Here is a 72,089-nt window from a genome sequence, read left to right on the forward strand (position 1 = left end):
CACCATCCAGTAGCCAAACCATGGTGGCACCTCCGGATGCTGCACCCCCCTGCAATCCCTACACAGATCTGGCTGGCACAGGCCACAAAACCACAGCTCGCCCCTATACACGAAGCCAAGCCAGAGCACAACTACAGCCATCTTCTCAGAAAAACTCTTCACAAAGTTCAAGAGGTCAAGACACTAAGGCTTTAGCAACTAATCCACACCTAATGACCCACCTAAGTGGTACTCAGGATATCACTCAAGAAATCACTCAAGATATCCCTCAAGCAACTAAGGAACAAAAGAAGAAAAGGCACACTAGCCTGGGAACTTCCTCACCACACCCCTCAACAGTATTTATAGGAACTCAAACACTGAGATCCTGCTCTGTTCCAGTAACAAGAAGCCGAAAGCACCAGCCTGAAGATGACGAGTGAGACCTCGTCGAAACGTCGCCTAGACACCCCAACTTTTACACGGGAAGACACCCGAGGACACCAAAACCTGCATACCTATACCCGTGAAAATCTACGAAAGCATATATATATATATATATATATATATATATATATATATATATATGAGAGAACCATCTTATTGTCTAGATAGGTCACTTCCTGGTTCAGATTGAGAAGCTGTTTTCAAAGGTCCCCAGGGTGCAAAACAAAACTGGTCATCAACCATAATGAATGAATCAATTATATAATTTAATGTTTATAATATTTATCTCATTTCCTCTTTTTCCTCTCTGTGTTTGTGCACACACACACACACACACACACACACAATTCATGCTGTATTCGTTATATTATTTATAAACAACACTATGTGAATATTCTTTTTTTAGTGACAAAAGAGAACTGGAAAAAAGAGTAACCCATGGAAATGCAAGAAAAGCAACAAATTAAGCTTTGCAGATGTATAGAAATGCAAGAAAAAGATTGTTGTTTTATTTTTGTATTTCGCTATGGAAGTTGTGTCTTTTTCAGCGAAGGGATGAAGAGATTCTGCTTTTTGCTCCTTTCCATCTACATAAGTTGTTCTATTTATTTCAGTGGCACTTAAGCACAGCTAACTTTTTCTGAATTAGTGCTTCTGAAATTGCTTACTTTTTCCCACCAGAGAGCACAGATCCCTCACAGGGCAAAGCCTCTGCCAATAAGGATTGGCTCAATCGTCTTCCAACTTATAATCAGCTTCTTTGAAAATATAAGTCAGTTCCAGCTTCCTATTGCAACAAAACACCATTGCTGCCCAAAAAGCACTCAGAAAGTGTTTGCTAGTGAAAGCAAAGCAAAATTATTATTATTATTTTAAAAAAATCACTTAAACAGCAAATATCTAAAGTATTCAGTTGCTCTCTTCTATTTCCTGACCATATTCTCGCAAAATACTCAGATTTGGAGGTGTCTGACAGAGACTTCAGAGGTAGCATGCATTAGAAAAAGAATAAATTGAAAACAATAAACCAAGAAGCTTATGAACTCTACATATGGGTGACCAGGATACATGAAACAACACAGGATTTTTTTTGGGGGGGGAGGGGTTGCCCTTTAAACTTTCTGGGCAGGTTTCATTTGGCTTCTCAGCATAAATATTTATTACAATACAGGCTCTGGCTACATATTTTTCCTTGGCAATTTCCCCTTTTGTTGTCGATGAAGACTACTTCAAACTCATTGGCTGCAGTCCTAAGTGCACTTCTTGAGCAATATCTGATCGTAGAGTCATTGTCTTGAACACAAACACTTTGGGAAACCATTGGACATAATTACATGTAGCCTTCCATATTGCAAAATATGGATGACGTGTTATGATTTTTTGGGGGGTTCTTCTTTTCTTGCTTTGCCATAGTAGCCCTCTCATATCATCTCCAATATTTCACACTTTCAAACTGGTAGGGAATTGCCACTCATGAAGCCCCTCACTCTGTTGCACCTATGGATGGGGGAGGAATCAAATTCAGTTCACATTTAAAGCTGAGTCTATAAAATTTCCGCCTTCCAAACCAATATAATAACCAAAACACAACCAGCCTTCAGAATTTGTGCTTGTCTGAATTTTGCAATGCAGTTCTCCAACCAACCAGTGTTTACAAAGATGCATATATTAGGGGAGAGCATGCATGCAGATGAATATATTAGTGAAAAAATGTACAAAATGCACAATATTAGGATAAAATGCCTGCAAAAATGTATACAATAGTAAAAACTGCTTGCAAAGTGTGCTTATTGTGAAAAATCGGCACTAAAACGCTGCAGAATTTTCATGACTTTTTAAAAATTACATCTTTTTGCAGAACTGTGGAGAACTGAGACATTGAAAAAATTAGAAACCGAGAGAATAAAAATGATCAGTTTCTTCCATCCCTAGTTACATCTTAGTTGCTTTTAAATTATAACTTCTTTGGACTTGATTTGATTATGCAAAACTGAAACCCTGTGCTAAAAGATATGTGTGGCAATGCCTGATTGTTATAATTTTGGCTTCCATCAAGTTCCAACAGGTACTGATTCACCAAAAAGTTGATTAGCTTACCCACCTTATTTCCTTGTCGAAATGGCTTGCAGGAAAAGGAGCATCTTCAGATCTGGCTTGCAGGCAAACATCATGTTTGTCACCTCTGGAATATGGTGTAACTGGATAAAAGTGGAAACATTTATTCAAATACTTAAATGGGAAACTGCACTTCTGAGCAGAAAAACTAAACACTAAAATAGAATCTCATAGTATAACACCCTTTCTGCCTGCTATATGTTTGTTTTATCTTTGACTCAAATCTTTCCATTACCTTTAGGTGTCTTGATGGTTATCCTCAACTAATTGACCAACCCTTTGGCCTATTTATTCCTCTTTTTCTCAGATGTAACACTGTTTTTATTGTTACCTATCTTTCATTTATTGTGGAGTGCTTCTGGCAGCTGAGAGGCTGGGAATGAAGTGACATGTGTTGAGTTACGGAAACACTGTCAAGTCCTTAGAACAGGGATGGCGAACTTGTGGCGCTCCAGTTGTCATTGAACTACAACTCCCATCATTCCTGACTATGCTAATTGGCACCCAGCCACAGATTCCTGACCCCTGCCCTAACGTGTCCTCTGTGAGAGGGTGGCAACACAAGAACGAGCCTTTTCGGTGGTGGCTTCACTACATATCTTTAGGCACCAGGCAAAAACATTCCTCTCCTCCCAGGCCTTTGGTTAATTAAACAATATATGGCCTTTAATACACTGTGGTTGTGTGTGTGTGTGTGTGGGGGGGGGTATTTTTGTCTTGATTTTTGTTTTGTTACTATGCTATGCATTTTTGTATTTTTATATTGGAAACTGCTCTGTGATCCTCAGATGAAGGGCAATATAGAAATATATATTATTAACAATAGAGCCAAAATGCATACTTAACAGCATCACGTCGTATGTTTGTTGCTGGATTGTACCATGCTCCCACGCAACAACAACAATAATTCTCTACAAATATAAATGTCAGGGAAAGGTTTGCATCAGATATATAATGTGGGATTTCATTACTATACAGATTGCCTCGTCGTTGCTTGGCATCCAGACAGATTTCCCACTTGTCTGAAGCATGGGCTGATTCTCAATATATTCCCAAAAATTTACCCACGGGTTATTTTTGGCATTGTACATAACCACATTCCACCTGGATATTCATTAAAATAGCCTGTATTAACTTTAAATGTACAGGAAGACTGGCCACTGTTCCTTCTACACAGACCAAAAGCTAAGTCATCACTTTATTTTTTCTTTCACATGGTTTTTTATATCGTTCTCCTTCTCCTTCTTCTCCTTCTCCTTTGTTTCATGTTCCTTTTTATTTACAGGTGGGAAATTATTTTACAATGTGAAGAAAAAGGTAGTAAATGCTGAAATGTGTTGCTGGAATGTGTGACTTAGAGCTAGGTATGTGCTAGTGGAAAGGGTTTGGATGGAAGCTGATGCTTCTTCCACCCTGTGGCAGCCCTGAAGCATTCTGAAAAACATCTCCTGGAGTTCAGAGTCCTTCTTGAACATATTGGGCTGTGGTGCAGGAGGGATCTGAGGGGGAAAGCAAGGTGAAAATCAAGCAGAGACACCTTCTGTGAGTGGGAGGCTTAGAGGAAGGGGGAAAGGTGTAAAATTCACCTTTTGATGTCCAACTTCTATCACTGGTCTTCTGGATCCAACCTTATATATAGCACATTTCAAAACCACTACAAACCCAGCCACCATGTTTTCGGCATGTCTTCTGGGTCATTAGTTCCTGTGATTTCACCGAGAAACCTCTGCCTTGCGGTCAATTTAAACATCTTTTAAAACTTTCATTTTTTATTTTAAATAGCTAAATACATGAACATTCCTACAGTTCTTTAGGTTGAAAAGTCCACCTTTAATAGCCTTTCCTTCAAGTGCCTGCATGGGCAAAGGCGAAGTAGCTATTGTGTGTACAAGTCAACACTACCAATAAGTAATTTTAGACTCTTATCTTAATGATCTCTCTCACACACATACCCTTTAGATAGCATACTGAGTGACTAACTTGAATTAGATATTCTGCATCCACACATTTTATTATTCCATGCATTCTGCCTATAGTACAATTGCAATCTGAATTGCAGCCTTTCCCTCTGGGCCATCAGGTTCCCAGGAGTATCCCTCTTTCTATCTACAATATGTCGGTGGGTATGGGATAATGATGTTGGCTTATCTCACAGGGCTTTAAAGAATATATATATATATATATATATATATATATATATATATATATACACACACACACACACACACACAGATATATAACACTTTAAAGAATATGCACACACACACACACACACACACACACACACACACCACTTGGGACACTTAAAATGTGCTGCATAAACACTATATTAGTAATGCCACCTTGTCTATCATTTCATAGGATGAAGAACAAACTTCATTTATGGTAGTTTAAAAGGGTGAAGAAAGAAAGAAAGAAAGAAAGAAAGAAAGAAAGAAAGAAAGAAAGAAAGAAAGAAAGAAAGAAGAGCGTGGCAGAGCTCCAAGTGAAACAGAGATAAATGTGGAGGAGCAGGGAGGAGGGATCCCTTAACTTTCCAGATAGCAAGGTGGGCTATTGGATGAATCCAATCTTGCTATTCTTATGTGCCATTCCACAAGTGGAAAAAATAATCGTTGGCAAGGACAGGTTCTTTGCTGGAGTAAGCTGGCAGAGCTCCCTTGGCTTCAGTGAGGCTACTCTACTGGCACAAATTTCCAAAACAACTAACCAAAACAATGTCGAACTCATGTAGCAGAGAAAACACAGAAGAAACAACAATGCCTGAACAAAGTCTGATAAGAAGATTATGAAGGCTCAACAAAGAGAACACACAGGGAATGTTTTAATTTAAAAAGTACTTATTGATTATGTCTTGCTTGCAGGGAATGATACTTGGACACAAATCTCTCTCTCTCTGTTTTTTTGGGGAAAGAAAACATTAGGCTTACCCATCAAGTAGCAATGCAGCTTCAGTTAGTTACAATGAAAGCCAAGCATATGGTATTCATCATTAGTAGTAGCAACAGAAGTAGCCTCTCTGGCCACTGTTGGATGATTCCATTTCAGTTCCTAATCAAAACTAACATGTGTTCTACTACTGGTGGCAAGAAACGCGCCATTCACTATTTAGGAAACATGTAATATTCTTTGAATTATAGAACTACCAATGAACAAATAGGGCCATTTGGGTCAGCAGTTTTCCCTATTGCCGACTTCAGTGTGTATATGCTGAAAATGGGGCTTAAGAAGATGGGGGTTATCGTGGGGACAGGCTTTTCTCTTGAACTACAGATGTCTAGGCAGACCAGTGCACACAGAAACTGGATGTGCACTGGCTTATTTGCATGATAGTGATAATTATGATTACCATGTTTACATTGGCCACCCAGTAACATAGTTCTCCTGGTGGCTCACAAAGATAAAAATAAAAATTGGGAAATACAGTATTAAAAATATTATAAAAACAATTGCAGCTGTAATTTCTGTAGAGATGCCTTCTAATGGGTGTGTTCATTTTAAAAAGTACTGCTCAGATGAGGGGGGAATGGGCCCACTCATATTTCCTATGCCTGCCCCCTACCAGTTATTCAAAGAAATGTATGAAATAACCTATGTTTATACAAACCATACATACACACACTCCATCCATGTGAAGGGAGTATATTCGGCTTTGCAGACAATCTGAACATTCATTGACTTTTGTAATAAATATATGTCACCTAGAGAAGTTATTATTATTAGATTGCTAACCAGTGGGATTAATATATAACGTATCTGTAACATTGTGGGAATATTTCATCCAACAGAGTTCACTCCCCTATTTTACTAGCTGCATGAATTGTGAAATCGGACAATTGCAGCTTTTCTTGTCCTTGTCCCTGCAGTGGCAGGGAAAGCTCTACCTGGTTAATTCCTCACAATTGTGCAAATATTAAAGTGATCCGTCAGTAAACTGTAGCTGTGTGTCAGAGAGAAAGTGAGATTATCTGCAATTCATGAATTAGCCAGTTAATTATACTGATTAATCAGTTAAATGCTTTTACCTCTATGATTTCCTCTTTTCCTGTTTGGCCTCAGCTTGTAATTTTGAGTCTATACACGAGCTAGGGCCTTTGACAGAATATCAGGGCATGGCAAATCCAACTATAGTGCTCAAAAATAATATAAAAGGAACAAATTTGTCGACATTAAAAACTGCACATGTATGCTTACGTTGATCAATTTTCTTCTCCTCCAGTTTTGTCAGTCAGTTTTTATAAAATGCCTCTTTAATGCTAGAATTCTCTGCTCTTCACATGCAGGTGTCTCTGAAAAGAAACACCTAAAGAACTATTTTGGACTTTATTGGTAAACTTAATGTATTTTTACATACTGTATATGATCTTGTTAAATATACGGTGCTGCAAAAAGGAGACAGACTACTTTTGTTTTTAGACAAAGGACCCGAGAAAGGGGCAATGTTTTTTCCCCTCACAGGTGATGGAGTATGTACAAAGAATTTACCAGATAATGGCAGGCCTGTCCTCCGAACAGATGGTGATGGCCCTGTTGCTAGGATAAGGCCTGAAGAATTTAGTTTTTAATTCCACATTATTTGCCTCAGTGCCATGAATATCCCTAGGTTTCCTGAGGCGAAAATAGAAAAAAAATACACAGAAAGAGAAAGAAAAGCGACACACAGATAGAGAGACAGAGAAAGGAAAAAGACTGGAGCCAGGTCAATAGAAGCTTTGGGGAAAATGTCTGCTCAGCTGTCTGCAATTCACCTGGATTTGAAAGGCAGGCAGGCAGGAAGATTGGTTTGGCATGAGAACTAGGCCTTTGATGCTTTAGATACCGCAGAGAAAAATACAAATTTCTCCCCATTAGGAGTCTGTTGACTCTCCTAATTAAGATAAACATGTTTCTGAAGAAGCTTGCTCTCACAGTACTACGTTTGTAAAAACAACTATGTGCTTTAAAAAGAAACACACACAAAAATGACATGTGCCCAAACTTGGGTTTGGTGGTCTTACAAATACTTGAAAGAAATAAAAATCGCCACCTTCCTTAAAAGTGAGCAAATTTCTGTACTTCTACTCAGCGAAATAACTAATTTCAGATCATGAGGATAATGACTGGAATAGTTTCATATAAAGAGAGAAGTTGGTTTTTAATACTCTTAACAGCTCTGGAGTACTAGGAATATGTTTTTAGCATTGTTGATTTTATCATTACTACCCAAACCTTGCAATTTTAGCTTTAATGTCACCAAGGAGTCACAGCTTCCATACAACAAATAGTTGGAACCAAGGCACCTAGTTGGAACCTTGCTGGGAAATATGTTGACTTCCTGTTCTGACAACTAGAGAGAAGTTTTTCTCCTTCCGTCATAATGCTAGAACTTGCTTCCACAGAATGTGGTAATGGCCACTCACTTAGATGGCTTTAAAAGAGAATTAAATAAATTCTTGAAGGAGAAGGCCACCAATGGCTATTTATTACCTCCAGTGGCATGTAGTCAGTGGACTAGGGGGACTAGGCTAGTCTCCTAAATGTTCCCGGTAAATTAAAGTATTAAAGCCTGGTGCCTCCTTCCCAAAGGAAGCTTCTGCCTGGCTTAGGGAGGGACGTTCGATGCTCCAAGGGGTCCAAGAGTCCTCCTGCCACTTTCCCAAAGCCTGCCTTAGGAAAGCTCCTTAGGGAAGGAGGTGCGATGCTCACACGTGCAACATCAGGATGTCAAGACGTCACGTGGTCAATGTCATCACATTAGCACAATATTATAGACATCTAGATGGGGACGCGGGTGGCGCTGTGGGTTAAAGCCTCAGCGCCTAGGACTTGCCGAATGAAAGGTCGGCGGTTCGAATCCCCGCTGCGGGGTGCGCTCCTGTCGCTCGGTCCCAGCACCTGCCAACCTAGCAGTTCGAAAACACCCCCGGGTGCAAGTAGAGAAATAGGGACCGCTTACTAGTGGGAAGGTAAACGGCGTTCCGTGTGCTGCGCTGGCTCGCCAGATGCAGCTTGTCACGCTGGCCACGTGACCCGGAAGTGTCTGCGGACAGCGCTGGCCCCCGGCCTATAGAGTGAGATGGGCGCACAACCCTAGAGTCTGTCAAGACTGGCCCGTATGGGCAGGGGTACCTTTACCTTTTTACTTTTTATAGACATCTAGATAATCTTGCAGACTGCAGTGATCCAGTGATTTAGTCTTTGCTCACAGGTTTCTTACATGAAGTTGTTCTCACAGTACAGTCCCATCTGTATATATGAGCCCCACTGAGTTCAGTTGATTAAGTGCCAGGTGATTCTGTATAGGATTGCAGCCTGAGGCTTCACTCGCCTGCCCACTTACATGCGAGTAAGTCCTACTGAATACAGCAGGACCTGCTTTCAAGTCAACATACAAAGGATTTCACAGTAAAAGTTGGCTGACAGGTATGCATGCCTTCAAGGGCCATCATGGGAAAGCAAATTATATTAAGTCCATGTCTCACACTGACTATTCTGTTTTCTTTTCTTTGTAGAGAAATCCATTTTGCAATAGCAATGCATTGTATTATTTATCATCTGATCCACTTGTTTTCAAAGGAAAGCATAGTTATGGAGCACGGTCAAAGCAGATGCTAACATTAATAATTATATTCCCCCCTACATTTCTACAAACTCTTTATAACATTTTTCTTAAATATACCTTGATCTTTATTTCTTTCATACTGTTTGATCAGCTTAGGCTGGATTTTTTCTCTCCCACATTAAAGCAAAGGTTGCCAGTGGCACCACTACCTTCTGTGTAATGAAACATGCATATTTGTCTTTTACTGACTTTATTCCTTAAACTTATCATTCATATTTAATGCTACATGCACTTGACTTTTTAATTCCTTAAACTGAATGACAGGCACACACAGCACACACTTGGTTTGGATTAATTCTAAAGACTCATAATTACTGTTCTTCATTGACGGAATCACACTTGTTTCTGATTTGTGGCCTTTACAGAAAGCTTGTGACAAAATTCTTTTTGCAAGACAGATTGGCACGCCTCTGTCGGCTATAGCAAGCCTAGCTATCTTAGGCTGTGGGTTCTCTATTTGACAGTAGAACAGCCTAGTTGTGGCATTTTATTTATTTATTTGTTTCATTAATTTATACATCACTCGATTGTAATAAACCTCAAAATGGTTTACAGAGAGACTAAAACCATAAAATTATTGGTAAAAGCAGTAGAAAGCCACTATTCAAAACATTTTAAAAATTAAAATCACTGATAAACAAAAAACCAGATTAAACACATGTCAGCATTCTACATATGGGACAATGTTAGTAACCCATATGGGTTGGACTAGATGATCCTCAGGGTCCCTTCTAGCTCTGCAATTCTATGATTCTATGTTTTTAGCTGGCACTGAAAACAGGACAGTGAAGACGCTTGGCTGAACAGGGCTACAGTGGTATTTACTTCCAAGGAAACATATATAGGATTGTGCTGTCAATCTTGTACCTGCTCACTGTTTCCTGTTTTTTGTTGTTATTGCATCGACTTTTCTTCTTGCCCTTTCTGCTGACATCTCCTTGCCATCCTTTTCAACAAGCTGCCCTGAACTGGGATAAAAAAAACTGCTGAAACATATGTTGTAATCTACTTAAAGATTGTCCAGATGGTGACATCCCCTATGCTTCTGGCTCATGGGGAGATCATGGGATGCTAGTCTCATAGGCTACTTGGCCCTCATCTCATCCCTGTTAGACCAGGTTGTATAGCATGTTTCATGTCTGGAATGTGAAAATCGAGAGTGCTGAGGTTGCATGCCTGATGTTCCAAACGGACACCTATTTGTACAAGTCCTCTGGGCTCCAGGATCTGGCCAGACCCCCATCTCCCTTCCAAACCCTTTGTCCTCTTTTTTTCTGCTTTTGCTATACTCTACCAACACTTCTTTCTCGTCCACGAGACTCCCTCCCTCTTTTTTCTAGCTTTACCTCCTGACAGCTGTTTACAGAGACATTAATTGAAATGTTAAATGTTCCATTAAACATCAGATGCTATACTTCATATAATTTTGAAGGTATGTCAGTATCCCATCCAATGTGCTGTCTGCTGTATACCACCACGTTGAAGTGATTCCTTTTATTTCCTCTGAAGCAACAACTCACATTCTCAGTCTTCCAGTTCTGATGTAAATATTTCTAACCCCAAAATAGTAAATTGTGTGCATGCTGTGGACTCACATCCTGGCTGCACTTGACTGTTGGAGAGGCTCCTGTTCACATCTCACCAACACCTGAGTTGTGTTGGGTAGGGACATGAGAGAGGGCCTTGTCTGTGGCTGTGTGCTGTGGCGTTGGAATTCCCTTTCTAGGGAGACTCACTTTGCCCCTTCTTCGGTGGCCACCCTCTTTCTGTCAGATGAAAACCTTTCTCTTTTGGCAGGCATTTGGTCTAAAGGGGCCGTGAGGTTTTAATCTTTCTGGCTGAACTGGATTCTGAACTTGCTTGCTCGCTTTCAGTGTTGATTTTTATACAAAACACAGTGATACAAAATAATACAACAAAACATTCCATAAGCTTTTCATGAGTTGTGGAACTCCCTGCCCACAAAGATGCATCTGGTACCTTCATTTTGGTGAATGCTGAAGACACACTTCTTTACCTTGGCTTTTGGCACTTGAGACGCATATTCTTAGGACCCACCTTGTTTCTGTGGTTGTAGGTGGTTTACAAATATTTTTGATACTGTATTTTAAATGTTGTAACCTGCCCTGGAACCTTAGGGTGAAAGGCAGATAACAACAACATATAAATTGCCACTTGTTTAGCACCATCAGAAAACATTAGAATTCTATGCTTTTAGATTGCATTCAAAGTATGTATGTATGTATTTCTCAGATAGCCTTGTCTAGTAAAATGCTTAATAAAATTGAAACACAAATCACGCAAAGTGTCCTTGGGTCCATTTCCTCTTAAAGACTGGTCTGTGCATGTTCACTAAAAAAAAAAAGCTTTCCCCACCAAATTCTTCATACTTCACAGCACCTTTTACCACTTTCCCAATTTTTGGCATCTTTGACCTTTGCTGCTACTAGAAAGAAGTATCTGTTTTGTAATAGTGTATCTTCTGTTTTCTGTTTTGGATGGTGGTTACAATTTATTTTTAAGTTAAGTTGTAAGCTACCTTGGGCATGTTTGATAGAAAGGCTGAGCAGAAACATTCTAAAATAACACCATTCTGCCAAGTCTGTGGTGACTAGATGGATCCTGGAAGCTTCTAACCTTTCTACATCGGCAACAGACTTCATGTTACTGCCATGGTGTGCAACAGGACTTGGAAGATCCACTTTGTTTTGTACCAGAACCCCAAGATGTACCAGAGCAAGGAGGTAAAGACAAAGTTAGAATGAAAGAACAGGAGTCACTGAGAACGTTCTAAGAACATAAGAAGAAACTGTTGTGTTGTGTCAGGTCAATGGCCCATTTAGTCCAGCATCCTGTTCTCACAGTGGCCAACTAAATGCCTGTGGGAAACAGGTACAGAATTCTGAGCCAAAGAATTTGTTTTCCATACCACAACTGAACTGAGTTCACAGCCCATTCACACCAAAATCCCCACCTGGGTAGCTTTCTTCATTTCAGCAGCCTAACTGTAGGTGTAGAATGTTATTTTGTTGTTGCTATCATGAAACAATTGGGGAGTCTTTCAGTAGTCTACCTTCTGCCCATCACTGTACATAGTGGGCAGATCAAGCTTTGGAAAGGGAGAGGAGGGAACAAGTAAAACTTCCATACCAAAGGTGACTATGGCTGATTAAATCATATGAAAAGGAGGTGGGCTGTGTGTGAGAGCTTGATGCCCAGTTATTTGTTGTTGTTATTTAGTCGTTTACTCGTATCCGACTCTTCATGACCCCATGGACCAGAGCACGCCAGTTATACTCTTAACCAAATCACGTTTGCGATCTTAAGGATCTATAATAAAAGACACAGGTTAACAAAGGATTTTGAGAATGCTGCTATGAACTTTTATGTAAACGTTAAGGAAAATCTGTTTACCACAGGCCTCTGTATCTTGTGACCCACCAAGTGGAACAGAGCTCAAAAGCTAGGTACCAGAGCCTGCCAGAAACTTGATAAACCTTCTGTCTTTACTGCATGACTGGAATTGCAAAAGCAGGGGCACTGCCAAGCCCTGGCAGTACACAATACATGGCTGGAAGAGGACTACATTTGTCTTGGTGGATCGCAAGCTGTGCAGGCCTGCACTAAGATGAAAATGTGTGGCTAAAGTGTGTTAATAGTCACTTAACCCATTTGACTGTATCAGCTCATTTGCTTCAACTTCTGATGGGTTAAAATGTTGTTAGATGAACCTTACTGCTCTGAGTGATGTGAAGTTCCCTGCACGGTGCTCACCTAGATTTGCCTTCCTTTGGTAGCACAGATTGCTGGAGACTTACAGTGTTTTGCAATATTTGGTTTATTTTCAAGTAAAGCATAGATGGGGGGAAGATGATGCATTGCTTAATCTGATCCCCAGAGAAAGCAAACCCAGATATTTCCCGAACTCTCTACTCTCTCTCAAACTGCAGTTTCTTTCTCATTGCCCTCAAGCCTGCTTCTTCTTTGTTCAAAAAGTATGTCTGTTGTTCTGTCACCTATACACCTAACTCGCCATTGGGAGGAGGGGGGAGGAAGCAAAACCTAACCCATATTCTGGTGGGTTTCACATTCCAAACCATCCTATCACAATTGCTTCCCATAAAAAGATATTCCTTGAACATCCTGCATGATTGACCAAGCAATTTGTCTGACAAGGGTTGCAGTATGACCAATACCCAGAAGATTGTACGCGAAACCAAAGAGCCTGCAGGTGAGGTGCTCTGAGCTTACTTTTCTCATTCTATACAGATTAGAAGATTTAAATTATCTATGTAAATTGTGGTGCAGGTATGCTATCAAACTATTCCCCTCTAGAAATATGTCTCAGGCATGTTGGCTGCATGCCCCAGCAGCTTATGACTAGGAAAATGTCATCTTAATTTCCTCTTTCTCTAGAGGTGAATGCTGGTGTTTATGTATTCAAAATGATGCCATCACAGAGGTATCAGCAGACCCAGACTCCTCAGAAGTAGTACACTTCTCAGAAGTAACAACCAATGAAGACTCATCTTGCTCAATGGCTAGGGAATGCTGACTGACTGACTGCTGTCTCTGAGGGAGGTGGGAATGGAAAACTGGGAAGGGAGCTGCAATGCTGGAAGAAGGCATGGCTGAATCACTGGAACACCTTTGTAGGCCCCACTTGTGAGTTCAAATTACTCTTGCATGGTAGTGACAAATCAGTTGCCTTTGGGATTTCATCAACGGATACTTTGCCATAGATTTTGAAATATATTCGCCAAATATCTCATAGAGAAGAGGAAAAATGTTATTTATATGATGGCATAACTCTGAGGTGACAAGAAAACAGGAATTGCCTTGTAACCTAATTCTAAGTTTATTCAATTAAATATTATTAGTTTCGTTACAATAACGGAAGAGGTAGGCATCACTTTTAAATCCTAAGAAGCAAGGAGATGCTCACAAAGTAGAGCTCAGATAACAAGAAAGATACATTTTTCTTGTAAATTTGATGATATTCTAACAAGTTTGCCGCACATTTCTTTTCTCTAAAGAGAAGGTCTTAATATATTTAGTGTTCTGATTTCTCTTCAGTAGTTAGAAATGTTGCAGAAAGTGGTTATTAATAAATCATTAAAGGCTCTCATCTCATTTAGCAGCCTGGCTGCAGTATTACTTTGTATTTTCTGCTGTACGGAAAGCTTTTCTACTGCTGCCTACAAAAAGGAACCATTATAATGGAATAACCCTTAAAAATGAAGAAAACTCAAATGACTTTCCTCAGTAGTAGTCTGTTTTACTTTTGTTTTTTAAATGAAGGCTTCCTAAAAAAAATTGCTGCTCAGAACATACAGCATCTTGCATTAACTGCCAAGTTAATCTTACACTAAGATCTGAACTTTTATCTATCAAAATCTGTGGCAGCACCATCATAATTAGGACTTTGGCTGTCAATCTGTTAGAGAAGTTTTATGACATTTATCTTTGCTTTTTTGAAACAATTATTTTATTTAGTAATTAATTAGTTAGCTAAAAGTTATGTATCATTGATGTCCAATAAATTCATATTAAAAAAATTTCCACATACTCAAGGAAGCTTGCTCATTTCCAGGTCTAGGTAAAGGTAAAGAACCCCTGGATGATTAAGTCCAGTCAAAGGCGACTATGGGGTTGCGTTGCTCATCTCGCTTTTCAGGTCGAGGGAGCTGGCGTTTGTCCACAGACAGCTTTCTGGGTCATGTGACCAGCAGGACTAAACTGCAATGGGACACCGTGACAGAAACCAAAGCACACGGAAATGCCATTTACCTTCCACCACAGTGGTACCTATTTATCTACTTGCACTGGCGTGCTTTTGAATTGGTAGGTTGGCAGGAGCTGGGACAAAGCAAGGGGAGCTCACCCCGTTTCAGGGATTTGAACTGCCAACCTTCCAATCGGCAAGTCCAAGAGGCTCAGTGGTTTAGACCACAAAGCCACTTCCATCCAGTTCTAGGATGTCTACCTCTACCGAGTAAGGCAGGCAGACCAGCTGATAAGAGATCCCATTAAAAGTAACAAAGCCAAAGGACCAAGGAGAATGTGAAATAACAAAAAGTCTGTACTGAAAAGAGCTCTAGGCTCTGTTGCAAATACGGAGATGTCATTGTGCTGGTTAACCTCCTGGTGAGTTCTCATGTTTTCCAATGGCTGTTGCTTATGAGAAGATCCTATTAAAACGTTTCTATTTTTTTGGCACAATGTCCCAGTGCAGAATTGTTCTCTTCTCTCCACCCTCCCCCCAAAACTCATTTGGAACCCCTCTTTCACATTCAGCTGTCTCTTGCTTTGTGGCCTGAGTTCTCAGGAATTAATTTCATCATCAGGAAACACTTCCTGATTTTCAGCTCTGTATTTCAGTTGTTATTCTTTTATCTTTCTATCACATCGGCAGTTTCCTGCCAGGAGAGTGGTTAGCTCACAGGCTTCAAAGATTAGATGTTGAGGAATAGGCAAACACAGCTTTCAGTTCTCCTCAAGTCATTTTACTGTGTAGCTTGAGCTACCTGATACATCACTGGCACATGCATAGTTGTTAAAAAATCTGCCTTAGCTGTAGGTAGAAGTTTGAAACAGGCTACCCACATTTTCCAGTCTCTAATTAAGAGCAATTCAGCAAGCAAAACCTCTAGAAACAAAGCCAAGAAATGAACAGTATGTACCTCCACTAGTCGTCCCTCCCCAAAGTGTCTTATTCCAGTGTATCCAAAAATACATGCCCGCGGAGTCATGTCCTTTCCCTCCAATTTTGCTCTCCATCTGAATATGTACTGTGGAATTTGGTCAAGATCCTATTTTAATCAGTTTGGGCTTTCCAGTCCGGTGTGTTCAGGTTTCACGATCCGGCCCGCAAAAATAAAAACAAGATGAATAAGTGAAAGTTACATTTATTTCTTTTTAGAGCTTTCAGACACTGTTGTTAGGGGGAAAGAAATATGGTGCCTGGGTTTTGCCTCAATTAATGCAGCAAATGTCACAGAGGCTCCGATCTTTTATTGTGTGGCCACACAATTGACGGCAGAAACAGAAGCAGCTTTGCTATTTCTTTTTAACATATCTCAATTGTTTCCATAAACAGACACTGCAAACAGTAGCCTTTGTTTTATAACGTGCTGTTTTCAGAAAGATGTTCCGTCAATAAAACCTACAGGGGAAGCAAATAAAAGTGGTGCCTTTTGTATATTTGTGCATGGGTTTGAGAGTTCCTTTTGCATTTCTTTGCATCATTGCCGTGTTGGGTTTGTGCGTATCGGAGAGCTTTGTTGACTCGCATCTTTGCAGCCCTGTCTTTCTGTATACAGGATCCTGTCTGCCTGTTTCCTCTATTGCACTATTTTGTTTGTACTACTGTAATCATTTTGCTGGCCCAGATCTGTGTGGGTGTGCTGGCAGCTTTACAATAAAGTTACATGGGAACTGAGTTAAGGTTGAATATTTATTAGAAGAAGCCATCTGGCGTCAGGCAGTCTGTACAGAGGGGGGGGGCATTTCTTTAGTAGTCTCTCCTCTCTCTCTCTCTCTCTCTCTCTCTCTCTCTCTCTCTCTTTCTCTCTCTCTCGTTCTTCCTCTCATCTCCTCCCCTCCCCTCTCCTTTCCAGTTTTCACATTTCACATATGTGAAAAGTAGGACACACATCTTTCCACTTTTTTTAAAAAAATCTTTCCCATTTAGAGTAATTTTTATTTTTTTATTTTTTAAAAAACAGCCTCCCTTCACTGCATGGTTTTGCGTCTCCCCGCTAGCTCCTTAGCGGTGAGTGCCTTAGCCCTCGTTCTTAGCTGTGGTATTTGGTTCTGATGGCAGCCAGCAACCTACTGCAGGATTCTCACAGTTGATCCCTGCTATTCTGCCTGTGATGTGGCAGCTTTGAATGGTCCCTGAGCAGCTACAGTTTGCTTAAGCATCCCTCTCCTGCCCCCTTTCCTTGCTTCCCCTCCTCCAGCTGCTGGCAGTCTCATAAAAGAGCCCTGCTCCCGAGTGGAGTGTTCAGAAAGCTCACTGCTCCCCCTTGTTAAACAAACTGGCGAGCAGAAGGGTGTTCATGTTATTTCACCCTTTTGAATTGCACAGCCAGGCTTCAAAATGGAAAACGAAATTGCCAAAAGATGTTTACTTTACTTATTAAGCAGCTTCTCCTAATTCAATTGTTCTCTCTCTCTTACACACACACACACACACACACACACACACACACACCCCACCTGTACAGTTAAGAGTTTATTTCTATTCTTCCGTTTTCACACAAAAAAGGCTACCAGGGTAGCTCACACAGTTTAGCACAAATACAAAATTCAAAGAATAAGATTCAGCTTACAAAACTCAAGGCAACAAAATCTCAACATATATGATGATAGATAGATAGAACGATAGATAGACAGATAGATAGATGATAGATAGATAGATAGAGTGCTTTTTTCTGGGGAGATGCAGGGATATGCATACCCCTAAACATTTTGTGAATCTTTGTACTTTTGTCCATTTACTGTATTTATTTTCCCCAATTTGAACTATAAAATTGTGATTTTCTTGTGTCAAAATGAGAGTACCCCTAAACATTTCTTTAGAAAAAAAGCACTGGATAGATAGATATAGAAATATAAAATTTCATTAATGAAATAAGATGTTATGGAATAGAAAATATGCTGCTGATTTCCTTTGTATACACTTGGGCAGTAATTCACAAACTGAAAAACAAATATAAATTGAAATATTAAAGATGAGTCAGAAGGAGGAGAACTGGGGAGAGTTCACAACTATACCTGGCATCTTTACAAGCTAAACTAAAAGCCCGAAACATCTATCCTCCTGCCTAAAAGCAAAGGCCATTCCGCCCCAGCCACCTGATGTCAGAGAAAGCAGGCGTAAACCCTCAGGCAACAGCTCCTCCTTAGAAGGGTCCTGGGTAAGGAGGTGATGGGGGGCGGAGCAGGTGAAAAGCCTTATTTCTTGACACATGTCCCATTAGTACTATTTAAAGCAGCATCACACCACTTTAGTCATTGCCTGTCCCCAGAGAATCCTGGGAACTGTAGTTCATTAATGGTGCTGAGAGTTGTTAGGAGACTCCTATTCCTCTCACAGAGCTACCATTCCTAAAGCGATTTAACAACCAACCCCTCTTTCCAGGGAACTCTGGGAACTGATGCTCTGTGAGAGGAATAGGGATATCTTAACAATTTCCAGCTTGCTCAACAAACTACAGTTCCCAGGATTCTCTGGGGGTAAGCCATGACTATTTAAAGTGGTATCATAGTATTTTAAATGTATAGTGCAGATGGAGCCACGGTCTCTCCTTCCAGCAATACAGATGTCAGGGGAACAATATCCGACATACCAGGGTTTCTTTTTGTTTTTCTTGTCGATGTACAACCTTGTTCATTTACAGCATTCCATTTTAGAAAGCACGTGGGAGTTTTTGAAAATCTCAAGCTTTGCCAGCTTCTTTGAAAAATAGTCACTTTCCAATAATTTTGCAAACCCCTCTCCTCCACACCCTCTGCCACTGATGTAACCACATAATCTCAAGTGAGATTTCCAGAAAGAATCCCAGGTAATGTATCATAATTTGAATAACTGCCTGATTGGATAGGATGGTAGTGGGCTCATAATGAAGAAAAACAGGAGCCAGTGCATTTTCAAGCAGAGCTCTTAGCTAGAATAAAGAATCTATAAAGAATCTATAGAGCCCTTCCAATGGGAGCAGTATTCTAAGATTTTGGAGAGACCTGTAACGGCCAGGACAGGAGCACATGAAATTTATTCATTCTTGCCCTGTGAGCTTTTGTTTGGCAGCCTAAGTGATTCAGTTCCCGAGCCCCCAAAAGAAGAGAAAATGGATAATGTAATTAGCACACATGCACTCTTAACTTGAAGGTGAGTGAGATAGACAAGAACCTGAATCCATACCATAATCAACAAATCTAAACTTAGGTGGCAACCACCATCACTGGAAAATTAAGTTGTTGTTGTTGTTGTTTTAAGCGAAGAGCCGGGTTCAGTTTTGGAGGCAGATGTTCTGTGCCAAAGTGCCTCGTATTGTTTTGAAATGGCCTCCTCTGCATGCGATTAGATCATTCAGTTTCCCTGCCCACACAGCAGTCATCATCTAGGGATGAAGATGCCAGGCTTTTCAGAAACCATGAACTGAATTTTTGCATTGATATGTTTGGAGGCATCTGAATGCTTACCTAGCCAATGACATCCTATCCCAAACTGGTGACCCAGAGATGGACGATTCCTTTGCCCACCATCAATCCCTGGCCTACTTCTCACTGAGGTGACCATCTGTGTTTGGGTTTTCCACGTTCAGATTGTGGGTGGTGTACACATGTGACTAATTTGTCATCATACAAATTTTCCCCTCTCCTAGAAAACACCATATCTAATTTTCTCTGTATAGACAAGAATTCAGTTTTGTAAGCCTCAACCTGCTGTTATAGTCTTGATATATATGCACTGCCTCAGTAATAGCTAGTCCTCAGTGAGGCAGAAATGGCCTGGGAACCAAGAACATCTGCGTGGTATGAGTTTGCATCACCTGCCAAAATCAACAAAACTCTTGTTAACATTATACATGGCAACATTCAAAATGGCCGCTTTCATTGCAGCCATGTGGGCACACTTCCCTGTGGAAAGTTGTTTATGTGGCTGGTAATCCATGCAGTTCAGGATGATTTTAGCTATGCCACAGCACCTTCCAGAAACCTGCTGAAATTCTCTGAAGCCACTTGTACAAATGGAGTTCTGCCCATTTAGCTATGTTAGAAGAAGCTGGCAAGATATGAGGCTGCATGAAAAGAGGTAACCAATAGGATCACAGAGTCAGCCAAGAATTACAAGTACAGTGGTACCTCGAGTTACAGATGCTTCAGGTTACAAACGCTTCAGGTTACAGACTCCGCCAACCCAGAAATAGTACCTCGGATTAAGAACTTTGCTTCAGGATGAGAACAGAAACTGTGCTCCAACAGCGAGGCAGCAGCGAGAGGCCCCATTAGCTAAAGTGGTACCTCAGGTTAAGAACAGTTTCAGGTTAAGAACAGACCTCCAGAATGAATTAAGTTCTTAACCCGAGGTACCACTGTACTAGCTAATATTTTTCTAAAATATTACCTAGGGCTGATTCACACAATTATCAGGCGGTTCAGTGTCTTACCACTTGTTGACTTCTCATCTTGAAATAGTTTTGTCTGAAGGTATGCAAACTGACAGGGAAGTTTTGCCTGTGGTCTTTGACCTGCGGTAGCCATTTCCATGCAAGTCATCACTCTATGCTGATGTCATTGCAATAACCAATATGCTTATGTGAAACTGCTCTTATTTATATACTGTCTGGTATAATCTTTATTACTTTCCTAATGAACTGTTCTGTATCGCTAATCTCATGCATTCTGTTGAAACTGAAAAATATCGAGCTCTACTGCTACTAGCAGCAAAAGTAGTGCCCACATGTTCAGTGGATGTCTACCAGGGAAATTTGATATTATTCATTGTAATAGGCCAACCTATCTAGCAGACTTTGTACTGGTTCAGACATTATGGCCCTGGTCCTCAGCAAATGTTTACCTATAAGTATAATGTGTAAATCCTGCAGTTAAGGTTTTTGACTGACAGGTTGCTGCTGGCCAATAATTGTGATTCGCACATTACTTTGGTTTACATTGGATATATCTGGAACCATTTGCATCAGCAGCAAATATAATTCTAAGTAAATCCTCTGATGCTAATAGATGAATAGATACCAGATGACCAATTTTTGAATTGTTCACATTGCACTGCATTCTAAAGAAAAAATAATTACAAAGTCCAACAATAGTAGCATGGGGAGACTGAATTAGTGCTGGATGGGGGTGGGGGTGGGCATGGGATCTGCAAACTTTGCAGAACAGAAGCAATATGCTCAATCTTGAGACAGGATGAGACTCCAGGATGTCACTGAGCAGGACATGAGAAAACATCAGTGCCAGATTGAGGATGTTAAAGCAGGGAGCACTGTCACCAATTAAAATAATCATAAAAAGCCAGACATTCCATGCCGAAATAACTAATAACAGATCCTAAGTCCTAGGCTACCTTTCAGTGAGAGCTAGAAGAAGAGAAGACAGACAGAGAGTCTACAAACTGAATTGTACTCTGAAAATCTCACCTAGAAATGATAGGCAGAAGCCTGTTCCCATCTCCCTGTGATCTTGGCAGTTTCAAAACACACTCTGTAATCCATATTATTTCTGCTGCTATGACAATTTAATCCTTCAAATGGACACCCTTAGTACCTTGTCTAGCGCCTCTATCCCTCTTCCACCCCCCCCTTTTAGTTCACACAGAAGAACATTGGCTGTCTCACCCGTTTTTACTCCTACATGAAGAAAACTCTTTTAACTCCTCTCCTTGTGGTGAGTGCCAGCATTCTTCAACTTCTCCTATCAGGGTTGCCAAATGCCCTTCATTATGCACCTGATTTCAGAGAGTTATTTGCTGGTGTTCCAGCACAGCCTGGATCTATGAAATGGAGCACATTACTGTACCCTGATTTTAGAACTGTAGAAGAGGAACCCTGCGTTTTTCTAAGCTTGTTTGGGGAGTCAGAGTTTGATTCAAAATGACAGAGATCAATGCACCTAAGTATTATTGACTGTAACCAAATATCCAAGTCTTATTCCCTGAACTCAATTCTATCTCTCTCCCCTCTCCGGTGGCATTAAGGGTGCCATTGAAAGCTCTAAAAAAAAAAAATAAAGCCAGGTTTTGTAGGTTTTGTTTACCTTCCCCAATGCTGTTGGCACCCACCTGTCTCAGTAGACAGTGGAAGGTGTGCCTTCAGGGGCAAATTCAAACCATTGGAGAGTTACAGCTCCTGCTGTGACTGTGGAGCCCGATACAGGAGAGACACATTTTATTCCAGGTGGGGAAGATAAAGGCATCCACTTGTGCTGCAACATGGTCTTCTTCTCTTTGCGCTCCTGCTACATATGCTTGTAGGCTCTAGTACAAATTATGCCAAACAGCATTGACATTGACCCATGACAGGGCCTTCTTGGTGATGGCTCTCAATTTTGTGGAATGTCCTCCTTGGTGAAGTGTGTCTGTCTCCCTCATTATTAACTTTCAAGGGGAATTTTAAAACTTTTGTCTTTAGCCCTGGCTGAAAGATACTGTTTCCAATGACCCTGAAAATATCAGCTGTGACAGTAAGTGACTGTTTTACAGGCTGTCATTGTCATTGTCATTAAATTGATTTTGCCCCACACAAGCAGGTCCTAGGCCACATTGTATCATTTTTTTAAAAGACACAGTTAAAGCAAATTACAGAAATAGAGTGGCATTAGATGTTTTTAAAATTGTTTTATTTTATTTTATTTATTTCACTTTGGGTTTTGCCATGACGGTCTCCTTTGGGAGGAAGAGCAGGATACAAATTTAAGAATCAGTCAGCCAATTAAGTATGAAGAAAGGGGTGACCATCAGGCATGAGGGGATGTGGGGCCTGTCCCAGTCTTTGTGCATTTGTGAAAACTCACAGGTCCTCTAGGCATCTAATAAGCTTCTGCCCTCGTTTGTATCTGGCTATTCTCAGACTCCCCATTAGCTGGGATCCAGATTTGCCCTTTTGTGAATGGAAGGGCTTCTTCCAGTTGTGAAAAGGGTGAAGATACAGTCAAATTTCTTGCTCATAGAAGGGGAGGTGATTTCCACATGTTCCCCTTCCCTTTGCAGTCTCTTGAATCACCTCCTATGCTGTACTGGTGTCTCCTGAACCCTCCCAAATTTTCAGGGTGAGCAGACAGAACAGGAAATCAGCAGAAATCAGCCCTTGCACCCCACTTGCCCTTCGGTGAGTGGGATATCTGGACTCAATCTTGTCCTGTAAAGCTGACCAACATTATTTTCTCTGTACTTGTAGATGGTTGTAGAGGAATGGTTAAAGCAGAGAGAAGACGGTTTAACCTAAGACTGAGATTTGAACTATGGACTTCTCTCACACTTCTTAGTCGACACATTACACTAAGTATTGTAAGTGGCATTCTTCATTCGTGGATTGCTTTTATTAAACATTCTCATATAGTGCTACAGTATTGCATTTGCAAGATAAGACCTGTGCTTCAGACAGATTTGTTGATTCCATAGCCACTCAGAGAAACTCAGGCACAGACTATGTATATTAACCAGGCAATGGTTGAAGTACCTGTTTACACCTTCACTCTGTGCACATTCCTTGTCTGTAGTCCTTTGCACAGCAAGTTTCTTAAATCCTGTCGATTTGTAGGATTTAACAAGTCTTAGTGTATGCAGGATTGTAGCCTCTGATATTACTTTGCTCATAGACCAGGACTTATATGAAATCCCCTGTTTATGCTATCAGATTGTTTACACTGGTGGTGTTTATTTTCCCATTCATAACCCCAACATATTCTCTCTCTCTCTCTCTCTCTCTCTCTCTCTCTCTCTCTCTCTCTCTCTCTCTCTCACACACACACACACACACACACACAGTCCTTATTCATTACAAGGAAGCTATAATATTTGCCCTGAGATGAAATACAATGGACCGATTTGTTAAATTTAGAGATGAGTTTACTTTACTCAGGGATGATAAAAACTCAATTAATCTGTACACTATAAATGGTCAGCCTTTTATTCTTCCCATCTTCCCTACCCCCCCAAGAAAGAGAGACTGTTTTATAAAACTTTTACATATTTGAGTAAAAATATTCCCACGCATTGTCATAAGCTTAAATAATGTTCTTGGTAAATGTTGCTTTTATGTTTTAGTTATACTTGTTCAATTACTTGACCTTCCTAAACCTTTCAGAAAATCTTGCTATGCGATTTTGGCTCTGATCCAAAGTGAGACATGCAAGCAACCAGTTCCCCCCTTGAATTATTCTTTCTTAAGAATCACATGTAGAGGACCCCATAATTAATTCTTTTAAGTCTCCTGAGTTTATTTTGCTGGGTTCTGGGTCAAGCTGTTTAAAGAGAACATGCCACTGATGTTAAAAAATTCTTCTCGAGGTTAAAGAACTCTGGATCAGGGCCTTTATATTTTAACAATTGTACAAACAAGAAAACAATTCCTGAGAGCATTTTATAGCTGGGATATATATATATATATATATATATTAATGAGTGCCTCTTTCCCATATTTGGGATTTGAAAGAGAAGCAATTGAACTTGATTTTAACAATAAATATGATAACACCTGATTAAAGGCAGAAAGCTTCGGATAGAAAGAAGATGCCTAACAAAGCATACTTTTGTCAGTCAAGATTAGCATTTGATTATGGTTTATATTCTTCTGGCTATGCTCTTGAGCCAGTTTCTACTTTTGGCTTTTACATTCCGCAGAACGTCTGTAAAATCAGCAGGGACAGTGCTAATAAATTTATAATGTTGTTTTGTATTTCTGAACAAGGTACCTCAGTAATTAAGTGAAATATTTATGATGAATATAAAACAATGCAAATTCATTTGTTTGCCTGAAAGCTGGCTTGTTATTTATTTAGATTTGTCTTTGAATGATCGTTTAGACTGAACCTCACCATGAACAAAATGTGATATTTAATACAAGGGAACTCTGGTTCTGCTTGTCGATATGGGAGACTGCGGCCTTGTGAGCTAAGTTATGCAGGGGGGTTATCAACCAACAACTTTGACCGAACTAGTAGTCTGTTGTTTTTCTCATTAGAACAACTGTAGCATTTCCCAGAGGGAAGAACGGATTACGATACATTAGATTCCACATTGCATATATGCAAATAGCACTTAGAAACTTTGATGATCTAGATGCTCAGGAGCAGAGCTAAAATGAATAGCTCTTTACAAATTATGAATCTGAATCAATTCATCTATTCCAAGTAAAATTAGTCATTATTAAATCTCACATTTTGCTTGTCCTGTTGAAGGGACAATTTTTTTTAAAAAAACCCAACAACACTAAGCTGCAGCTTTTAGAAAACTTTGACAATGTTTCTGGTACCCTGGCAATCTGGATTCTATTTTGCTTTGATAACTGGGATAAAACAGAAACAGACTGTTTATTTCCCACTATTGTGTCTCATCAACAAAAATCCAGAAACTTTGGTGTGCTTGTAGGGACTTCCATAGTCACTCAGCATCTGCCTCCCTGCTTTTCAGACTTGTGGATATGCAAAGGATATCCACATGTGGAACATTCATTAACACCAATTGGAACAGTTTGTGTGGTGCTTCCTGGGTGTGCAGCAAAGAACCGTGAAGGCTTGGATCACAGTCACCAATAGATATGTGTGGGTAACTCACTTGCACTTCTTATTTTGGCACTTTGCGGTAACACATGACGAAGCCTCAGGTACATGATATTCTGGGGAATGTTTAACCAGTGATCCTGATTCTGAGGTTCAGGAGAAAGACACAGGCCAGAGTCAGCTGCTTCCTAGTTTACTAGGAATGATGCTCCTATGCATGCCCCCCCCCCCTGTGAGGATGCAGCATGAGAATTTTTCCTCCAGTATTGGGGGGTGGGGAGAGTTTGGCTGGCCTTCAGGGCTGATTGGGAGGAGACATCCATTTATTTTAATTTATATCTACTTATTAAATTTATATGCAGCCCTTCATCTGAGGATCACAAGGCACTTTACAGTATAAAGACACAGAAATGCCTAACATAATAACAAACAAAAACAATTATCCCCCTCTTTAAAAGAGGAGAACATTCCAGAAAGGGGGAGTCACCACAAAAGCCCCGTTCTTGTGTTGCCACCCTCCGGACCTCTCATGGAGGGGTACCACAAAGAGGCACATGCCCCAGCTAAAGGCTGGCAGCCCACCCACCCCTCAGTAGTATGGGATCAATTGGTTGCCCTGTTGGGGGCTGAAAAGGACTTTTTTCAGGTGTCCCATGATTGGCCAGTTGGGTGCTTTCTTGCCTGCTCTACACTGCTTTTAATTTGAGGGAGTGCTGCTTTTTTAATTTATTCAGCACTAAAGATTGAACAAGCTTGTTTTCTCCTTCTCTGGGCGTTAGGACTTCAACCAGTGGTTTCAAGTTCCAAGAAACAGATTCCAACTAAATACCAGGAAGAACTTTCTGACAGTGAGAGCTGTTCAACAGTAGAATGGTCTCCTTCTGGAAGTTGTGGGTTCTCCTTCATTGGAGGTTTTTAAGCAGAGGTTCGCTGGTCATCTGTCACGGGATGCTTTAGTTGAGATTCCTGCATTGTGGGGGGTTGGGTTTAGATGACCCTCGGGGTCCCTTCCAACTCTACAGTCCTATGATTCTGTGACACACGCATAGGATTGTCCTGTAAGTAAGCAAGAAGTTACCTGCAGCATGTTCACTTACAAATTATTTGGTGGACTTTATTCACAAGTACCGTGGTACCTCGGGTTACATATGCTTCAGGTTACAGACTCTGCTAACCCAGAAATAGTACCTCGGGTTAAGAACTTTGCTTCAGGATGAGAACAGAAATCGTGCTCCGGCGGCGCAGCAGCAGGAGGAGGCCCCATTAGCTAAAGTGGTGCTTCAGGTTAAGAACAGTTTCAGGTTAAGAACGGATCTCTGGAACGAATTAAGTACTTAACACGAGGTACCACTGTATATGTTCATGTTGTTGTTGTTTAGTTGTGTCCGACTCTTCATGACCCCATGGACCGGAGCACGCCAGCCACTCCTGTCTTCCACTGCCTCCCACAGTTTGGTCAGACTCATGTTTGTAGCTTCGAGAACACTGTCCAACCATCTCGTCCTCTGTCGTCCCCTTCTTCTTGTGCCCTCAACCTTTCCCAACATCAGGGTCATCATGGATCACTGCCTTGCTATGGCGAAGGGGCTTGAATAACTCAGAGAAGCTATGAGCTATGCCATGCAGGGCCACCCAAGATGGATAGGTCATAGTGGAGAGTTTTGACCAAACGTGATCCACCTGGAGCAGGAACCGGCAAGCCACTCCAGTATCCCTGCCAAGGAAACTCCATGGACAAAGACAACATGCATATGTTCATAGGAACGCTTAAAAGAAAGTTTCATTGAAACCAATTCCAAGTTAATGTGTCTAGCATCAAGATAACTTGCATTTTCTTGTTGCTATTACATTTCCTTCCAGAATTTCCTGCTAATGGGGTCATTTGGCAGAATTACAGTATGTACATATTTTAGGAGAAGAAAGGAATCTGGAGTCAATCCTGCTTGTTGAGACTTCCTCCTGCAGAGTTCCATCCACTTCATCCTACATGAAATGCAGCCACTTCCTTTATCGCCTTAGACTACTGTGGCACAACTGGATGCTAGCCAACCCTCATGCTTGGACCGGACAGGCCACCATGGCTATACCTGGGCAGAGGGGGGGGAAGGTGTTTTCATGTCCCCTATGCACCTAAAATCCATGCTCACAGTCCCGCTCTTGTGTCAATGGAGCAGCAGAACAAACAGCACATGGCCATGTCCTCTTGAACATGCAAAGATACACACATGCTCCTGCTGATCAAAAACAGATTCCAAAGGTAAATACAGCACTGCTTCAGAATCCTCAGCGCATTTGGCAGAGCCGGAGAGGTTGTCAGTGATGTCATAACAATATTTATGATGCCTCATAAATGGATGGCTCTGACTGTTTTCCTTATTTTTATGTATAAATTGCATTTTATAATGCCAATAAAACACTGCAGGCTGCACATTTCAGGGTGATTATTGCATTTCTCAGGTGGTTAAAGTTACTCTAACTGCTTCTCAGCTCAGATTTCAAGAGCACTTGCCCAGTGCTGAAGCCAATACCAAGTTGTGTTTAAGGGGTGTGCATGCATCAACTTTCTTCCAATTTCATGTCTCATTTCACATTCATGTCCCTGTTCCTTTTTTGTTTCTCCCAGTTCTTTCCCCAAATATTTCTGTTTGCACAGACTTTTCTCCTAATATATGCAGGGGTGTGTACACTTGAGATTTCCCTCTCTCACACAATCTCTCTCTCTCTCTCTCTCTCTCTCTCTCTCTCTCTCTCTCACACACACACACACACACACACACACACACACACACACACACCTTGTTGCAATTGCACCCGTGTATCTGGGTACGAGGGTGCAGTGGTATAAATTCAACACAGAAAAATTAAAAGAAAAGAATTGCTGGCATGAATGAAAAATGACAAAAAAAGTGTGAACAGGGAAGAACAAAGATATAAGATAATATTTACTCCAATTATGCACAACACTTGTTCTGATTCTGAGGGAATGCCTATTCTTTGTGCCGCCGGCACCACAATATGATCATCTGCTACACTTTACATACCTTAAATGGGGAGAAAGTGGGAAACAGAGAATTGTAGAGTTGGAAGGGACCATGCAGGAATCTTTTGCCCAATGACTGTGAGATTAAGAGTCTCATGCTCTACTGACTGAGCTACCAAATGCATATATATTTGTAAACGTTTAATTAAATGCACAGTGTAAAGGTGTACCTAGCATGTTGTGAAATCTGAAAGCTTTATATGTGAAACAATTTTCTCTGCAGCTAATGCCAGCAGCAAGATGGGTATGTGTGTGTTGGTGTGAACCATTTGAAAATTGTGTGATGCTCTCTATATGATGAGTGGGTCAGAGGAGCTGGAACAAGAAATAGTATGTTAAAAATGCATATGTACAGTATTGTAGAATTCTGCACAACAGGTCCTCTCTTCTTTAGCTACTTTTCCAATCTGCTTCTGGACCTGCCTCCTGCTTGGGCCAAACCTCCTAAACTAGATGTGGAAAGTGTCCTTAAAGGTAGATTATGTTTAAACATTGCAAATAAGGCAATTAAATTGGAGAACTCACCCCACTCCCTAATGGTTAAGATATTTCCATAGAAGCAAAGGATCAAGAGAGACATAAGAAAGTTTGTGTCAGCTGCATTATGGGATATTTCCCACACAGGGAGAGCCAACACCTGTTTGTCACCTATAGAGATGAGGGAAACCATCCATTGAACAACGTGACCTCCTTTAGCCCTTTATTTTTGTAGAGAGATTTGCATCAATTTTTTTTTAAAATATTTTTTGCTTGGTAGATGGGGAAAGCTTGCTCCCTCTAATGGCAGATATGCTTCACTCTGGGAGAGTTTGAAGGCTACGCTACCCTAGTGAGTATTTGATGCATCTTAAGGATGAAAGACTGGGATGTGGGTGGCGCTGTGGGTTAAACCACAGAGCCTAGGACCTGCCGATCAGAAGGTTGTCGGTTCAAATCCCCACGGCGGGGTGAGCTCCCGTTGCTCGGTCCCTGCTCCTGCCCACCTAGCAGTTCGAAAGCATGTCAAAGTGCAAGTAGATAAATAGGCACCACTCCGGCGGGAAGGTAAATGGTGTTTCCGTGTGCTGCTCTAGTTCACCAGAAGCAGCTTAGTCGTGCTGGCCACATGACCCAGAAAAACTGTCTACGAACAAATGTCGGCTGCCTTGGCCAGTAAAGTGAGATGAGTGTCGCAACCCCAGAGTCGTTCGCGACTGGACTTAAATGGTCAGAGGTCCCTTTACCTTTACCTAAGGATGAAAGACACTTATACAATTGGATCCTTTGGCCCCCTGGCCAAATCATCCTATCCTAGGCTGACCAGGTTGTGGATGTGTGTCCCTGGCATCCTTTAGGCCTGAATTGCAATGAGAAATAAGGATCAATTCCTGGGCTGATTTGATGCTTTAGACGAGGCAGAGTTGTCCACCTAAGGTAGGTGATGAGATGTGCATAGCTGTCACCTTAAGTTGTAAGGACCCGCACTGTTTGGGGATAAAGTGATGAAGTCCTTTGTTACTCCCAACCTGTCTCATGTCTTCTTTCCGGGATATATGGGCTATTGTAGACAAGCAGTCAAAATGTGGGACAAATAATAATAATAATATATCTCACAACAGAAACTAAGACTGCAGCACACAGCAAGCAAAGCTACATATTTGGCAGAATATTGGCTTTGGGGGATGTTGTTGCCCTTTCGCACACTCTGTGCTGCAGAAAGCCAACTTCATTCAGGAGCTGAGTTACTTGCTCACTTACTAAATCACTCATGGGATTATCACAAGCTAATTTCCATTTCATCCAAAAGGGAGCCTGATCTCCTCTGCATGGAGACATGTCTGTGGTACAGATGTGTGGGCTCTCTTTTCAGATGTATTACAGGGAAAAGTGGGAGCATAAAAGGTTGGCTGGTTGATTATTTAATTTATTTACTGCTTAATATATTAAAAATATCTCTAAGCGGTGTACAAAAAAGAAGCATCAAAAGACAACTTAAACAAGATATTACAAAATAGACAGTTATATAATAGAAATGTTACATTAATACGATTCATTTTCATTCTGACACACCCTCCCTCTCAAGCTCTGGGTTGCTGACATTTAAAGCCCTAAATGGCCTCGGCCCAGTATACCTGAAAGAGCATATCCATCCCCACCATTCAGCCCAGATACTGAGGTCCAGTGCCGAGGGCCTTCAGGCAGTTCCATCACTGCGAGAAGTGAGGTTACAGGGAAACAGGCAGAGGGCCTTCTCGGTAGTGGCACCCACCCTGTGGAACACCCTTCCTTCAGAAGTCAAGGAAATAAACAAATATCTGACTTTTAGAAGGCATCTGAAAGGCAGCCCTGTTTAGGGAAGTTTTTAATGTTTGATGATTTATCGTGTTTTTAATATTCTGTTGGGAACCGCCCAGAGTGGCTGGGGGAACCCAGCCAGATGGGTGGGGTATAAATAAATTATTTATCATCATCATTATCACTCAGGGTCCAGAAAAACCCTCAGATCACTCACAGAAGTCTCACAGCAAGAAGAGTTCTTGGAAACAGCAGCCATCACCCTAGTCTCTCATTCCAGACTTGCTGTTTACGGGCAGGCCCCAGGTGGATGGTACTCTGACTGCCCACAGCAGTCACTCTCTACACCCCATTCCAGGTACCAGGTTGGTTTCTTCACCCTCTGTCCTCTATTCCTCCTTCAGGTTGTGTGCTGTTTTTTGTTGCAACCTCCCATAATGTGAGATGCTACCCTGAAGATGTCCACACTGTAAGTTTTTCTCATTTTTTTACAATTACAGTCTGGGTTTACCTTGGACAGTCTGTGCTTATATTGCGCACTGAAAAACACTTAAGAGGAACATTTAGGATATTGCTTCTAAAGATCTTGGCGTTGCTGTTTTCACTTAATCATGTGGGATTTCAGTTTCAAGTAAACTGGCTTTCATAAATCCAGTCAGTGATTTGTTGATGATAAGGCCTATTTTGTTTGGCAGAATTTTCAAGACCATCCGTCACCGAAATGCCCACTGCAAATTCAGGTCAGCCAAGCCGAAATATAGCAATACGTGATCCCGATTCAATCTCAATGTACATCTAAACCTATCTTTACAATTATGAGGTCGCTTTTCAAAGAAAGAAAGAAAGAAAGAAAGAAAGAAAGAAAGAAAGAAAGAAAATGGCCAGGAAATCTCCAGACACCAGTGAAAATAATCGGGCATTGTGCAACTCTAGAGTTATTTTTGTATTTTGGTGTATCCACATTTTCTTCATTTAGGAATAGTAGAACTGTCTGAAACCAATCTTCAAAGAACCAATGGGATATAAAGAAGACCTGGGTATAGGGCGGTATACAGTTTTTTCAGCACCACCAGCACCACCACCATCATATTTCAGAGCAAGATGTTGTCCTTCATTAAGAACTAAATAATTGCATCTGATATATGCTGCATCTCAGCCCGTTAATATTTATTTATTTTTAAAATTTATATACTGCTGAATGGATGAGAATATATCAAAATGCACAAGTTAAAATAGTTAAATAAAACTATTTATAAAACATTTAAATAAAACCATAGTCCAGATTGGATGAGACAAAATATGGCACATTTTGGGGGGTTTTTGGGGGGACGAGTTGCAAGTCCACCAGTTCAGATAGTTTGAGAAACACTGTCTTAGATTATAGTCAGATAATAATTGGGTCAATGAATGTGCATACAAGGCTCAAAACTGGCCATAGACATCCCATATTGTCTTCGTTAACCAAAAAGGGACTGTTTTCGTAGAACCTTATTGGCACTCAGTGAATGCTGGTAGTCTAAGCATTAACCATTTTAGCTTCAGCAACAGTAGCAGCAACGGGAGCTGAAATAGTGGCAGCAGAAGTACTTGCCTCACTTTGCACTTTACAAAATTTCACAAGCACAGTAAACAGCCTGTCACCGAAGAACTTACAATCTGTAGTGGCAACAAAGGGAAGATAGGAAGTAGTGAGGGAAGAATAGGAGCAAAATGCTCTTACACACACTTAAGCTTGGCTGCAGCTAGCAATGCAGTCATAGTTCCAGGACCAACGTCACATATAGTTATTTTGTGTTTGCAATAGACTTTCCAAAGGCAACAATCAGAGACTGCATTCCCTTAAAGTACATCAAAGTGACTCGTCGGTTACATAGCTGATCCTTGCTTTTAAAATACCAGCCCAAAGATTAATGGGCAATTATTAATTTTCCCTTTAAAAAAAAAAAAATCACTCATAGCACCAGTTGATTCCACTACTGTCCATCATTCCTGAAAGCCATATGAGAGAGGGAGACTAGGAAAGCCCCTGCTTCAGAAAGTTATACATTCAACACCAGTGTGACTGTCTGGCAATGTTAAGGACCATCTGTTAATAGTAACGTCATTCTGAAAAATTCAGTTTTCAGAGACCACATTCTCTGTAGTCATTCCATATGCCACAATTAATCAGAAAGTTGACTAGCCTGTGAGTAGAATGCTCTCATGTTTAAAGGTACCAGTCCCTTTCTGAGCCAGCAAGGCCTGTATTTAATTGACTTAAGTTCTGAGAATAACATTCGGCTCTGGGCAAAAAACCAGGATACAAAATCCACAGGGCTCCATTTCTTAAACACAAAAGTGGGTGTGGCGGGAGTTTCACATCTCATTATCCCTTAAAATGCCAATCCGCTTCATGTTGCACATGGGGCTGAATAACCACAGCCCTTATGGATTTCTACAGTTGTAATTAATTCCCCATCTTACAATTGCTCGGAGTATGCATATGGGTGGCTTCCATGCATGTCAATAGCTCTATAACCACACAGGGACGCATAACACATTCTTTGCCTTGTTCCTCTGTGGCAAATTGTCCCAATTTGAGCTCAGTTCTTTAATGGACTTTACAGGCATTGTCACTGTATGCAAGAGGTCCTTTCTTTGGCCTGGGTGAATCAAGGAAGCCACTTAGTGCAACCTTTTAGATTGTGGGAGCATCACTTTTGGTACAGAAGCAAGCATGAGAGTTTTCTCCTTCCCAGTATTTTTGCTGGGAATAATTGTTTTGTTCAGCTTACTGGAGGTAGGGGCGGATGGATGGACAAAGATAGGGTCAAAGAAGGGAAAAAGGTCTTCATATTCTAGAACAGGAGTGAAAGAAGCCCTGGTTCTCCAGGTGTTAGGGACTCCAAGTCCCATCAGTCCAATCAGCCTGGCCAATGGTGAGAGGTGATGGACATTGTAGTCTGACCACATCTGGAGGGTCAACAGGTTCCCTAACTGTGCCCTAGAGAGACAAGAAGAGAAATTTCCTAGCAACAACCGGAAGAGCAGAATAACGTTTGCCCAAGACTGGACAACTTGGTTTCAAGTTCCTCAGGCTGATTGAGAAGAAAGACAAGGATCTTGCCTGAAAGTGGCCCCAACCATGTGGTGAGGAAATCAGTACCAAGCATAACTTGGTGAGCACTGGTGGAAGTGGCATTTAGTATTAGATTTAGGGCAGAGATAGACACTATAAGGCCTTTGGCCTTCTCTGGTCTGAAATTGCTTTCCCTCTGGAACAGGACTTGCTCCAGGTTTGCGAGGGCCTTTGGCAAAGCAATCTCTGGGAGACCACTTCAGGGAGCCTCGGTGGGCTTACTTAGCTTACTTAAGGATGCTGAGTGCTGATGTCAAGCATGCTTTTGAATGTTCATCCCAGGAACATTTACTGGGATATAGTGGTAGAACATATGCCTTGCATCTGAAAGATTCAATCATCAATCATCAATCACCATCATCATCATCATCATCATCATCAACATCATCATCATCATTTATTGGATCTATGCACTGCTTTTCTGCCAGTGAAATTTGCAATTTAAACACGGAAACAAAAATAATATGTAAAACAAAGACTGACATTGTCCTCCCCTGCCAATCAGTAGTTGATGGTATGTGTGCTCTGTCCTGTCAGGACACACAGGTCATCAGCAGCCCCCTGGAAAGGTGGGGTGGGAGCTGCCACAAGCAGTTCTTTCAGGCCGCTGGTGGTTCTGGCAGGAGCTGACGATATGTGCATCCCCTGACCTGGGATCCCTTACTTACGAAGAGTCCTTGATAAATAGACCAAAGGCCACCCAGTCCAGTGTCCTGTTCCCACACTGACCTACAAGATCCCTCTGGAAAGCCCACAGCACTCTTCCACTCATGTTCCTCAGCACGGTGTCTCTGTTCCTGACATTCTTCCTGCCAACATACTGCTGCATACTGGGGCAGAGAAGGGCAGGAGCGAGTTGACCCATGCAGAGCTGCAAAAAAACTCTCTACCTGAAGTCCTGGGGAGTTAGTGTAGACAATACCACACTAGATGAATCAATTGACCGTGTTCAGTATAAGACAGCTTCACTATGATCCAATGACAGAGACCTATGTCTGGATGCGGAATCTGTACAAACTGGTATTATGCTTCCATTAGTGTGGTGTGTGTGTGTGTGTGTGTGTGTGTGTGTGTGTGTATTCTCATACATTGCTCTGTTTAAATCAAAACACATTTCCCTCACAATTTGTTCTGTGTCCCACCCGCCCTCTTTTAACAGAACACGTTTTGCACACACCTCCTCCTTCGATTCTTATAGAAGAAGTGATGGAATTCTGACTGTGCACTGAGAACTGTTACAAGTTCCATTAAACGAAATGAAAAGCATCTTTTGTGAATAACTCCCCCCACAAGAAATCTTAGATTTCCAGGCATCCCTTTACCTACCTTCATGAAACAACTTATACATTCGTAAAACCTTCATTGAAGGCAGCTCTGCAGTTTTATAGAAAACAACATGCCAGGGATGCAAAGATCTTGCCAGTTCTGTGAAAAATGACACCAATTAAAGCTTAAATTGCTTGTTTTCTCATAAGGTACATATTTTCATAACTTTGAAATCAAATAATTGCCGCTTTTATATTAAATACAATAAAACAAAAAGGATGCTAGTTTAGAGGAACTGCTACAAGCATTTTAATATAATTTTCCCACCATTTAAAGTCACAAAATATGGAAAGCAAGTCAAGTATGCAAAGTTCCAAGGAGATGAAGAAACTCCTTCAGATTATTACATCATTTGTCTTTTGTGTCAGGAAATGTGCATGTGATTTCATTGTTTGATTAAATGCCAAAAAAGGCATATTGTGCTTATCTAAGTGATTACAGATTTTATTCATCTGAAAAAAATATATTTGCTAATACTTTGACATTAGTTGACTATTCTATAATGTGCCAAACAAGTTTAAAATACATAGAAGTTCAGTTCCCAGCCTTTTTTTTTTTTGCTTTTGCTTTTGGCTTTGCAATAATGACACATAGAACTAAAATTCCCTTTTCCGAAACCCAGTCCCAAGTGATTTTCAGGCTGTAAACAGTCCTTTTCTTATTGAGTGCCTGTGTGAAAGACCATGTTGTCTCTGGAATACATCCTATTAATTTGCAAAACCTTCACGTGTGAATCTTCAGGGGTTTTTTTGTTTTTTGTTTTGCTTTTTGTTTTGTTCAAGAAACCTAAAAATTATTAGCCTTTTCAGGATGTCTTGTACAGTCATATAACTTGCCAGGTGTAATAAACCAGCCAACCAACCATAAAAATAATCGTAGCTTACTGTGATAACTGGCATTGCATATATCCCATTGGAAGTTATTTAAATCTAATGTTATGCTGCAGAATTATTTTATTTTGGGTCAATTCTGGGGTTAAGGGTCCAACCCCCACGATGCAGCTCAAATATGGTGATTTGAGGTGTTCTACAGCAGTGCCAGCTTTTATGCAAAAGTCCTTCCCTGACACTAAAGTGAATGGGGCAGTTATGGCTTGCAGGAGCTCCAAGTCAGTAAGTCTTAGGTTGGGCCATAGTTTTTAGGTTTGTTCACCGGGTAGAAAGGGCTTTTCCTTTTAAAGCTTGGTTATAGCATCACTACAAATGCCTTACATACATTCTCCCTAGCCATTACTAAACAGCAACCAAGGAAAAAGGGAGCCTACTAAGAAGATGGAAAAGCTTAGATCATCTCATGAGAGTGATATGCCTTTTATTTTCCCATCAATATAATCATAGAACTTCCTTCCTTTCCTACCTTCTATTTGAAATAGTTGGGTTGTTTTTTTAAAAGAGAGAGAGAGAGCAAAGCAAATTGACAGAGAGAGAGACTGTCATTTTAAAAAAAGATTGCACTTACATCTTCTCTCCTTATCAGTTTGGGAAAAGGAAAAAGAATGTATTAAATTAAGCATTCTCAGTCACAGAGGGAACATAAACTGATATGTTATAATGAGATCCCCAAAGTCCTGTGATCAGCCCAAAGTAAATAGAATGAAATACCAATGGGCTTGCTAATTATAAAGATCTGTTTTAAACGTGGCTTAGGCAGCAACCCTATACACAATTACCTGGGAATAAGCACCATTGAGTCCAACAGAACTTTTGAAAAGATGTGTACAAGATTGTACTGTTGTGTGATCTGAATCCTGTCCGATGTGTGAAGGAAAAAATGAATTTTGTGCTCTGTTATTAATCCATTAATAATACATTTCCGTGTACTTTTGTAATGACAATCGCTAATAGGGGGAAAGTCACATTTGTATTACAGTAAACTCTCGTTTTCTCTTTTTCTCTTTCTTTCTGTGTGTGCAGATATTCAAACTGAAGCTATCATTTTAATCAGAGTGCTTTTTAACCTAACGGTTTTGATTCAACATCTTAGTTTTTCGATGCAGCAAATGTGTGTCTCTGCAGTGGGACAAAGATTAATGCCATGTGTACAGAGGGATTCTCTACCACAATTTAGAATTCTGGTGGCGCCATGACGCCCCTGTTTTCTATGGTGGCTTGCCAGAAGAAAATTACATAAGCCAATTTTGAATGCATTCCTGTTGTACTTTTTTTTATATACAACCACATTTATGTAAGTAAATAAATAGCTTGATGAATATTTCTGAAATGATCTCTCAATCTGAATTCACCTAGCTATGTATCAAATGTAATATATGATGACTTAGGTGTGTTTATTTTGTTTAAAACAATTGAGGGGAGGGAGTTATCTCAAGGATAAGACTCTTTCCTTTTCCTTCTCTCTCTCTCTCTCTCCCACACACACACACTTTCTAGGCAACTAACCACAATAGAAATAGGTTCTTTTTTTAAACTTACTGTAATGGGAGAATTCATTTCAGCTGGAGGGTGTTTTATTATTTAAATTGGAAGCTGTTGTTTCTCAAGCATATACTACATGATGTGTGATATATTCCTCATACACAACATGCATTTGTGTGCTTAAATGCAGACTGAAAGTGTTTACATACAACATAGAATATAATACGGACTCATAAAGTCGTACAATATTCATGCCCTAAAATTGTTGCAATTGAATGCATGTGCAGTGTAAGCATTTGGAGTCCAGGAAAGCACCGCTGCTTCCCAGCTTTGCATGGAGATGGTGTGCCTCTATGATGCTAGGACTCTGAGCTAAAGAGTTACTCCTGTAAAGGTCTCCAGGGGAGTAGATATTGTGACAAAAGTCGGGTGCCTGCCCCTCTCTCTGCCAAACAAGAGCCCATGGGGTCCCAGGCACTCACACAGGGTCTGTGCTGCTTTGGAGAATTGACAACATTGTGAGACTTTAAGAAATATGGTTCATCCACCTATTTACACCTTCAGTCTACAGCGTGGTCCTTTCAAGAGGGGCTGGTACTCCACAGCAGTGCAGACAGCCTTCAGACAGCCTACCCAAGATGGATCTCAGCTGTTCTTCCTCCCAGCCACCCTTGTTCCCAGAGCAGTTACCCAGGCAAATTTCCAAATCCGCAGTCTCTGTTCACACCTTAGGGCCAGGGGGAAGGAGTTCTCTTGTTTTTGTTTCTTTTGTTGTTATTGTTTAGTCGTGTCCGACTCTTCGTGACCCCATGGACCAGAGCACGCCAGGCACTTCTGTCTTCCACCGCCTCCTGCAGTTTGGTCAAACTCATGCTGGTAGCTTTGAGAACACTATCCAACCATGTCGTCCTCTGTCGTCCCCTTCTCCTTGTGCCCTCCATCTTTCCCAACATCAGGGTCTTTTCCAGGGAGGTCCCAGAAAAGACCTCTTTTCATGAGGTGGCCAAAGTATTGGAGCCTCAGCTTCAGGATCTGTCCTTCCAGTGAGCACTCAGGGCTTATTTCCTTAAGAATGGATAGGTTTGATCTTCTTGCAGTCCATGGGACTCTCAAGAGTCTCCTCCAGCACCATAATTCAAAAGCATCAATTCTTTGGCGATCAGCCTTCTTTATGGTCCAGCTCTCACTTCCATACATCACTACTGGGAAAACCATAGCCTTTACTATACGGACCTTTGTTGGCGAGGTGATGTCTCTACTTTTTAAGATGCTGTCTGGGTTTTGTTTCTTTTCGTGTCCCTCAATTGCTCTCTATTGTTCCTTGATGGCCACAGCTCAGCCAAAGTAATTCCTCTGCAGCTTGCCTTCCTTCATGTCCCAAATAATCAAAATCCTAGCATTTAGTAATTTCCCTTAAATCTATAACAATATGTTAGACTGTTACAGCAAAAACAGTAGCCTTGTGGCCCCTTTAAAGATGGAAAGACTTTATTATGGCTTAAGCTTTGGTGGGGTCTACTTCACAGATACTTATGCCATAATAACTTTGGCAGTCTTTATGGTGCTAGAACATCAGAAGCTGCCTCACACTGAGGGCTTGTCCACACTTCCATTTGTCCCATGCCTGGAAAGCATGGGTTCACCTTGACCCATGCTTTCTAGGCATGGGTCCAAGCAGTTTCCCTCTTGACCTGCTGTTTTCCTAGGGAAAACTTGCACTAGCTCTAAATCTGAACAAACAGCAATCTGGAGAAAAACTGACTACCGTTTGCTCCAGTTGAGCACTAAAGAGCAGTTTTCCCAGGAAAAGGGGGGGGGGAGCTGTGAGACAAGAGGAAGTGGTGATAAGCTCTGAGTCAGGCCATTGGTCCATCTAGTTCAATATTGGCTACACTGACTGGCAGCAGCTGTCTAGGATTTCAGATGGGAAACATTTGCAGCCCTACCTGGAGATACTGGGGATTGAACCAAGGATGCTTTACAAATGAACAACACAAGCAGTTCAAGCCTTACCATTTATACACAGAAGTTACAGTGGGTCTCCATGTTTGCAGGCTGAAGTCCCTCCCAGCCCCGCAACCTGGAGATGTCAGGGATTGAATTTGGAACCTTCTGCAGATTGGCTAGAGCATGGTGCTGGTAACGCCAAGGCTGCAGGTTCGATCCCCGTAAGGGTCAGATGCATATTCCTGCACTGCAGGGGGTTGGATTAGATGATCTGCAGGATCCATCCAACTCTATGATTCTATGATTCAAATGCTCTGCCACTGAACCATGGCCCTTCTCTAGGGGTGTGTAATTTGGTAACTTGCTGAGAATTATCTGTCAGAGATGTTTATGACCCATCACAGAACTACAGTTTCTGCAGTTCTTTGAAAACAGAGAAATACTGTTACATGCAGTGTGGACATGGCCAGCTTCTGTCCTTTCATTTTATCGATTGTTGAGAATCTAAACCTTAGAGTCTCAATTATGTTTACAAGAAAAAAATAAGTGGGCATTGTTAGACAACCTTGTAAATTTATTGGTGGTAGTGAAGAAAGTTTGGTTTTGGAATAATAATATAACCATGAATAATGTCAAGGTCTTGTGCTTTACACGGTTATGCCTCAGGTTTAATCGAAGTAACTAACAGTGCAATCATAACCATGTCTAATCAGAAGTATGCCCTTTTGAATTCAATGGGGCCCACTCCCAGGTGGGGAGGACTGCATCCTGAGTCTCTGCTGCCCGAGTCTCAACATCCCGATATTATAGATCTACACATTCTGCCACAGCTGTACTGTAACATTTTCTCTGTGTGTGTTCCTTCGCACATGCCAATAATTGGCATGCCCTTGGCCATTTGCCTAAATGGGGAAATGCTTTGGCATTACTTGAGGCAAAGGCCTGTCAGATTACATAGTTTGGCAACTGAAGGAGAGAAAGAGGCCTCTTGGCAACTGAGCAAAAATGAATGGCATTGGAAGTGGAGAAGGCCTAGCAACGGAAGAGGGCAAAGATTTTGCAGAAGAGAAGGGAAGGCCAAGTACACAAGACAGAAGGTGGCCAAGGAGAAGACTGGCAGGAGAGCTAAGAAGTTGGCCTCCGGAGAGACAAAGAAAGAGAAAGGTTCTCAAAATAGAAAGTCCAGGGAGGATCATCAAAGGATTCAGCTGTGGGAAACCTGTCCAGCTACAGAGGCAGTGAGTCTGAGCTGTTTATTATTTTAGCTTTTTTGGAATGCCACAAATACATAAGTTAGGGAATATCATTAGAAAAGCATGCTTGATTCCAGACAAAGACTTTTAAAAAGTTCCTTTACACTATCGTATGTAACCCACTCTTCCCAAAGCTTTAGTATGTATCCCTGAATCACATGTAACTGAACTTTCCAGCCACACTTTTGCTAACCTATTGTGGGAAGTGACTGCCTAAATTGAGGTGTATCTCTTTGAAAAATCCATCTTAAAATGATTTTATAAATCTCTTTATTATTTCAGCCACTTCCCACTTAAGTTTACTTCTACTACATTACTATGTACTAACAACAACAACAAAAATGCATCTATTATTCCTTATTTTCTACTCACTCTGTTTCCAATTGCATGGTTTCAAGAAGAAGAAACAAGTACTACACTTCATAGTTTGGATCCTGTAGCTTATGAACTGCATAGTTTTGCTACACAAAACTTACACTGGAGTGAAAGAATGATGCATTGGTCATAGCATCATAAATTGAGAAAGAGCCAGATGGATTATGTACAACTGAAAGATGTTAGCAAAGGCCTTCTGATATATATGTTTCTCACCTGTATTACTACAGCTGATATATTTATAGATATATATGGATGCTGAACTGTGGTATTTAAATTGCTTGATTGTGTGGCATGAGCTTTTTCACTGCTGTAGTTTACATTAATTGCAAAAGCTGGAAAAAAGAAAACAAATAAATGTCTACAAGAGAAAAAGAAATGCTCATCCCTTATATACCCAGTAGGTCCCTGTATTATGCAAGAGAGTTTCTCCTTAAAATGGCTAAAATATCAGAATGCCATTTCGCATTAACACAGAACAGGACCTTCAATGTGGCTGCACCTATTCTACAGGACAGATCCCTGGAGAGATCCCATAGGCACCCACTATCTGTACCTTCCAGAAACAACTGAATACATTTTTGGTTCAACAGACTTTTCCAGATGAATGAAGGTTATGTGTATTGTTTTAAAACTTACCTTTGTTGGTTTTTGTAGTGTTTTAAAACACACCCACCCTGTTTTTAGCTGTTTATATGGTATGTTTGTAAATCATCTGAGACATATGGAAATAGATAAATAAATAAAATTAAATCTGATTATTATTATTCATTCTCCCCCGCTACCTCTTTTCATCTGCAACACTGATCAGATCCTAAGTGGGTATAGAAAACTGCCACTGCCACAGTACTGTTAAACATATTTGCTGAACCCAGTTTGTTGTTAGGCCATGTTGACAGTATCTAAACATCCCCAACTGTAAGTTTAGTTGGGCGAGTTGACAGGCAAGGAAATCCATGGAAGAAAGGAATGGAAAATTGCTTTGACAATATTTAAACCTTCTAATATTTAAAGTCTTGTGACATTAACATTGGTATCTGGGAACGTCTAAAAGCAGATTTAATAGAGGGATGTAGGATAATCACAGTGTTTGAGTGACAGTGCTAGCAGGGAAGGGGGATGTTTTTAAAAGAAGCAAATTCTGCATCATCGTAATGCAGTTTGTGTTTAGTACAGTTAATACAGTTCATGTTTAAAAAGCAGCAGTTTTTACTTATCTTTTGTATAAATTATATACTCGAGTCTCTATCTAAATCCATGCTCATCTATGCAGACAGAAACTGAGTAGCTAACTAAACGTTATGCACACACATGGGAAACTTGTCTTAAAAGAAAATTGTCTTCCCGCAGAGGGAAGTCAGCACAGAAAAGTGGGGTGGGGTATGTGCCATTAGCACCTCTCCATCTGCCACTGTTCAGTTGCACACATGCACTTGATTTCCCCACTTTGGTGAGTTCCAAACATGTATAGAAGGAAAAGGTACAACACCCTTCTTCAGTTTCTCTCCTCTAAATCACCTCCCCACAACTCAATTTTGTTTGTTTAAATGTACATGCATTCTTCCTCTAAAATACACATTTTATTCTGCTTTCCAATCCATCACCAGCACATAACTCTGGTATGCAGAAGCTGGCATTGGATGCTCATATGCTCTGGGCCAGGTCCAAGGTTCTTACAAGGCCTTGAACAACCTGGGTCCTAACCCCTTATATCCCCACCCAGTCACTGAGCTCTTTAGAGGAATCACTGTTCATGGTCCCCTATGGCTTGGATGCATGGCTTGGGTCCCCCAGAGGCTGCGCATTCCATTGCACATATTAATATTCTGCTGCTTGAAGTGACTGAATGCATAAAAACTGACCCCTCTTGGAAGTAAACCACTGTCAAGGCCCATAAGTATAATTAAAGCTTTACTTGCAGAACTTTTTTTCCAAAACAAAAGCAATAAATGATACATCCAATTAACTCCATACAATAACTGTGCAAGTCCAGTACAGGTTCATCTTTTTCTAAATAAAAGATAATTCCAAATAGACCTAGAAACAGAGGTCTCCCTCTTCCTGCAACCTCAATTTTGTCTGAGGTTGTGTGCTCCTGGTGTGAGCTCCATTGTCGCATCTTATTCTCACAGAGCCTGAGAACAAAGATGAAAGGCAACTCCCTTTCAAAACGGAGATTTGCAACCAGATTCCTTTGTCACCTGATCTAAGGTTAAACACTCATGTATTAGATAACAGAAAAGAAAAATAGTTAATTATCAACCCATCAAGGAGTTCAGAGACCACTTACCATACTCCAGTGGAATTTCCCCATGTAAAGCCTTCAATAATACACATTTATGCATTCTTCATTCAGTGTCAATTAAACAATTATACTTATCAGTATTGTCAGTCTAATTTTATGGAACTCCTTTCCGCTTGATGTCAGACAGGTTCCCTACCTGTTGGACCACCAGCACCTGCTTAAGTCATTTTTTTATTCCAGTAGGTAAGTCTGATTTTATAGTTATAACTGATTTTTACCTTTCTGCATTGCATTTCTTATACATGTGCAGATGTACATGTGTCAGGGCTCTTCCAAGCAATCAGACATCTCAGTTGCCACATGGCTTCTGAATGCATGGAAGCACCATGGAAGCACATACAGTTATATGTGCATAAAACTTCTTCACACCAGAGTTACACCTGTGGACACTGGGTAGGCATGTGGCCCATGGATGCTGTCCTACCTCCCCCTCACACATTTACTCCATGCTTGAGGAAGAAGGAGTGATGGGCCTTCAGCATTTCTCTTTTCAAGCTTCTTAGGAATGCTGGGTTTGCATGGATTTCTGGATACAAGAGGTAGTGGTTTTGAGGTTTCCAGGATAAACTTCCTTAGAATCATTGTGCGACGGTTCTCAGAGCTCATTCAAAATAATTTTCTCATGTCTTAGCAGCCTGTGGTATGCTTATTTCATACCCTGATATGATGAATCATTTTTATGGCAAAAGTTCTATAAATAGACAACACTGGACAGAGAGTTGGATTTAGATGCTGGAATCCAAGGAGGGGAAAGTTCAGCATAGTTTTGGACTTACTTTAGGACTATCCAACATGCATGCAGCTGCTAGGGCTGAGTAGTTACAAGCTCGATAAAAGACTCTGGAGTCCTATAGCGCCTCCCAAAAACCAGTAGTGAGATGCCAACTTCCTTCAAAGCATTATCCAGGTTTGCCATCAGCAGTTGACATGATTCAGTATCGGCCAGAGAGACGGGCCATTGCCAATGAAACCCATTGAAACATCTGTTGCTGCAGTAAGAGGAGCATCAGCTCCTCAGCCCTATCCACATCAGTTGTCCATTCTTTTGTTACTCCCTTTCCACTTTCACTGAGCACATAGCACCTACATGCCTCCTAAATTCTGCCTTCTACTCCTATTTTATGGAGATTTCATGGAGATTGAAGGTGCCCCTCAGTTGGTTGGAGAGAGGACTGTCTGTCCCTTCAACTCTAACACAGGCCTGAAAGAGAAGGAGGCCACTCAGCATTTGTCTTGGTTGATTTGAGAGGGCAAGGTATCTTGAAACACAACAGCTCTGCCTACAGTCTTTTTTATGCATGCAGGTACTGAAATTCAGGATTATGTCTGCCAGTCCAACCATCTTGGAAGTTTTGACTGCACAGGGGTCTCCAGATGTACACACCAACTTGCATAGGCTCTCTATGTACAGCTGGTATACTTGCATGTTGGAGGTATTTGCACATCAGCCTCCACACAGATGGAACCACCAAAGTGTGCAGATTGGGTTCATTGAGGGGATGTGGGGGGGGGCAGGGTTCTTGATGCTGACTTCCACCACACAGACACATCACATGCACACTCACCTGTGTGAAACTAAATCCAGAGTCATTTGGCCACAACACTGAGGGTTGCATATGTTTCCATGCATTTCTCAACTCCCGCTCCATATTCAGGCAAACCACACACTGACACCGAGCAGTCTCCACCTTCCCACACCTGGTCCAGGGGCTTCATTGGGCGTTACTTCTAAGTAAACATGCAGAGGATCCAGTACCATAGTAAATCTTAAGAGTCAGTGGTTACATATTTGGAATTATTTAGCCTATATAGCTTTTATTGTGTTCTTTTAAAAATAAAATCATCATCATCATCATCATCATCATCATCCCACACTCCTTCACTCATGTGGACTGGCAAAACTGATGGCGGCAAGGCACCCAGCCTGCTTATGTCAGTAACATAATTTTAACACAACAAGACAAATGTAACCAGGCATGACACAGTGGCGTGCTGACATATGAGGCCATGCATTTAAAACAAAAGCAATTTGCTGGAAACCATACCGGTTTCTTCTTTTCCACCAGCAGATTTATTCACAAGATTCACAGGGCAATCTTATACATATCTCCTCGGAGGTAAGTCCCACTTAGCTCAATATGGCTTGCTCCCAAATAAATGGTTACAGGACTGCAATCTTGAATACGCTACATGGAGTTCTTGCAATTTTCTAAAAGGGAACTTTATTTACTCCCGTCTTCTACCCGCTCATGCATCTTAGAATTCAGTTGTTAGACAAGCAGATAGCATTGTATATAGACTGATGGCCTTGAACTCTTAGAAATAATTCTGCATACACATTACCAGCTTAAAAAGCAGCTAGGCCATTCTTTTTCTCAACTTGGATCAAAGCTGTTTTGTGGGAGAAACACATCAAAACATAGTATTTCATAGGAAATGACAGGGTAGATGCAGGACAGATATGAATTGTGGCTAATGTGTGTACACCACTTCTCAAACCGGCAGTGGGAACACACTTGTTGCAGAGTAAACACGTGTGTTCATACAGCATAAGAATTAGGATGCAGAATGTAGAATTTAATGTTCTAGTTCTTCTTCTGCATAAAGCAACAATCAGGTTCTTGGTTCTTTTTAGACTGCCCTCTGTCTAGCAGAAATCCCGGGATGGGCTTGCTTGCCACCATCCCAGGATACTTTGAAATATTGCCTTGGATGGCTCTGCTGCATATATTACAGACAGCTAGCTTATTAATCTAGTTGACTTGGAAATGGAACTCAGCTTCAGATCTCTCCTATTTCTCATTAGTTATGATTTAATGGATTTCTAGTCTGCCTCTGTGTGTGTGTGTGCATGTGTGCGCATAGACACAGACACACCCAAAGGTTCCTGAGTAAGATTCCCAGGATCCCAGCCAATGTCATGTTCTCCAGATGCTGTTTGATGCCACCTCCCACCAGCTCTAGCCAACATGTACTTCTACAGTATAATCCTATAGATGTCTGCTCAGAAGCAAACCCAACTACGCTCAATGGGTAAATGCAAATAGAATTGCAACCCTAGTAGTGGGAGAGCAAGTGAACAAAGGAGGAACAGTTAAGAAGCTCCAAAAACCAAGGTAGAGCACAGAAATGGTTTTAAAAGAAAGAGACAAAGGGATATAAACCCTTTGCTAGATAATAGATATACTAATTCCAAACTAGCTTCCCACCCCCCTCTACAATTGACAGCCTGTGTTCACTCACATTTTACAGTAATCCAGAGATGTTGTTTACAGACTATTGCATTCCAGTGTGTTCTGTCGCGCCCTGTGTTTCCTTCAGACCTGATTCCTGGTGATTAAAAAAAATAAAATAAAAATGCATTTGCAGTGCCAGCCTGTCCGTTCTGGAAAAGCAAAATGCGGTTGAGAATTTTCAGGGCTCCTGTGTCCTTAATTCAAAGTTTCCTGCTTGCAGATCCTTCCCTTTTATTGCTTCCAGTATTCCAGTATGGTAGTGAGACCCGCGATGAAGAAAGGGCTTGCTAGTTTCTCTCAACAGCCTCTCTTTACCAGTTGTCCCTAATTGTCAGTTTCTGCTGCGGCGGAGGGGGAGTGCTTAATAACCACTGATTTCCCCCTGTTATGTTTTCCTCCAACTTTTATTTATACATAAGCATGGGGGGAAACGCAAACAGAAACTGTTAATAAGGAGCAATTAAGAGAAACGATTTAGAGGCTGCTGCACATCACAGGGAAAAATAAAAGGGCAGAATCTGCAAGGCAGAAGCTTTTTATTAACATTGGAAGGGATGTTTTCCTGAATGGTATTTATTTCTTGCTGGATAATATAGCACTGTATTAAATGTTGTGTGAAGCATCAGTTTTAATTCTACTTCTGTCTGATTGCAGAAAATCAGTTGCTCAGCACCACTAATTATATCTAGTGTGGAAGCAATTATAGTTCAGTGCCTTGGCCGCAAATGGATGAAAAAAGAATGCTGAAATGGGGGAATGATGGTATTAATGGGCAAGAGAAGGACCCTGGAAACAACTGTTGTAAGGATGTACTTCGAGGATGTCCACTATCTTTTCTGAAGCCCTGACCAAGGTAAACTTCCTGACTTCTTAGAATATGGATGCAAGGAATTCCTTTGAGTGTTCTCTATACGTAGCAATTGCAAAGACAACAACATCACAGAGGGAGAGAAGACTTGTACAAGTCTGAATTGAAGCCAGAAGCTGGACACACCAAAACCTATTGAGACAAATATCTACTTTCTATACCATACATAGCATACTTATAACTTTCCACTTTACTGAATGATGGAAATAGTTATGTGGAGAGATCTTTTTCTTTTTTCAGAATCAAAGTAAATTGCCTCTTTTCTGGAAAGATCCCACCGCACATGCAGTATTTATTAATGCAGGAATATATATATTTTAACATACATGGTGTGTTTCTTATTATATATATACTGTATATATATATATATATATATATATATATATATATATGGATATGGTGTCTGATAAAAAGAGGCTATACACATCACGTATTAAAAAAACCATGTTAGGCTCCTGTGATTCATATATGAAATCCATTTCTATTATTTTCAAGTTTTTTTTTTATTGGCTTAACTTCAGTGCTTTTAGGAATATGAAGGATAATAGCTACCTAGTGTTTGACAAGTCAATTGATAGGCCCTTACAGCTGCACCCTTTGGAGAACTCGGAGTTTTAATCCTGTCACTGCCACTGCCAGGAATAGTTTCTGTTGAAGTGGACTTGCAAAAGAGGTATCATGTCCGTTGGTAGGAGGGAGTATGTATTTATTTATTTATTTATTTATTTATTTATTTGCAGTCCCATCCTTCCTCGTCTTATGCTTGCTGAGCTCCTAAATCTCAAACGCATCGGTGAAAGTTAACACTATGCAAGTGTAGCAGCAATCTTCTGTTGGCAGAAGGTTATTGCCATCATGGCACTTACATGGTGGAGGAATGGAGGGCTTATTAGCATATGTAGATTAGCATATGTAAATGAGCCACCACACATCTACTACTTCAGATAGAATATTCATATGAACCAATAATACAAATCACTTTTTGTATCATTGAAGATCATTTCACATATTTGGTGCAATTTCTTTTTTTAAGCAATCAAGTTATGTGCATGTAAGTTAGGGACCAGAACTGTGAACAAAGCTACTTTTACTACATTATCCATAACATAGCAATGAGATTCTCTGTCCTAGCTAAAGTATGTGAACTGACTCACTTGTGTGAGATCTTTTACTTTTTTTAAAGCAACCCCCCCCCCCTTTTGCAGGCATGTGCCATGGTGCATCTGAGTTGTTCTTCCTCTGTACTTGTACCTTGGGTTTACTACAACAACCCATGCAGTGGTCAATATATTTTCTTTGGATATGGGTTAATGTGAGAAGGAAGGAGGTAGGTTTCATATGATTGTGGCACCCCTCAGCCCGATTGCTAGGAAACTACAATCTAGAGCAAAACGCTCTGAAGAAAATGTACTGGGAAAAGTTTGGTTGTTAAGGGATAAGCAATAAAAACATAGAATTCCCTGCTGCTAACATTGGCTGATTCCAGCTATTTGTCTAGGCTCTAAAACAGACTAGAGCCAAGGAAAAAAAAGGAAGGTATAGGAAAAGGGAGAAAGTGTCTTACGTTATCCACAATATCAAATATTTGTTAGGATTTACAAATATTCTCCGTTTAGCCTCTAAAACTTTTTGATGTGGTTTTGCTAAGAACAGGGGCTTAGTTCTTCCCCTTTAACACAAAGTAGCTTCTAATAGTGTTGTTCAGACCTTTTTATTTCTTGCTTGCTCATGTTGTCCTTCATGTGCATGTGAGGATGCACACGTTATCCTCTTAAAGTCAGTAGTGTGATTTCAGTTGTTTTAAATGGAGACTGAGCTGACTTGGGCTGCATGCAGACTATACCTTTCCAGTACATTACTCCCCTCAAAGAATCTTGGAAGCTGTAGTTGACTTCTCACAGATCTACAGTTCCCGATACTCTTAAGAAAGCTACATTTCCCAGGATTCTTTGGGGGAAGCCATGTTCTTGAATTGTATGATGCATACACAGCCTTGGACGTGAAGTTCCTAGCTTGCTTAAGCATAGTTAACCATCTGATGGAAATACTCTTGTTCTTTTTGTTTTTGCTTGCTTGGCGTTTATTTCGTTTCAGTATTTGTAATTAAATCTATGAGAAATAAATGAAAAGTAGCAAAAAAGAAAAGAAGTTAACAACCGCAACAATCTGGGGAAAAGTTTCAGGCCTGAATGCTTCTACATCACAAAGGGATACAGTGGGTGGGAGAACTGTCCCTCATATTTGAGGTTCCCAAACCTTGCTGTTCATATTGCCTTTTTTTAAATGACAAACAATGTTGCATCTCCAAATAACCCCCAACATTTCATGGCTAGGTCTCTGTCCCACCCTCTGTTTCACTGTGGCCAGAAACTTTGTTGCTCTTCCTTAATTCCTGAAGTTGATAAGTGAATGAAAGGTGTCCTCTCCATGCTAGGTGACATTAACATGGACACATGGCTATGTTATTCCATTCCATTTGGGGCTGGAACTCAGAGGGAAGGGAGGATATCCGGTGAGGAAAGCCCATCTGGCTATTTTAAATCAGGGGAGACAACCTCCACCCCACATGTCAATCTCACCAGGGGATCCAATTTGACCCGTGAGGCCATTTCTTTAAAACCACACCCACCTCTCAGTCGGCTGGATGTATGGGTGGAAGGTTCAATTCTATGCTGGCTGTGCCAACCAGTATCCCCAAAGAATGCCTCTGAAGCAGCAAGATTTATCACCTAGTCATCAGCTGATGAGGGAGGGGGTTAAATCTGTTCAGATCCCTGCAGTTCTCCTGGGTGCTGTTTCTCTAACACCTTTCCTGATTTGTATAACATTTGAATATACTAATGATTATTAATTGATGTATTATGATTATAATTTAAATAGAAATGTAATCTGTCTCACCGTAGTGGAGAAGACTGTGACCAAGTGGCTTGTCTACCTGCTGTCCAGGTGTTGATGGAGCAATTTCAAGCCCTGTGTTCTCTGATTCTTTTGGTCCTTCTCTTTATCAAACTGGACTTTGATGGGAAAACCCTTCAAAAAGAGGACTGACCTCTGAGAAGCAGGACACAGGGCCACTCTGTCCAGCTCTTTAGCAAACAGCCAGTCTTTCCATGACAGCCTGAGCTAATGGAGAAGCTACTGATCAGACCATGCATGGAAATATATGCGCTCTCTCTCTCTCTCTCTCTCTCTCTCTCTCTCTCTCTCTCTACCTACCCCAAACCAGGGGCTATTGTTTATCACTATTTTCCAGCTTATTTATTTATGATATTTATTTGATGCTCCATAATGCACATTCTCTGGGCAGCATCCAATTTTAAAAAAAATATAAACACAAAACAATATCATAAAAGGAATAGGGCATAAGATGTAATCCAGCATAGATCCAGCAGCAGAAAATAAAATTGGGACAAGAAAGGTCACAGCAGTACTAAAGCTCCACGTAAACAAATATAATAATCCATGGAAAGAAGTAGATGAAAATTGCCAGAAGTGTCTTAAATCACAATAAATTAGATAGCAGCAAATATAAACCACCTTCCTTCACTGTTCGTGCTTCACTTTCCGGCAATTATTCCATCTCGCGTTATCTCTTAAATCAATGAATGCCTAGTTAGCTACCTTAATGGGTTAAAATGTAACATTGAGAATGAGGTGTGTTGCCTGTTCAGCCAGAAGTGGAATGTTCAGCGGAGCCTCCCTCTCTTCCTTCTGCCTTATTTTTAGGATGGGCATAGGCATCAGTTGAAGGTGTGCCAAAGCTCATGGTTTTGAATCCACACTAAATGCACATTCATCAAAGGGCATCTCCCTGCTTTTAGGCAACTAATAGGAACATCTTAATCTGAAATCACGTTGAATGGCAGGCTTCTGGATGGGGGCATTTCCATACTCCTAAGTCAGTTATCTTTCCATTGGCTTCCTAAGCAAAATTTTATCTAAAGGTGGAGCTTGTGCTGGCATAAGAGATAAGAAGCCTTTTTTTTATTTGGGCTGAGCTCCATTAAACCTTTCAGTAAAGTCTTACTTTCACAGAGAGCTATAGGATGATTTTTAATATATATATATATATATTTTAAAAAAATACGTCTTAGAAATGGAAACATTTTGTCGTGAATAAAGAAAAGAAAAGAAATATTTTTATACTGTGCTCCATTCGCAGACCACATCAGAGGTAGTCTAAGAATAGAATAGATCAAGTATATTTTATGGAAATATAATGAGAAAAGGATGTGTTCCCAAAACTCACTCTGAACAAAGGAATGCAACATAGTCAGGGATACTTTAATGTGCCTAACAATTTTCTCATGTGAAAGGCTGCAGGAACAGCCTTTGGTTTGAATCTTCCTATCCTCCCCTGGCACCCGTAAGTTGAAATCAGAAATAGTAAAGCTATACGTTACAAAACAAGAAAGAAAGGGAAGGAGGAGAGCGGGGGGACATGGTGGGACAATAATATAAATAACAAAATGTATGGATAAGGCAACACAGAACATAATAAAACAGACTGGCTACACTTTTTGGCCCGACAGCCGTAATCAGCCCTGGTCAACTCTCTGGGGACCATATGACAGCAGGGAGTGTGGCCATCCCGCATTCTTTCACACGCTCTTCCTGCACACATATACACACAGGATTGTTGGTTTTTTTAACCTCCTCCCCACTCATCAAATGATCCATCTGATGACTAGGGAGGGGCACTGGGATGGACAGAGGCTTAAGCCTCACCACCAACGCCAGTGCTTGGTCCCATTCCACCCCCCTCCTAAATCAATGAGGTCTTGTGGTGGGATAGCACTGGGGGTTTCAGATAGTGCTGCCATACATCAGGAATTTCCCAGACATAGCCGGGATTCAGCTGTTGAAAATGGTGTCTGGGCAGAATTTTTGGAAAGCAGCTAAAATATCTGGGAAGCCCATATCGGAAGTGTGGGTTTGGGGTGATTTTCCTAAAAAAATAGGTAAAAACTTACTTCTAAAACTTATTTTTTGAAATATGACAACCCTCGTTCCAGATCAAGCTCCCACACTGGTGGTTTTTTTTAAATAGTAACATTCTGAAAAAAAACAGAAAAGTGGCATAAATCTTGTCATTTCATTATCATTGATCATATATTTAAGTCTTAAACTCCAAATTCTCAAAAGCAGATACATTTCAGACACATTTTCTGTGTTGGTTTGTAATTAAAGCAAAACAAGAGAAAAGAGTCTGAAAGGAGCGAGAGTGTTGCAATGATTTGATTTCTGCTGGCTTTTACCAAAGGGCTTTTGTTCCTTTGGTATTGTGACAATACCAAACAGCTATCAAAGGGGCTGTCAAATTCAAACACTGTAGGAGGAAGCACACCTACATTGTTAAAACAATGTCTCCTTTTTTTAAAAAAAATATGTTTTTATTGATTTTTCAATATCGTTCCAATAGCAGCCTCATTATAACTTATCCAATCAATACAATTATTAATGCCAATTATTCCAGTGTCGGAGTATACAATTTAATCAAACTGGCCTCCCTGCATGCTAGGTTTGATGGCTTCATTCTTCTATATTTTTTCTGCATTCCAAAATCTTAATAATTTCCATTCTATTCCATTCAGATATAATAATAATAATTCCATTCAGATATAATAATAATTATATAACAATCTTGTGATTTCATTCGTGTTGGTATATTAGGTAATTTATAAAGTTTCAAGTGAGGAGCTCTAACTGCAATCCTTATTCTTTCCTGCATGTGACAGTTTCCCCCCTCATGATGTTTTCCCATCTGTATATGGTGTTATAGCCTTCATTCCTACAACTGTTGATGGTTCCCGTCATGCCTCGGGAGAAGCGGTTATCTCACAGTTTCCAAAAGTCACTGCAGCACTTTGTCCCGTGATTTGGCTTCCAGTAAACAAGCTGTCTCTGCCATTTTTCCAGCCTAGGAAGAACGGTCTGAGTCCAGATACAGTGGTACCTCTGGTTGCGAATGGAATCTGTTCCGGAGGCCCGATCGCAACATGAAAAGAACGCAACCTGCAGTGGCACGTCTGCGCACGCACGGGTTGTGATTCGCCGCTTCTGCGCATGCGCGAGCGGCGAAACCCGGAAGTAACCCTTTCCGGTACTTCCGGGTCGCCACAGGACGTAACCTGAAAGAACGTAACATGAAGCAGATGTAACATGAGGTATGACTGTAGTTCTATCCAAATAGTTAATCCAAAACTTCTATTCCAAAACCTGGTAGATTCCTTTCTTCCCTGTTGCTGATTTATGGCCAATTGTCTTTATCCTGAACACATTCTTTTGTGGATAAAGGAGGCTAGGGAGGACTTTGCTCCAGATTTTCAAAGTGTAGTATTCCCCACCTTCCCCCTCAGTTCCTTTCTCTCTCTCACACAGTTCCAGTTTTGTTAAATCCATATTTATATTCCAATTTCTTCCTTCCTCACTTGTACAGATATTTATTTATTTTTTTAAATAACTTTCATTCCAGGAATGGTTGCCGTATCATAAATGTAGAGAAAAACTTTGATATAAGCACATCATGGTCTCTCCTCCCCACATCGTCTCTTTTACCGAATGAAATCCCCTCTCAATCCAAAGCTTTTAAATCCTTGTAGCTGGGTTCGTTTTTGCAGTTTCTTATCTCATCATCTCTAGTATGCACCTATAGTTTACTCCAATTTTTTAAAAAAACCCAATTAGCAGGATAACCTATGCTTCCAGAAACAGGATCGGGGGGGGGGGGGGGGCATGGCAGTTGGAGTGCTCCTTCCACCCAGTGCCTTTGCCTGCCCTCGCATTCCATGGAGAAGCGAGTGCTGGACTGCCAGGCAAACTGCGGGTGAGAGTCAGGTTCCTTTTCCAGCCGAAGAGGAATGCAGAAAATGCAATTCCCCCATCATTTTCTGATTATCTTCATCTCTCTCTCCATGGTGTTGGGAGAGGCGTCCATCCCCTGGTGCACAGGAAACAGGAAGCCTGCTGTACAATGTCTCCTTTTCTGACCAATGCAGTATCTTAAATATTATATTATTCTGCCGGGGTTTGAGGGGGAGAGACTTACGTATATGAAGTTGTAATTATCATTTTTTTTTAAAAAAAGATATTTATTAAGATTTTCAAAATATTACAAAAAGAAAAAAGAAAAAAGAAAAATACAAAATAAAAATAGTTAAAAACAATTCAATCTTTCCATTACTTATCTTTCATTTGCTTGTTTCCCGGACCTCCTCACACCTCCCTTTTTTGTATTCCAATTCAATTTGTTAGTTCAGCAAATCCTTTCCCTCTTTATTAATCCTAGTCTTTAATCATAAAGTATTATAACATTAAATTTTTACCTGTTAATAATCCATTTTTTCATATTATAGCCTTTATCAAGCTGCTAATGATTATTAAGCAAACTCTGCAAGAAGGTTATGTTTGTATGCACTATAATTAAATTTGTTTTAGTCAAAATGAAGTTATGCAGATATTAATGTTTCGATATAATAGTGTGCCTTGACTCTTGTAAGCAGATATAGTAAATTCAGTAAGTAAAATAAGTCAATACAGTGGTACCTCGGGTTAAGAACTTAATTTGTTCTGGAGGTCCATTCTTAACCTGAAACTGTTCTTAACCTGAGGTACCACTTTAGCTAATGGGGCCTCCTGCTGCCACCGCGCCACCGCCATGCGATTTCTCTTCTCATCCTGAAGCAAAGTTCTTAACTCGAGGTACTGTTTCTGGGTTAGCGGAGTCTGTAACCTGAAGCGTCTGTAACCTGAAGTGTCTGTAACCCGAGGTACCACTGTAATGCAATTGTGCCATAGTAGGTAGAAAAATGACAGATACTTTGCTGGTTATGCAACAAGATCTGTGTGGCTGTTGCCAAAACAATAAAAAGATCTAATGAATACTTTTGGATCCATCCATTGAACAAGCTTTTTATAGAGATCAGCCATTATCACATGATCTGTTCTAATCTAATGGTCTACTTACTTTGGGTTGCTGCTGTTGCCTCCATTTTTTCCCCTTCAGCCCAGCTAGGTGGAACCACTGCAGAACTTACAAACACTTCCCTGCCAGGAGGATATCTCAAGCTGCAGTTTTGATAGCTCTCCACATGGTGCCACTACACAGAGAATGAAATCTCCAGTTCCAATTCTGGGAGTTCTTGACAATAAAATGGTCAAGTCTTAAGGTGGTAGTATTGAAAGTACAACTTTACAATACTTACACTTTAATTTTCCCAAGATCAAAAATGTGTAGCAAACTAGCACTGCAGGACTGAAACATTTCTATCTCATGTGCTAATTTTACTTGCAGAAAGACCTCTCTCCCTCCCTCTTTCTCTCTTTTATTCAAAATGGCACCCCTCCCAATCTGCTGTGCTAAATGATCTAGTTTTCTCTACTATTTCAGGATTCTACTATTCATTCTGTTTTATTTCAATCAATATTTTGTTCTGGTTTGGGCACTGAAACTGTCTTGGTCACCAAGAAAAGAAGAAGAAAAAACTTGATCAGATGGTCGAAACTCTACAATAAATAGGACTTTAGCCAAGTTTCAAAATCAAATTCTCAGAAGATGTCCTTCAGCTGCCGTGTAAAGAGGAATGGGCAAGCCTAACATGTTTTGCCTGCTTAATTTAATTTGGGAAACTTCAACCAGAAAATGAAGTTATTAGCAGGTTGCTACATTCAGAGATAAGATGATGCCACAGGAAAGCAGCCAAGTGAATTGTGTGCCAGAACATAATATATGTGTCTGTCAGGATCAAATGATAGATAGATAAGCTATAAAGGGGTATGGAGAGGGTGAAAGAAGCACATTCAGAGAAAGAACTGCAGGCCCTACCAAGTCAAGGCCTTCCCTTTTAGAAGTATTTGCAAGTGTCATCTTCCCCTCTATTTCAGCCTGGTCATCTTTCAACCTCTATGTCTTGCTCAGAGCATGTTAAAAATAATATAAAAGGTAGGCAACTTTATGGACAACATCAAAAAGAAAAACCAAAGCCCTGATATCCCAGTTCAATAAGAGGCAAAAACGAAAAATGTTATAATTGTGGGTTGTCTTGAATATACTCGCCATTATTCTGTAAATCCTAGATATGGCAAATAAATCCGCCTAAGTGTTCTGTAAAGGAAAGACTGAAGTTCAGTTGTGTTCAGTGTTGACAACTAGGACAACTCTTCTGGCTCAGATATGTGTTTTGCTGTGTTCCTCCAAGACATGCCCCAAACCTGGCTGGGGGTCTCTGTGTGTTGTTGTTTCTGTGTTGACACAATAGGAATGGATCTGCAAGGGGGAAGGGCCATAACTCACTGGAAGAGCATGTGCTTTGCATGCAAAAGGTCCCAGGCTCAAACCCTGGAAAGCACAGTTGCATAAAAACCTGGAGAGCCACTGCCTGTCATTGTCATCAGTCCTGTGCATCATGGCTGATCAAATCTAGTACTAGGGGATTGACAGGATGGGCCCAGAGAGTAGACAGTGCTTCATTGTGGGAGGGAGTCATGCCCATTGCCTTGAAGAGGTGATGTTGTAACCCATCCTAAAGACATCCTAGCTGGATCCAGAAGTTTTTGAAAACTATCATCCGGTCTCTAACATTTCTTTCCTGAGCAAGGTAGTTGAGAGGGTGGTGGCCAACCAACAGCAAGTACGCCTGGAAGAGGCAGATTATCTAGAATCATTGAGGTCTGATTTGATTTTGGCACCAAAACCGCCTTAGTTGCCCCGACTGATGAACTCTGTCAAGAAAGAGACATGGGGAGTCCAACCCTGCAGGTTCTCCCTGAACTTTCAATGGCTTTTGTCACCTTTGGCCATGGTGTTCTTCTCAAGTGACACAGGGAGTTGGAAGCTGGAGGTACTATACTGCTCCACTCCCAAGTACAAGGACTCTACTAGAAAGTAGGCCGATAAAATTCTCGCCAAAGTCCATGGCTTTGGTACTGTGAGCATACAAAATCCTTCCAAGGTAAGTTCTGAATAACAGTTTAATGATCTGCATTTCAAAAACACAATAAACAATGCTGACAATGTCATTAGGATCCTTCCCACAGGAGAATTAATGGTTAATCACCCTGTCACGGTTGGGGCGTCTAGCTGAAGTAGACCATGGGGTTGTGTTCACCTGGTTCCCTCCTTTGACAGAAGAGCGCTATGTGTAAAGTAAGTGCAGGAAGCACTAGGACAGTTTGTGTGATATAAACAAAGCCTTTAAGCTGTGTTGGCACTATTTGTTGCTGGGGAATGGAAGAGCTCAAAACAATAAGGGTAAAAAAGGACATTCTTACCCTTTCTGAGTCATCAAAACAAAACGTCTATTCAAAACAACAGTTTCAGAGTCGTTTAAACAAATCACTATGAGTTTTAAAGGGGGGTGGGGAGACACAGGACAGAGAACAAAAAGTGGGTGGTAATTAGTCCAGATGAGATCCTTTTTCTTTTCTATTTTTAAATCACAAATGCATGCAGTAACTGATTCAGGATGAGTAATTGTTTTCTGCACAAGTTTTGTACATGTGGGTGGTAGGTTCTTTTTTAAAAAACATGTTGCGTGATCATTAAGTAATTAACATTGTTTCTTTCAGAAGAGGCCCTTTGGCCTTTTTATGGAATTGTTCAGCGGATTCATTCCCTGGGCATCTAATAAAAAATGACAGCAACGGAGGGCTACTGCATGCCAGTCCATTCCCGCTGCCAGCTCAGCTATGGCCACGTAGTATGGATGTTTTGCAAACAAACGTTGAAAATGAAACCTTTTATTAAAAGAAGCAAAAGAACTAGTTCAACCTAACGGGGGTGGGGAGGGCCACATGCCCTCATGGGAATGCCTCATGCCATTAGTGGGTGTGACCAAAGTGGGTGTGGCCAGACACATACCACTCCCTCCTTCATCCAGGTAAGTGAGACATTCCAATCAGGTAAAATCTCTAGTAAAGGGTCCAGGGCAGGCCCAGTGAGGGATGTGAAGTGGGGTGGGTGGGGCATGGCCTGGTAGAGTTCCAAGTGTTGGATAGAGAAGCCTGGCAGGATGCATTTGGGTCTCGGAGGCAGAGGTTTTTCTTTTTTTAACCCCTGTGTTATTGTTAGATTTCTGTTATGCCACCGTGCAGTTTTTGGAGTCACAAGACTCTTTTGACATTCCAGACTGTTGGAAGTCTCATGGGACACGGGAGATGGATGTTGAAGTTACTGGTTTCCTGTTTCTTTGTCCTGTAGTTTTCTGTCTCTCACAGAGAGCAGACACGTATTCTTTTCTGTCCTGCATAGCTAGAAATAAACGTAGCAATGTAGCACACATTTCTGGCTCCTTCTGCTGCTGGGTACTCTGCGTAATGGGGAGTGTGCCTGAAGTCTCATTAAAGGCTTAGGTCGTTAATAACCGTTGGAGGAGAGCCTAGATGGATTCCGAAGATATGATGAGGAGGAGAGCCATTTCAGCTCGGTCGTACGGAAACTCCAACAGTTATATGGACATCTTCATATAAAAAAACCTCACAGCCATAACTGTGCAGCAACAACTAGAAAAGGTGTCTCATGGCACCTGAAAGACTAGCAAGTTAATTGTGGCACAAGATGCAATGGTTTGGACCACACTTCATCCAATGCATGAAATGGTCTTGTGATATGTACTGCTGGCAGAAAAAGGGGCGGTGTTCTCTCCACAAAAGCAGCTGGCTCAACCTTTCAGAGGTTGGGGTGTAAAAAAGTCTCTGGGAGGTGAAACAAGTCATTAAGATGACTGACCACTCAAGGGACATTCTAAACAACTGCATAAGCCTGTTTGTGTGGGGGGGGGGGATGTCTTCAAGAGATGTCTGAAAGTCAAAAGTGAGGCTTCCCGTAGGGACCAGTGACACTAAATGCCCAACTTCTGGTTCAAGTCACTTTGGCCCCTATAACATGGGGGACAACTAGCAGCAATTCTTTGGATGGTGTCACTGATCAGATAGACTGGTTCTAAAGGTACCCTGAATTCAAGCTGTAGAGGGCTTTGTATATCTACAAAAGAACTCGAACTTAGCTTGGTAATATATGGGAAGCCAGAGCATGTGTTTTAGCAGAGGTGACACACACGTTGTGGACAGTTTGCCCCCATCAGTCCCCTAGACACTGATTTCTGTACCAGCTGGAACTTTCACACCAAGCCAAAGGACAGCCCCACATACAATGTGCTGCAGTAATCCATTCTCATGGTTACCAGTGCACGGACTTCAGTGGCCAAGTTATCCAGATATGCATGTAGCTGGCATACCAGACAAAGCAGGTAATAGACATTCTTAGTCACTAAGGTCACTCCAGTCACTTAAAGCTATGCATCTGTTCATGCAATACTGTCCAGAACAGGAGTCAGCAAAATTTTTCTGCGGGGGGCCGGTTCACTGTCCCTCAGAACTTGTGGCGGGCTGGACCATGTGTGTACACACACACATACGCCCAAGCCTTCCTTTCCTCCCTCCCTCCCTCCCTCGTGGCTGCGATACCTCCACTCCCCACATTCAGACGGAGCAGGCTGGGCTGGGGAGGGGGCACCCCATTGGCGTTGGGTCTCTGCTTGTGCTGAGGGGCCACAGCCACCCCGCCAGGAAGGACCCCTAGCCCGGGGTGTCCATGACCGTGCTGCTAATGTGCCACCACCGAGCAGCACAGAGGAGTCCTCCTCTCTTCTTCTTCATCCTCCTCCTCCTCCCTCCTCTCAGGCTCTCTGCTTCCGCTTCTTCCAGCCCCTTCGCTTCTCCTCCTCCCTTCTCGGAGCTAGGCATCAACATGGCACCCTGCCCTGAGTCTCGCCCCGATTGGAGCAGCAAGCCTCGAGAAGGTCGCCATTGGCCTCCAGCTCGTGTCAAACCGGCCAATGGAGGGGAGGCCTGAGGTTGTGAAGGATTCAGATGGGCCAGCGTCACGGAAGTCTGAGCAACATCAGAGCATGCTGGGAGATGAAGTCCCAGGAAAGCGCCTCTCCGCAGAGCTAAACTGGCACAGCGCGGTGACTGACTGAATGGGCAGCAGGCTCTGCGGGCCAGGTTTATGACCCTGGCAGGCCTTATCTGGCCCCCGGGCCTTAGTTTGCTGACCCATGGTCCAGAACATGAAGCACCTATGCACAGAGCCTCCCTCTTCCAAGGATTCAAACTTAGTTCATTAGTCCTCATCCAGTCTACTACTGCACAGAGTCACTGGTTCAGAACTTTCACAGCCTCTTCTGATTCAGATGTCCTAATTGTCTCTCACACTGGGTACTCTAGGAGATGCACTTAATCTTATGCACGGTGAACACATCTTAGCCCCATACAGTACAAATGGTGGAGCAGAGGGAGTACAAGGGGTGGCATACCCCTAGTCCACAACAAAGCCTGAAGAAAAAATTAATTCCGCAATTATTCAAGCCATTTTCATTTTCACTGGAAAGTAAGAGGAAATTGTGTGGCTTGGCTCCCAAGCTTAAGCCATCTGAGTTATTTTACGGAAATATTTATTGAATTGTGTAGGAACCTTTTTGCACAGGGCACCTTGCCCACTCTTAAACTCTGCTTTGGAGGTGGATTTAATCTGTAGCAGGAGAGTTAAATCACACTTTGCCTCCAAGGACATGTGCTAATGACCAACATCTAAAGCCAGCATGTGCAAGATAGATTTGATTTTTAAAATGCAAATAGGTGAGCCCAGACTTGCATGTGCATGTGTGTACATGTTCACACACACACACACACACACACACACACACACACGGTCTTCATATTGTAGAAGGGAAAAGCAAGTCAGACCTAATTTTGAATTTCTTGGAACCTGAAATTTTTCATAAAAGCATTGACTTTATTTTAAAATGCATCCAATATCTGTTTACTAATCTGACTCCCCCCCCCCCCCCAAGTTCTGATATTTCTGGATTTGTTCCCACTTGCTCACATCACTTGTTTCCTTCTTTCTCTTTTTCCCTTAAAATTCTTACTCTCTTTGCAACGGCAGTGTGGAACTTGCATTCTAAATGACTCCCTAGTTTAAGATTTGATGTTCCCTAGCTGAGAGGCAAAAAGCAATATTGCTACATTTATCTTTTTATGAAATGCATTACACAGAGTATAATTTGTGTCTCTATAATAATCTACTGTTTTCAATTAGAGATTAAGCCAGTTGCTATAAAGGTCTGAAGAAAATACAGCAACTTAATTTTTTGTTGTTGTTCTTCCATAAGAACGGTGGGAAACTGAATTGTGTTATACCGACAGTGTACGGCAACCTTACAGAGTTTATATTCTGTTTACTGTAAATCAACTTCACGAACGCAACCTGTGGCAGTGAGCCAATGAAATGAGATTAGCAAGTAGGGAAAATAGAAGATAATCATGTTTACAAAAGTTGATGAACATCTTCCCTCATGCTACATAAAGACCTGAATTGACTATCTACTGAAATCAGTAGAATTTTGCTTCAGCTTCTCATGTTTGCATGATCACCTCACCCTTTCAGATGGACTTGGCCAATGGCACTAGACCTGACCTATTAGAATGGTCAATGAAAAGGGACTACAAATCCAGATTGTCTGAATTGCATGGTGACCTCTCGCCTCAAGTCCACATTTTGTTGCTATTTGTTCTGGTGAAGAGGGACGGCAGTAGTCGCTAGTTTTTGGTGCTCCTTCAGCTACTGCTCAGCCACTTGTAGCCAGTGTTTGAATTATGTGGAGAAAGATAGAGGAGTTCTCAAGGAAGTACACAAGACAAGTTCCTGGTTCCCATTTATTAACTTAGCTAATGTAATAGAATTCCTCAGGCCCTAAGTACATGAAAGACCTCTTCCTTTCCTACAGATTCTCTTGACTGCTAAGAGCAGTGGAGTATGCCCTCTTGGTTGTTCGATCACCACCAGAAGCTCAGGGGTGGTGGCCCTTCAGAGAACATTCTCTGTGACAATCCCTGTGTTGTAGAAAAGTGTGTCTGGCACCTTCATTATACAGATTTTGGTGAATACTGACAACATGCCTCTTTACCTTGGCTTTTGACACTTGAGATATATAGTCTTAGGACCCACCTTATTTCTGTAATTTTAAGTTCTTTAAAGGTTTTTTTATATATTGTGTAGCATTGTGTTTTAATATCAATGTTGTGTTTTAATTGTTTCATTGTGTTCTGATTATGTTGGAACCTGTCCTGGGACCTCAGGGTGAAGGGGGGAGGACCTAACAAATTGTAGTAGTAATACTCATCATCATCATCATCAACAACAACATGGTTGCTCGATGCCATCAGTGTATGTTTGCCTTTTGACATACTAACTGGTTTTTTGTACTCTTTGATATCTTTATGCCCCTGAAAGGAAGGAAATGGACTAATATTATTTTGTAAGCAGAACTGCTGTGCTGACCTCTGAGAAATTATATTTTCAATTTTCTAGGCACCTACTTTTCATTACTGACCACTTTCTTTAATTGTCAGTATGCTTATGTACACAGATATACAAAAGTGTAATCACATTTTTGTGTGTGAACCATGATGGCAGGTAGGGTCTGTTCCCCTCCCCTCCTTCTCTTGTTTGTCTTTCTAATCTTTGCACTTTGTTATACAATTTTTTAAAAAACATGATTATTATTATTATTATTATTTAAAAAATAAGTTTGTGCTCTCTAACATCCTGATGCCCCTTACAAGCAGAATTCTGAAATATCAGGTGTTAAATCGAAAGAAAAACAGAAAGGGCTATAACCCTGTGCACATACTCATAACACCAATATTTAGTGGGGAACAGGGGTGTGACTACAGCCACACACAAAAATTCTCAATTAAAACAGATTCTCTTATTGGTGTGGAAGGGAAAAGCACAATCACTCTCAAAATAATAATAATAAATGATGATGATAACCATAACCACCATGATATGCAACCAGTAGTATGGACAGTCCACTACCATTTCACTCCAAATACATTGGAATAGACAGCAGTTGGCATTGTTGGCATCTGTCTGTCTTGGGAGACATGGAGAAGTGTGCCTTTGTGGGTGAGGTCAAGCTGTTGGAAGGTTGCCGCACCTGCTGTGGCTGTAGAGACCAAAGTGGGAGAGACATGTTTTGTTGTGGCTAGGGCGGACGAAAGCAGCTATTGTTATATAAATGATACATCTGGAAGGGCTCTGTGGAAAGGGATGATTCCATAGGAGCCTATAGGTAACTGTGTGCTCTGTACATATCATGGCAGGTCCCAGAGCATCCTGTGTTGGTTTGTTTCTACAGCAATCTTTGAAACTTGTGCTATGAAGACTGCTTGCCAATGCATGTTTGTTCTTCATACACTATGTTGTGGTTGTAGAACGTGAGTCACCCAAAAATGGGATTCTGTGTAGTGTCACAGCTCAAGGCAGGAAACTAATAGTGGTCTTAAGGCAACTCTCTCTCTCCCCCTTTCAACCCAAAGAAGTCTCATGTGTTTGAAAACTACATTTACTTTGTGGTGAAAGGCAGGTTCCATATTCAGTTACAACTTGCTGAGTATAGACCAAGATTGTGTCCAATAGTGATGATACACCATTTCCTAGTGCTTGGCAGCTCTACAATCCCCCAGAGTAATGGTACACTGTCTTCTGTTCAGTGTAACATATTTCAGCAGGTTTCAAAAATCTGGGTAATGCTGTCTGGATAGTAGATCGAGTTTGCTTGAGTAAAATGCTTTGTTTTAGTAGAAGTATCTTCTTCGACCATTTCCTCCAGTGTTTCTCAAAGGAAAATGGGGACTCGTGTACTTGGAACTCCCCTATTCTCGTATTGATCATTGTAGCTGTGGTTGTACATGTGTGTGCCTGAATGCAGACACACATGCACAATGAGTGTCTCATATGGCTAAGCAGTTTTTTGTTTGTTTGCCTGCCATACTCTGTACTGTATTCATTTATTCTGCAACTCACCAACCATTTCCAGAGGAGTAGCTATGTTACTTTATTGCTGCAGAAACAAGATTTACGTGGCACTTTAAGGACCAAGACATTTATAGTGACATTTTCCATGAACCCTGGTAGTTCCATGTCTATTTATTTTTTTCATTTATGGCCCACTTTTAAAAAATCCTTTAAGGATATCTATACAGTGGTACCTCTGGTTACGAACTCAATTCGTTCCGTAGGTCCGTTCTTAACCTGAAACTGTTCTTAACCTGAGGTATCACTATAGCTAATGGGGCCTCCCGCTGCCGCCACGCCACTGGTGCACGATTTCTGTTTTCATCCTGAGGTAAAGTTCTTAACCTGAGGTACTACTACCAGGTTAGCAGAGTCTGTAACCCAGAGTGTTTGTAACCCAAGATGTTTGTAACCCAAGGTACCACTTTATCGATATCTTAAGAATTAGAATACTTTGGGCTTCCACTTGCAGAGCAGGGCTTCCCATACCCTCCAACATTTCTCCAATAAAAATAGGGATGTCCTATTCCATTCCCTCCAACATTTCTCCAGTGCAAATACAGACATCCTACCCAGACCCTCCAACGATTCTCTGATGAAAATAGGGATGTCCAATTCCATACCCCCCAACATTTTGCCAATGAAAATAGGGACAACCTCAGGAAAAGTGGGACATTCCAGGATCACATCAGATACTGGGATGGCTTCTGTAAATCCGTGGCTGTCCCTGGAAAATAGGGCACTTGGGTCTGGCTTCGTCCAGCTTCTCCACCTGTGCCACCCCAATTGGATCTGGGGGTTTGGGAGAACCCTATGAATAATGCACGGTGGGGAGGCAAAGAGATATGCTTGCACAGATGGTGCATTTGTGACAGCGTGATGCTGAATTCTACCCTGTAGTTTTACAGTCGATTTGGGCAAAATTTAGGCCACAACTTTATTGGTTACAGAATGTGAGAGGTGTTGGCTTAGGCACTGGAATTGAACTGACTATATCTGACTCCTGCCCGCCATGCAGGAAGTCTCACAAGGGTTAACCACCAGTAGGGGGAGCCCTGTTGATGTACATCAACTCGGAGCTCCACCCCCCAGAGTAACCGGAAGGTTGTGCCATGGCCCTAGCCTCCACCCTGGCTTCGGACAGGAACCATGACCCCCAGATTCCTTTAACGGAATACCCAGGGGACCCCCTGATGACCTGGGAGCTTGGGCCACCCACCACTGTGTGTGGAGGTCACGTGGCCTGGCCACAATACTGCCCCACCAGGAAGTGGAGCAGCCTCCTCAGATTAGTCTCTCAAGAGTAAGAGACTCTTGTTTCCAAGTTGCTTGACAACCCTAATGAGTACTCATAAAACCTGGAAAACTATGTTTCCTGAGGCTCTTTTCTCAGAAGCTCAGTTCACATTTGAAGCCAGATAATAACTGCTCAGGCAAATGATGCTCAATTTCTAGTAGAGCTAAGCATTGCAAGCTAGAGAAGTTTGTACTCTGAGCTCGATAAATACAAACTCATTAAGCCACAAATGGGGACATAATAGGAACAGTGGAATATGAGGGACAAGTTGTAGGGACTGTACCTGATTAAAAAAAAGGAGCAGGTGAGGCCTATGTTCATTAAATTAGCCAGATATAGAGACTAGCAATGAGAGTGAGAGAGCACACTTATTATGTTAGAAGGATTTGGAATACATTATATGCCATTGTGTAGGAACCTCTTATGCAGCATTGTTCTACATCTGAGTGCCAGATCCACTCAGCGTTGCTTTCCACTTCTGTCACCCTTATCACTCATGAGACAATGCACATCTCCTGTAAGTGGTGCCCCCAACAGCATGTATTCATTTCTGGGGCTTACCGTTTAAATCAGACACCCAAGAGGCAGGGGAGGAACTGACAAGCTAGGCAGATGCTTTCAGCAGAGGCTCCAGGATGTTAAGAGAGTTTTAGCGCCATGATTGTTTTGCCAGGGAAATGTATGTTACTTGTCATCAAGGTGCTCAAGAATAGATCGGTGCAATTTTACAAGTTGAATACAAGAAGTGTAATCAAGAGTTACATCGTTTTATGAGACAAGACCAGGAGGAATACCGTGACAGAACTGTGCATAATTAGATTCAACGATGAGAGAGAGAGAGAGAGAATGGAGGGGGACCTTAACAGTGCTGGAAATCTATCCAAAACATGTCCCCATTGACCTGTCCTCAGGCGTTAAGACAATATGTGCTAATGGAATGAGAAGACTCCCCTCAAGACGCAACTGGAAAGCAAAATGAAAGTTCCTCAGCTGAAGAATAGGATAACTCAGGCTCCTCTAACCGGACACTCTCCGGATGATTTGGACTATAACTCCCATAAGCCCCTGCCAGCACAGTCAGTGATGAAGGTTGATGGAAGTGGCTGTTTGACACATTTGGAGGGTGCCAGGTTGGGCAAGGCAGGGAAAAATTCTCAGGCGAAAATGAGTCATCATAACAGAATTTTATATAGAGTGTTTTGAACTAGAAATGATGCAACTGAAGCACTAAAGGAGAATCTTATTTGAGAAAGGCGATTTGCTTGGATTTTAAGGCAGAGCAACTAGCCAAAGCTGTCCACAGGAATAAATAGAGAGAGATTAATACCAACAAAGGAGGAGTGGCAGATGAAATAGATGAAATATATGGAATTAGCAAATCTAACTAATAGAATAAAAGATAATGATTCATAAGACCACTGCCATCCATGACTTGATCATGCATGGTGGACTTGACCTGGCATGTGTAACAGACACTTGGTTGGATGAAGCAGATGGGCCTGTTGTTGCCGCTGCTTGTCCACCGGGTTTCTCTCATGCACAGCAACCCAGGCCTTGTTGGCGGGGAGGGGGGGGTTGCAGTGATTTTTAGGAAGTCATTAGTTTGCACCAGGCATCCTATTGGGAAGACCTAGTTCTCTAAGTGTGTGTTCTGGAAGTTGGGCAATAGGGGCAGTACAGGATTCCTTTTCGAGTACTGACCTCCCCGCTGCACCAAGGATTCTCTGCCCGAGCTTCTTCAGGTCATGGCGGATGTTCTCCTGGAGACACCTAGCTTGGTTGTCCTAGGGGATTTTAACATCCATGCCGACACGACCTTACAAGGGGCTGCTTGGGACTTCGTGGAAAGCATGGCCTCCATGGGGCTGTCCCTGAATAAGTCTGGCCCAACCCATAGCCGTGGACATGCCTTGGACCAAGTGTTCACCTCTATGGATGTTGGTGATCTGACACTAAGTAAAAGTGAAGCCAAAGAAGTGCCATGGTCAGATCACTTCCTGGTGCAACTGGACTTCTCTGCGACCCTTCCCTTCTGCAGGGAGGTGGGACCGATTCTGATGGTCCACCCCCGCCACTTAATGGATCCAAATGGTTTCCAGAGAGTGGTAGGGGATGCTTTATCCCAAGTTGGTGACCTTTCAGCTGATTCCCTGGTGGCCCGCTGGAATGTGGAGTTAACCAGGGCTATTGACTGTTTGTCTCCGAAGTGCCCTCTCCGATTGCATGGAGCATGGACAGCCCCATGGTTTTCCATGGATCTGAGGGCAATGAAACAATTGCTGAGATGGCTAGAGCGCCGGTGGCGGATAACTCATTCGGAAGCTAACCGGACATGGGTTAGAGCTCAATCTCGAGCCTAACAAGTGGCGGTAGCGACGGCGAAGAAGACTTTCTTCACTGCCTCTATTGCATCTGCAGAAAACAGCCGCAGAAGACTCAGGTGGTTCGCAATTTAGCGGAACCACCTGCTACATCGGGGCCCAGTACAGGCCACATGATCTCCTGCAATGATTTTGCAAAGTTTTTTGCAGATAAAGTCGCTCAGATTCAGGAAGAGGTAGACTCCACTGTGGGAGCAGGGCCAGGGCGAGAGAGTGCTAGAGTCCTGTCTAGTCAAGTTGAGTGGGATCAATTCCAATCTGTTACCTCCAAGGATGTGTACAGGCTGCTTGGACGAGTGAAACCAACCACCTGTCTCCTTGATTCTTGCCCATCCTGGCTTATAAAAGCTAGCTGGGAAGGGCTGGGTGATGGGCTTCATGGGGTGGTGAATGCTTCTTTCTGTGAGGGAGCCTTCCCAGACCTGCTGAAAGAGGTGGTTATCAAACTGCTTCTTAAAAAACCATCTTTAGATGTTGCCAATGTGGCCAACTATTGCCCAGTCTCAAATCTTCCATTCTTGGGCAAGGTGATTGAGCGAGTGGTTGCTGAACAACTCCAGGCACGCCTGGAGGATGCGGACCATTTGGATCCCTTCCAATCGGGATTCAGGCCTCATCATGGGACTGAAACTGCCTTGGTCGCACTGGTCGATGATCTCCGGCGGGCTAGGGACAAAGGTGAGAGCTGTTTCCTAGTTCTGCTGGATCTCTCAGTGGATTTTAACACCATGGACCATAACATCCTTCTGGACCGTCTAGAGGGGCTGGGAGCTGGGGGCACTGTTATATAGTGGTTCTGCTCTTTTCTCCTGGGCTGTGTTCAGAAAGTGGGGGGGGGGGAATGAATGTTCAGACCCCTCGGCTCTCACATGTGGGGTGCCTCAGGGTTCTGTCCTCTCCCCCATGCTTTTAAACATCTACATGCAGCCGCTGGGAGAGATCATCAGCCGCTGGGTGTTCATCAGTATGCAGATGATACCCAGCTCTACCTCTCTTTCAAATCAGAACCAGTGAAGGAGGTGAAGGTCCTGTGTGAGTGTCTGGAGGTGATTGGAGGATGGATGGCGGCTAACAGATTGAGGTTGAATCCTGACAAGACAGAAGTACTGTTTTGGGGGGGACAGGAGGCGGGTGGGTGTGGAGGACTCCCTGGTCCTGAATGGGGTAACTGTGCCCCTGAAGGACCAGGTGCGCAGCCTGGGAGTCATTCTGGACTCACAGCTGTCCATGGAGGCTCAGGTCAATTCTGTGTCCAGGGCAGCTGTTTATAAACTCCATCTGGTACGCAGGCTGAGACCCTACCTGCCTGCAGACTGCCTCACCAGAGTGGTGCATGCTCTAGTTATCTCTCGTTTGGACTACTGCAATGCACTCTACGTGGCGCTACCTTTGAAGGTGACTGGGAAACTACAACTAATCCAGAATGTGGCAGCTAGACTGGGGACTGGGAGCGGCCACCGAGACCATATAACACCGGTATTGAAAGACCTACAGTGGCTCCCAGTACGTTTCTGAGCACAATTCAAAGTATTGGTTCTGACCTTTAAAGCCGTAAATGGCCTCGGTCCAGTATACCTGAAGGAGCGTCTCCACCTCCATCATTCTGCCCGGACACTGAGGTCCAGTGCTGAGGGCCTTCTGGTGGTTCCCTCATTGAGAGAAGCCAAGTTACAGGGAACCAGGCAAAGGGCCTTCTCGGTAGTGGCACCCGCCCTGTGGAACGCCCTCCCTCCAGATGTCAAAGAGAAAAACAACTACCAGACTTTTGGAAGATATCTGAAGGCAGCCCTGTTTAGAGAAGCTTTTAATGTTTAATAGGTTATTGTATTTTGGTGTTCTGTTGGAAGCCGCCCAGAGTGGCTGGGGAAACCCAGCCAGATGGGCGGGGTATAAATAATAAATTATTATTATTATTATTATTATTATTATTATTATTAGGAAGAGGGAGTATTTAAGGAAGAGTAGAAAATGTTTGCAGAATATCTGAAGAACCATGCTCAACAGGTTAAAATGTTAGCAGGGTTGGATTAAATTCAGCAGTTTTAAGTACTGAAGAATACTTAAAGGAGAAACATAAACATATGGAGTAATTAGAATATGCAGTCGTAATAGATAAATAAACAGAACCGTGGAAGAGTGGAAGCCAATGATTATGAATGTATGGCTATATTGAATGAATTGCAAAAAATTATAATGAAAAAGTATAAATAAAAATATGAAAAAAGGAAGAGATAATCTGCTGCTTGTGGCATTTCCTAGAGATGGAGTTGAGATACCCCAAACTTCCTAGAAGCAATGAAAGTTATAGTGCCCATCTGGGTCTTCTGCGCACTCCATGTTCTCTGGATTGTGTCGATTTTCTAGACCATTTCAAAACAACGTGCACATATGGCATGAAAGTAAGAATGGTCACCATGTTACAGGAGCTTGTAAAATTACCATGGATGTTGTTGTTTTTGGGTCCTTTTAAACAAACAGCCGAGGCCTCAGATTGTCATAGTTCAACATAAGAACCTAAGGAGAACCCTGCTGTATCAAGCCAAAGACTCATCTATTTCAGCATCATGTTCTTACAGTGGCCAACCAGATGCCTATAGGAAGCCTGCAAGCAGGACTTGAGTACAATAGTATTCGCCATACTTGTGATACATAGCAAGTAGCATTCAGAGGCATACAGCCTCCAACCAGTGGCGTAGCGTGGGGGGTGCAGGGGGGGCCGGCCGCACCGGGCGCAACATCTGGGGTTAGGGCAAATCCACAGGTTAGGGGGCGCAAATCCACGGGTTAGGGGGCGCAAATTACTTGCCCCGGGTGCTGACAACCCACACTACGCCACTGCCTCCAACAGTGGCTGAGCTACATACCATAGGGTACTCCAGCATTCTGGGCATAGCTCAATGGCAGATTATCTGCTATGTGGGATGCAGGTGGCGCTGTGGTCTAAACCACCGAGACTCTTGGGCTTGCTGAACAGAAAGTTAATGGTTCAAATCCATGTGATGGGGTGAGCTCCCATTGCTTGTCCCAGCTTCTGCCAACCTAGCAGTTCAAAAGTACACCAGTGCAAGTAGATAAATAGGTACTGCTGTGGAGGGAAGGTAAACAGTGTTTCCATGTGCTCTGGCTTCCGTGTTAGTGTTCCATTGTGCCAGAAGTGGTTTAGTCATGCTGGTCACATGACCCAGAAAGCTGTCTGTGGACAAACACCGGCTCCCTTGGCCTGAAAAGTGAGATGAGTGCCACACGCCATAGTTGTCTTTGACTGAACCATCCAGGGGTCCTTCACCTTTTATCTTTACATGCTTTGCAAGTGGAAGGTCCCAGATTCCAGTCCCAGCATCTCCAGGGAGGACTAGGAAGTTCCCTTACCAGAAACCATAGAGAGGTACTGCAAAACATTGTAGACAACAATAAGCAAGGAAGTCAGTGGCCTGACTCAGTGCAAGTCAGCTTCCTATGATTTGGCAGACTAGCCAAAGACATTTACTGTCATAAACTTCTTTTTTATGGATAAGGCCTCTGGTAATCCCTGAGTGTCTCTACTTACAGAGCCATGGTAGGACACAGTACTTCACAGCAGAAGTCCAGATCCGGCTAAACATTTCAGTCAAGGCTTGAGCATGGGATGTTCTTAGTAAGCACTGCCCATGTGCACTATCACTCCCTCCAAACCAGACTTTTTAAGCATGCCACTTTTGAGGACTACTATATTTACTCTTTAAAGACACCTTTCAAATCCTTGATTTTTGTTGTTGTTTTGTTTTACCCCAATTCGGATAACAAGTGGTAGGGGAAATGCTGCCTTTCCCAACCCCACCCCGAATTGCAGTCCCTTTGAAGTTGTTGAGCAGAAGAAAAGAAACACCATTTGCTCTAAATGGTGTGATGCTAAGCAAACCCAGGAACGGCAGTAATAACGCAGCTTAATGTTCCTTCCAACAGATGCATCAGGACTTTATTGTGCAAGCATAATTTCCATTGTTAAAGTGGGAGAGCGGTGTGGTTCAAAAAGGGGCTTGCTCTGCTTTCTTTCAAGGAAAGCTGGCAGG

The sequence above is a fragment of the Podarcis muralis genome, chromosome 1 (assembly GCF_964188315.1).
Source record: "Podarcis muralis chromosome 1, rPodMur119.hap1.1, whole genome shotgun sequence".
In the NCBI taxonomy this organism is placed as follows: Eukaryota; Metazoa; Chordata; class Lepidosauria; order Squamata; family Lacertidae; genus Podarcis; species Podarcis muralis.